Genomic DNA, 58,277 nt, shown 5'->3' with positions numbered 1-58,277 from the left:
CCCACAGGAGAGGACCACCCCCCCCTGGGAGGGAGGCGTGGGACACCAGGTCCCTTTCTCTGTCTCTCTTTTTATTTCAATATTTTGCCCTTTTTCTCATATGCCCTTGAAACTTGCCAACTTGGCCTACTAGGTTTTTAAATTTTTTTATTTTTTTATTTGGAAGGGGAAAAAGGATTAAAATAAAATCCCTGATGGCTGTTTCCTTCTTAAAAATGAAATTTTAATTTTTGTCAAAGTCCCACGTCGGTGGAAAATTCCAAGGCTACTGCTAAAGCTTATGAAAAAGGGCCGGCCCCCCGGCCCCAACCGTCCGCACGCCCCGTTCCTGCCTCCCGGAGCGAGCCGCTCGGAGCGCCTGTAGCTGCCTCCTGCACACATCACCCTCCTATCTCTAAATGCCCCGTTTCTATTCCTCTCCCCCGATTTTTTCACTCTTATGCATGGCAAACGTTCGGCGGTGATTCGAGTTGCCAGACTGAGCGAATAAAAATACGGGACGCCCCCTCGAATTCGGAGTTCGGGTAAACGATGTGCCTGCCCTCTGTTAGTACGGGCATGCCTCGGGAAGCATTTGGAACGTAGTTATCCTCAGTGATCGTTCATCGCTTATCTGAAATGCAAGTGTAACTGGGTGTTCTGTGTTTTGATCTGGCAAGCCTAGCTATGGTGGAGAACATTTTAACTCTTCCACGGCCCGCCGACCTCTCGTGCTGTGCCTCGCGGCCGCTTCCCACGGCGGGAAATCCTAGGGACACCTGCTTCTGGTGTGTTTCTCTTCGGTCACATCCTCTCCAGCCTCTGCTCTCATCCCCTTTGAGTCGGGGCGTCTGGGATGAGAAAGGCCCAATGCAGGTGCTATCAACGCACCTTCGTGCCCAGCGCTCTCTCGGCTGTGGAAGGGCTGACTCTTTCACTTTTTCTGGTCACCTAGGATTTATTTCTTAGGTCCCCTTACCTCTGCAAGAAGCAAAGCAGGGTTCCAGGGCAAATATATGTGGGATCTGCAATTCGCTTTGAATCTACCTGGTTCGAGCCTGGGCTATTATAATAATCAAGAACTGTTAAGCTAATAGCATTTAATTACTTTAATTCCAATAGTTAATTCCATAAAAACAAAACAAACAACAGCAGGAAAAAAAAAACAAACCCAAAACCTTCAACTCTTTATTCCTCTCGAAAATCTCTTGTTTATGCCAGAGAGAATTTACAGCTTAAATATTTATGATTTAATCTTTTCCTGGTGTTTGCTTTGGGAACCAACTTATACTGTCCCCTAATAGAAAGATCTTAATTTTGTCCTGGAATAATGTTCCCTGTTTCTGAGTTTTCAGCGTATTGCTAATGAGCATGAGATGAATTTGGCTTAACGTCTCAGGGAGTTAGAAATGGAGATATTCATAAGCTGCTCATGTTAAGTTCACTTTGGAGATTTTCTTGGCGCAAAATGATTTCTTTCTTTCTCTCTCTCTCTCTCTTTTTTTTTTTTTTTTTTTTTAGCACAAGAAATATGTACTTCACGAGGTTTTTCGTTGGGGTTACCCATTCTTTCCTTAGACCCCCACCCTGCTTCCTCCGTGAAACCGTATATGAGGAGACTGTGATTTGGATCAACAGAAAATTCTCTTATTTGTGTCACAAATGTCCTTTGCTTCAACTCCTGTCCTTCTGGCCAGGTCCCCTGACTCCTTCCTCCTTCTTATCTCTGCATCTTCATGCGTGCTAACCGTGGAATGTCCTGGCCACACCCTTGCAGTGACCCGCGCCCGAGGGTCCCTACAGAGCCCGAGCGGGTGGAGTCAGTCCTCCGGCAGCATCCTTGAGAAGGTGGCTGTCAGGAGCCCAGGCCACAACCCGTCCTGCTCCCTGCTCTCCGGATAGACCAAATACCAATGCCCTCGGTCTATTTTTAAAGTTCAGAGGGCCCGGAGATAGGTAACTTGCTTTTATAAGAATTTCAAATATTCATTTCCAGTCCTGGTATTAAAAAAAAGATCCTACACATGTTATGCTGGATGAGGTGCATGGTTTCCTCCTGCGCCAATAGTTGGAAGCTGTGGTCGGTCGTTAAAAGTCTCGGGTTTTCCTTCGGATAGTTCGATTCATTGAGCTTTCTGCCAAACAAATTAATCAAAATTTCCTCCTCAGCTTCTTCACCTCTACGGCCGGAAGTGTGAATCCTCCTAATCATATGCTGCGAATGTCACTCGGCTGTGGCTCGTTGTTCTTTCTGTCAGCAGGACAGGATTGCCATTATTCAAGTTTGGTGATGTCTCTTCTCTCTTTTTTCTTTCTCTCCCTTCGATCTCATTCTGGGAGGAAGCTGGCGAGAGGGCCACAGGTGGATAACAGCATCGAGTCATCTCAATGGACCATGTGTACTTCGCACATGCTTAAACGGTGCGGACAGTGGACAGTTGCTCTTCAGAAAATAAAACCCCCTGGCAAGCCCATTTTTTTTTTTCTTTTTGTTTGTTTGTGAGCCCAGTTGGAAGCTGAACTCAACTCGAGCCCAGAGAGTTACTAAAAAGTATTGAATGACAAATTACACTCAAAAACTCAAAGCTGTAGACATGGTTCCCGGGACGAGGCCTGTCCACCCACGCACTCGGGAACCATTTATTTTGAATGAGAAGGGGGTACAGCGGCTTCGACGCGGAATTTGTTATCCGCGCCTTCTGACTCTGGCTCGGAAGTTGACTCTGGCCTGCGGCAGCTCGCTTGAAACCTGCCTCAGTTTCCCCATCTGTAAGGTAGGAATTATAACTGTAGTCACCCGAGCAGGGCTGCGCCTTAATTAGCTAATGATCGTAAGAGGCTTTGAAGAGGCTCACAGAAGCGGCAGTTAAAGCGTTAAGTATTATTATTAAGTGAACCACACCGCCCGGGCAGCTGGCCCCGGGGAGACTAACCACGGGTTTGGAGTCATCTCCTGATGCTGGCAGAGGTCGTTCTGCAAAACACCAGGGCTCAGGGTGAGTGACACGTGATGGCCCCGGGTTAGACAGAGATCAGCACAATGCAGCTCGCTCTCTCTGTGTGTGTCAGGGCAGGTGCAAAGGGTACAAAGGGGAAACCGGCCAGGCCCACACAGGGGACGAGATGAGGCGGCGTGAGGGGTGGCGAGAGCCCGTTGATGAGGTCCAACCTACGTCATTCAACGAATGCTCGCGAAATTGGCTTCAATACCACGGCGACTTGAAAAAGGAAAAAAAAGACACCATTTCTGTCCAGCCTGGTTTGATGTCATAGGCGCAAATATGTACAAAAAAAAAAAAAAAAAAAAAAAAAAAAAAAAAAAAAGGAAAGAAAGAAAGAAACAGAAAAAGATGGGAGAAGGTACGTTTTAGAGGTAGAAAATTCCTGAGTGGTTTCTTTCTTTCTTTTTTTTTTTAAACACTCAGAGATTGTTTTTGCAAATGCGCCAAGCTCTGGATGACTCTGAAGAAGTCGAGGTCAGAGGTACATGCTGACCAGAATGAAGACGAGATATTACAGGCGGCTTCCTCTTGCTTTCTCTCGACTGACGTGCAGTTCTGGCTGGCCCGGGACGTCTCCTTGCTGTCGATAGGGTGGGTTGACTTTGAATCTGAAGAAGAACAGAATTTGGCTTTGGTAGCCAGAGGTTTTTAAACGTTTTTTTTTTTTTTTTTTTTTTTTTTATAAATTTGTTTCCTGTGACAGGAATAATAAAAAATTCATTTTAGAAATTTAAAAAATACAGAGAAAACACTGAGGATCATCCATAAGTCTTCTACTCTGATGTAATTATTGTCAAGATTTTGAAATACTGCCTATCAGCTTTTTCCCCTCCATGAGAGTAGAAGTTTTGAGTGTAAATAGACTTCTTCTCCCTCCCACAGCCTAGAGGCCCCACCGTCCCAACCTCTGACCTCAGTGGGTGTCTTTTGGTGAAGAAATGCTCGTCCCGGGGCTTGCAGGGACCCCAGAGGCTGACGGGGAAGAGGGGCCCTCCGAGGTTCCGTCCGCCCTGCTGAAGCTTTTCTCGGCAGTCCTGGGGAGTGGGTACCCCCCTTCCATTTTTTATTTTTTATTGTGGCCCAACGCACATACCAAACCATTTACCATCTTAACCGTTTCGAGGGGCCGTGCAGCTCGACGGCGTTGGAGGCATTCGTGACGGCGTGCCGCTGTCCCGGCGCCCCGACCCGTCGTCAGGGGGACGCTTTGCACCTGGCGAGGCTGACACTCGGTCTCCGTCCCCCTCCCCTGCCCCTTCCCTCTTCGCTCCATCTTGTTCGTCACTCCCCGGCACGGCCCCGGGTCTGCCCGACACTGTCCGATACGGCATAAGGTCGCCAATGATGATGGGTCCGCCGAGGCGAAGCGAGTCCCCAGCCTGATCACTTGGAGCCATTGCTCTTTGTTCTCAGTGTCCCCTTTAAAGTGCCATGATGCAACGCATAATGACCTCCCTTTTCTCCTTGATGATGTGATCCTTCACCCCATTATCTTTAATGATGGACAGTCACACGGAGACGAGGCAGCGCCCCAGTGCAGAGAACATTTGCTCTTCGGGTTTTTCTTTCTTTTGGGGCCCCCACCGCCCCAAAGGTGAAGCCCCTGCAAACCAAGGAGGGTGAACCTTCAGCAGGGCCCTGTCTGGAAGTCCTGACGGCTCAACAGGAGAACGAGGGACACGGCCCTTCCCGTGTGGGTTTCCTCCTCGTTTTTGTTTGTTTGTTTTTTTAATTAATTTTTTGTGTGTGTGTGGTGACATTGGTTCACGAAATTCCTCCTCGTTTTTGGGCGCTGTTTGACCGGAGGTGGACTGCACCGTTTACAAAGGTCCACGCTATCAAGTAGGAGACCCTGACCGCGCCCCCTTTCCCGTGCGTCGGGGGAGGGGGGCAGTTTAAACGTCAGCCGATCCCGATCCCGCGCTGGCTGTCCCCGGATCGGTCCCCAGCGTGTGTGTCTGTTTTCTAGTCTGCTTCCTTTTTTTGTAGAAAGGCCAGTGCACGACTCGGAAGCGCGGGCCTGCCTCCGCTGGTGTGGACCACGGTCCTCGGGCGCTCGGAGGCTTCCACGCCCCCGCGTCTCCCCTCTCCCCGGCCGCCTCGGAGAGCTGCCTCGTCGCCTCATCAATTCCTTTCGTGCCTGAAGTTCTTCTCAGTCCTTCCCTTCCCTCCAGCCAGAAGGAAGGAGTCAGTCCAGGCCCTCCACAAAGAGCGCCTTGCCCCCACCGTCTGTTCCGGAATCTTCCCCAGGCTAGAAATTCCTCCCTACGCTCACGAGGAGGAAGCCTGGGAGATAATCTGGGCCTGTCTCTGTGGCCGGTGGAACATGGCTCCCGCCGACATTTTCTAAGTCTTTGCGTAAAGCACCCCGCACCTCCCCGGTCCGCTCGCCGTAAAGGTCACAGCTGCAGGTCGCTGAGGGTCTGGTACGGCCGAGACACGGCACATCGTACGCTGTACGCTGTTACACCCCATCGTACTCATCGTTCTGAAAGGTGGTCATCCTCATCTGGCTCAGGGACAGAAAGGTTAGGCCACGGACCCCACATCACACCGTTAGTGACATGCAAGGCCTCGACACCAAGGCCTCTGGCTTCAGAGCCGACGCCTCTCCCACGACGGCGCGCCGCCGGCTGGGCCTGTTGCGTCGGGGGTCGACGGGCTCCTCGCCATGCTCCGAGCCACGCGAACGCCCTCGTTTGGGCGAGCAGGGGCGTCGCGTCCACGTCTCCCGGGGGTGGCACGAGGCGCCGGCCTGTTTACGGCGCCGGGCCCGTTTGTTCTAAACCCGGCCCGCCGCGTCTCGCGTTCAACCAAAGAAGCAGAGGCCAAGTTTGGACTCGGGCCTCCTCGCACTGTCTAAAAGGTGAGAACTCACCCACACGCACGAGCTTAGCATGTTCTAGGTCGAATGTCAGCGGTTTTGTTTTCAAAGAGTTTCCACCAGGTTAACCTAACACCAGCTTTTTTTTTTTCGAGAGGACTTGGCCACGGTCACTCATGTCAGCCCTTTGGATGGTCCGAATCGTCAGGGCAATACTCGTTTGTTTGGAAGCTTCTGGAGGAGGCGCTAGCCCTAGACATTTTCTCTCTCAAAGACGTATTTTGAGAATCCTAGATCGAAGGGGCTTCTGGGGTCCCCATGTCTAATACGCTCGCTTCACGGATGAGAAAACTCAGAGCCAAGGAAGCCAAGGGACTTGCTCAAACCCGTAAGGGTAATACTTGGTAACGACGGGAGGCCCACGGGGACATCGGGGGACAAAGCTTCTGTCCACCTATTTTCCATTTTGTTTTTTTTGACTATCTGTGGCTTTGAGGTTATTTCATAAAATGTTAATCTTGTTTTTGGTAGTAAAATCAACCCCAAAGTATTGAACAGAATAATTAAAAAAAAAAAAAAAAAACAAAACCCAAACCGAAAACGACATCTTGACGCGGGCGACCAGCTAAAACCGCCTAGAACAGGGAGACCCCGCAGGGCCGGGGGAGGGGAGCGGAACCTGCTGTTTCTGCTGCTCTTGGCAAAACAGAGTGACTTCTCCACCTCCGTAGCTTTGGAACTGGCAGCTTGAGCACAAACCAGATCCACTTTCTTTCATTTTTAAAAGGGAGAGCTAGAGAAGAGATAAGAGGGAACAGTCCTGGGGCTAAATGAAGAAAGCCTCGCGGACCGCAGTTCTTAGCCTACTGCGCCACTCGCCCGACTGGTCCGATAACAAAGCTTTTACTGTCATTGGCGTCCTTCGTAACAGATGATCATTGCGCCGCCTCGCTTAATTTTATTTAAAAAAATCTGATTTCGAGACGGGGCTCTCTTCGCTTGGGCCTCTCACAGAGCCTCGCGCTGCGTCTTCTGTGTGCGCCCGGCCTGGGCAGGGTCAAGTGCGGTGTGGGCCGTTTCAGACGTTTCTAGTTCTCCTACCCGTTGGGCTAAGACGCGGTCCCGAGCCGAATTCTGGCTCAAGATTCAGGGCCATCTTTAGAGGGAATGCAACCCCCCCCCCCCCCCGGGGAGAGGGAGCAAAGCACTCCTCCACCAAATATTTTTTAAAAAGGAGAATCTCATTAAAAGAAAGCCGGAGGCAGGCTCGAAGGAGATAAACTTAAAGGCGGCGAGGCCGGAGGGGCGTTCTGCTCTCTGGAATGAAGGGTGGGGTGGAGGTGGAGGCTGGTTTACGAGGGGGCCTCAGCTGGTTTCTAGCACGACAGGTGAATCTCGGCCCCTAATCTCCCAGGTTCTTGAATCTTCATCAGCCAGTAAAGCTGATGAGGACTTTACCAAAACCCAAGCCCACACCCAGCTTGGAAACTAGACAACTGGCCCTTTGGTTTGAACTCAGAACAGTGTCCACTACGAGCCAAAAGTCAACCTCAAATGTTTTCTTTTGGACAGACAGAGACATGGGAGAGAAGTCATGACTATCCCGGAGAAGTTTCCTGAAGTACGAAGTCTTCGGAAATGGTCAGCTCTGGGATAGCAGGCCCAAGGCTTGGCGAAATTAGACTGGGGAAGATCCACGTAATGGTAGCCAAGTTCCATTCTTCATTGATCGTCTCTGCTTCTTTGGTTATTGGTACCATAAAACAAAACAAAACAAAAACCTGGGAAAATGTGATACTTAATCTATGATTACTAGTGTCCTTTCTGTCTTACGTGCTGATTTAAGCACTTAACACTCCTGACTCAACCGAGGATGTGGTGGTTTTAATTTTTTAATTTCCTTCTTTTGTCCTAAATAATATGAATCTTTAGGGAGAGAAGAAAGAAAGGAGAAGAAAGATTGTTAGATTGCGTGGGTCTGAGAAAAGAGAATTATTTGAGGAGTTGGTTCTCCTCTGTTTCAGTTTGGGGCAAGTCGCCTTAGCACGTGGGTTTATCACAGCGCTGAATTCTCTTCCTAACTTGGGATGTTTAGACATTCGACCAAACGGGGCGGTGAGTTGGTCCTGGATGATAAACTATCGCGAAGTTGTTAAGAGACTTGTGCCTATCTTGGGTCTTGAATAAACCAACTTGATTCTTCCTCGAGCCTTTGGGTTATGAAAACAACTTATTGGACAATAAAGCCTAGTCAAGCCAAATGCGCAGTTTGAGATACAATGTACCGGAAAAAAACGAAAAACCAAAAAACAAACAAACAAGCCTATTTGAACACTGCTTAAAAATAGATCGAAAAGGGAATGATTTAGCCCCTGGGAGGTGTGGGCTTATTTATTTACTTATCTATGGATTCACTGACTTCCAAAGAAATGGAATTCGATGGTTGTTTGGACTGTAAATACGGCAGCACCTGAAGTCAATACTCCGTCTTAGCAGGATAATGACTACTGATCGGGGGAACTGCTGTATTTGAAATGACTGATGAAGAAAAAAATGTGGGTAGGAGACCACACTTGAGACTCTTCAGTTCCATGTCCTTCTCAAAGCTCCTGGATGAGAGTTCATTTATACAAGAAAAGTCCTTTAGCGAAACATTCAAAATAACAAACATCAATTAGACGCTGTGCTCATAGGCTGTCTTTCATCTTTAGACCTGGGAGTGCTCTACAAACATTCATTAAGCCTTCCAAATGCTGCTGCCAGCTAGGTACTAGATCTTCCTTCCCACTGAGGAGGGCAGAAACAGTGGCAGGAAACAGTTCTTTTCCCCAAACCTTTCACCTTTGCATGGGGGTGTGGTCATCATCTCAAACGCACAACTCCTGAACCAAAATGCGGGAGGCGGATCTGGACGGTTTAATAAAGTGAAGACAGACGGAGGCAGATTATACAAGCTGACGTGAAAACTTTAAAAGAGTTTGTACTTCCAAACAGCACATACCGCTCTGAGCGGCATGCGCCATATTTTCTGAGATGTGCCCACTTTTCATTGACTAGATGCATTTCACGGCCCATTTCAGTGACGTACACCTTGCCTGCACGCCTCGCGGAAAGACACTGATTTGGCTTCATTTCTGCAAAGATGTCAGTGGATTTGGAATCCAACTTCCGTAAGCATCACGCCCTCAGAATGGGGGCGTTCGTGGCCTTGCCTTTGGTCGTGATGTTTCGTAGGTGTTTCAGCTTAGGAACTTGGGCTGACGTAGCACGATGACAGTTTGGTGGGCTGACTGATTTATGTCTCACGGCGACGCCTCTCCCCAGGTAGAAGCTCTTCCCGATTCCCACCTTTTGGAGAAAGAAGGTGTAGATGCAGATGGCCGAATGAAGTGGACGGGACGGAGTTCGCCTGGCTTGCTGAGGCGATGAGAAATGGGACCAATTAGAGGTCAGAAGATGCCACGGGCAAACTGAAGGAACTGTGGTTCCTGCATTTGGCAAACGGCACCACGAGCCACCCTGCTGTGCCCAAACGAGGAGCCTGGCAGTGGCCCACGATTCCTCCTCATTTACCTCTAATTGGTCGTAAAATCCTGTTGATATTACCTGAAGAAGTATCCTGATGGCATTCGTTCAAACCCTCATCATTGTTTTTTTTTTTAACCTGGATTTTTCCCACAGTGTCCTGACAGGTCTCCTTGTCTCTCATCTCAGTCCGTTTCAATTATCTCCAAATGACTGCCGGTGCACATCTGACCACGCACCTCCCCTGCTGAACTCGCACGAGCTTCCCATGGTCTTCGTGACAGCATCCTATCCTCAGAGCAGGCCATCCGAGGAGATTGGCCGGCCTGGGTCAATGTCCTCAGCCCCAACCCTCACCACTCAGCCCGAGGGCCAGGTGTCGGTCAGCCCTCCAAGCTCTCTCTCACCACTCTGTGGTCTCGCTGACCCCTCCGCCAGTTCTCACTCCCTTGAAACCAGCCCCCTCCGCGGAGATCGGGAGGGATGCACCTTTTATTTTCTCCATCAGAGTCCTGAGTGTCCCTGAGTCAAAGCATTCATCAGCCGCAGCCATCGTTTCTTTGCCTGCCCCATTGGACCGTGAGCTCTGCAAGGGCAAAGGATGGCTCCCACCCACGCAGAGCTGGGGCGTTAACGGCGCGGAACGAATGTCCACGAAGTCGGTGAGTTTGGAATTTAGAATGACAGTCGTCGTCTCGCGAAGAACGTTCGGAAGTTCTCCTAACGCCACGGTCTGGTGTGTGCCGTGTGGAGACACGTCTGTGTGCGGCTTCGCACCTCCAGACACGTTTTGTTAAGCCGTCTCGCTGGGTCGCACAGCTTCCGGGCGTGGGCCCCCCGAGGAGCCCAGGGTCCTTTCCACCGTGAATCCACAGCTGCAGAAGTGGCAGTGGGGAGAAAAACGATTTTAAAAAGATCCATTAGACTTTCTTTGGGAACCCTAAAACAGGACCAAAAAAAAAAAAAAAAAAGTCCTGCTTTGCGTTTGGGATCAGCACGATTAGACTTGGCTTCTCGCTCTCGGGGTGAGCCGCCTGCCCTGTAGTCCCCTCCCTGGCTGAGCCCCAGTGTGGCTGCTTCGTGTCGCCGGCGGATCCATCTCCGCTGGACTCTCCGCCTGCTCTGGCATGCCGGCAGAAATGCGGGCCTCGGGACTGTGCCACCGACAAAAACTCCCCCCTAGCTCATGCCCCCCGCTAGCCTGTGCTCTTGGTGATATTTCTGTGGCCACTTATGGAGATTCCTAAAGGGTCAAAAAAATCTCCAGAGCCAAATACTATTAGGAAGCCAGTGAACGTTATTAAATACGCACATGGAAGGCCTGATTTTTTAATGAAAACAACGTGTAGGGACAGTATTTGCACACCATGGACGGTTTCTGTTTTGTCCGGATGTAGCGAACGGCTCCCCATTCCAGGTCGGCCTTCACCTCCCTGTCTTCTGGCCTCTAGGTCAGCCGCACCGTTCGCAAGCAGATCGCTTTTCTTTGCATTAACAACGTTCGGGCGTCACTTTGCTCATGTTTCCCGACGCATGAGACCAGCTGGGTCACAGGTGCAGGACATACGTATTTTCTATAGGACATCGTTCAACCCAAGTCTTTAAGTCAAAGCCACGGAGTAGCTAATGTGTTTGCCTTCAAATTCCTGCCAGCGAGAGATACCTGGATAAAGGTAGGACCGTGATTTGTAAAGAAAGTCTTCTGGAATCTTCCTGTGCTCCTAGGTGCCTTTCTGCTCTGAAACCCAACTACACATAAAGCCTTACACTGCCAGAGAGGAAGACAAAATCTCATCTCATCTCTCTCCCTCTCTCTCTCTCTCTCTCTCTCTCTCTCTCTCTCTCTCTCTCTCGGCTGCCTCACATACGTGTAAGTGGCTAACGGTGAGTGACCCTCTAAAGCAAATCTCAGGAGTCTATCTCCTTCCATACTGGCCACCAGAGCGAACACCGGACGTTAATTCAGATTAATGACCCAGAAGAAGTGGCTCCACTGTGCCCCAGTCAGTGTCTTAGCTGCTTTAGTTGTTTTGGTGATTGAATCAAATGACCTCAGGTGATGGGTTTGTTTGATTTCTGGCCAGTCTGGAAATTGTCAATTCTGTAGTGCATTAGGGAACTGTGCGCTCAGAGGCAAGCCAAATAGATGTAATAGTCCAAATAAGGAGTTCGGGCATTGTAACATCATTTTTCACAAGATGCATCAGGGAATGTTATATAGCAATTTTTTAAAAATTGCATTAAAATGGACACAGAACCAAACGCAAATGTTTATTTGTCTAAAATGCAAACCCTCTTCTACGTTAAACAGAAGAGGGAGATGAGATTGTCCATGGGACTGAAGAGGACACACATATAAGAGTTTGTATCTCTATATAATTGAAAATATTAGAGCTTATTCTATTCGATTTAGGATTTTGGTCTAATAATCCTATTTATTACGCTTTCTTACAATAAGACTGATTCTACACATATGAAAAGAAAGGAACTCCCCAGGAAATCAAAGAAATCTCTACCACTCAGCTTTGATTTTCTACATATTTTAATATTTTGGACAAGCTTATTTTATTTTTAAAGTTTCAGCTAGTTGCTTCAATATTTTTAGCTTATAGGTACAGTAAAAAAAAAAAAACAAATCTAGAACATCATTGAATGTTATGAACAATACTCGGGTCCATAGTCAGCATTTCTCTGGGCTAAGTGATTTTCTGCATTGTTAAAGCCTCATAACACCCAGCAGACGGCTTTGCCCAAGTTCACCAGCCGAGCCCAAGTTCAGTCAGGACTCAGGCCCGAGCCCATCGTGCTAGAACACGTCCGATCTCCGCCACCAGGCTAATTTGGGGACCACGAGGGGTTTCCCTAGGTGTTCGGTCCCATCTGTTGTTCCGATGGAAATGCGGAGACGTCGAGAAATGAACATCTCTGTGTGACGATGCGGCTTCTGCACCTGTCAGTGCTGACCCCCGGGTCCCAGGCTCCTCGGCGTGGGCGGACCCGTCTGCCGAGGTCCTCTTGTCGCGATGCCACCGTGCGTTTTGCAGCTGCAGGGCTGCTGTGTGGCGCACACCGGGCCCCCTGTGGGACACGTGCCCAGCCGAATGGGGCGGCGTGAGTCAGCCGAAGGGACGGGGCATCTCGGCTGGTGCGGGGAGTGTTCCAGCAGGTTCCGTCATCACGTCAGCATTGGGACACCCCCTGGGGAAAGCTCTACGGTCTCCCGAGAGGTCACGTTGGGAAGACGGCACAGGCGCTCGACCGCGCTGTCCCACGAGCTGGCCGGTGTCTGCATGTCGCTCCCCGGCCCTTGAAACGTGACCAGTCTGAACTGACCGGTGCCATAAGCATCAAATACACACCAGATTTTGGAAGAGAATGTAAAATAGCTCGTTGATAATTTTTACATTGATTACGTGTTGAAATGATAACATTTTGTATGTATCGGATTAAACAAAATATGTTACTAAAATAATTTTACCTGTTTCTTTGGCCTTATTTTAAAAATGTGGCTCTTAGAACATTTTAAATTACATGTGAGGCTTGTGTTAGAGCCATCAGAATGCTCTGCTGGGTTTGAATTCTAGCTACTTCTGAGATGGATGACTTCGGGCAAGTTATTTAACTACCGCATGCCTCAGTTTCCCTATCTGAAAAACAAGGACAATCACAGGGACACCATAAGGACTAACTGACTTGACATTTGCAAGATGCTTGTGAGTGACCAGAGGGCTTGTGATAAACCCTACATTAAGCAGTACATGAACGGTGTCATTTTAGGGAGGGAAGTGATTGCATTCAAATCCTACCCTTATGATTTCTCTGACTTAGATTTTCTTCTTTGAATATTGTGACAGTCCCCACTCCTGTGACCATGAGGACCCAAGGTCAAAAAGCACAGCTCTAGCGAGGCCTGAGCTGGCCTGGTCTGCAGTCTCTTCAGAGGCCATTGGTCAGTGCCAGCACCCAAGAAAAATCTCCAAGGTTGTTGATGGCAGTTGGCGCCTTTGGATGGCAAAATACTATGGGAATACAGAGCAGGGAGATCCCAGGAGAATGTAAGTGGGCAGAAAAGCAGCAGGCGTGAGTCTGTGTGGGCAAGAGCAAGTTGGCGAAGCAGGGAGAACAAAACCGTGACCCCGAGCTCTTGCTTACCAGCCTGGAACGTGACCTACGACTATGGGTGGGGTCGTGAACCATCGAACAATCTATCCGCAAGGGGTTCGTTGAGTAAGTGGTAAGATATTCAGGTGTCGCGATGTTCTAGCTCCGCCAGAGAAGTCCTGAGCACAAAATTGATACCATTATCCACACTTTGCTGGAAAAAAAAAAAAAAAGGTTTTTTACTTAAATACTTTGTGTGATTTGAGTTATCCTAAAATTGGTGAGGTTCTATGGATGAAGGAATATAAAAATCGAGGGGTAATTTTGGTTATATTTGCCCCACTAGTCATGAGAATATATTTCTGTAACTTGGGACATCAACGCTAGAGCATTTGGGTTGTGTTTTGGATAGTTGTGATTGATTGAGCAGATATTTTGCTGTTTTTTCTTTTAACGGATGAGATGGGAAGTGCTTTGTCATTGAAAAGGAACATAGAATATAGAATTGTTAAGACAATTATTAGAACCAAATCCTTAAGTGCTTTTCTGTTCATCGAACTCATTCTGCTAACTTCTTTCATGTACACAGTAGGTGCTCAGTATATGCTGGTTGAGTAAATTAATGAATGAGCTTTTTCGGTAAAAATGATTTTGCTAGGACTTGATGTTTGCCTGAAAATACTAGAAAACAAAATTGGAATAGAGCAATATAAAGGAAAAAACAGAAAATGGCACAAAGATATGTAAGGTATATATAAGTAAAGTACATATATATATATATATATATATATTTTAAGAGAGCATTCACATTAAGACTAAGTCCAATGGAAAGTGTAAATTGTATCATGGCGAATTCTGGATGAACCCCAGAGCGGACAGGGTAGACGTGGGGGCAATTTGCCAGTTTTCCCCCAGCTCCTTCCTAGAGCCGTTGGGATCTTGAGAGCTTCTAGAATAAACTTCTAGTTCACATTATTTTAATTTCTGGTCTGGTGACCGGTTCCCAAGAATTGGGTCAGATTGTCCTGCCATCGACTTTTCTCCTTGAATACACGCATTTCTCCTTTCTCATCTTACCACACCTGCTGGATGTCCACGGTCCGCGTGCTGTGTCCTTCTCTGTTTTGACCTTGGGATGACCAGTTCCGTGACCTTAGGATGACCAGTTCAGTTTTCCCGTGTGCTACCAGGGGGGAGGGGAGGGGTCGTTATGGGACTTGAAATTCACATACTACGGTACCTTGGAGGAGATCAGGTACTTTACAGACAGTATCTTGCTAGTCTTCCATCCATCATCGTAGATGGGACACGGCTATTATTATTATTATTATCATTACATACGAGAAAATGGGAGCTCAAGGAGATGAAAGGATTGACTCCATCTTACAGGTACGCGACGGGCCTGGAGTGGATGCATGGGTATCCTTGATTCAGTGCGTAGGCTCTTCGGACTTTCTAGGTGAACAGTCTTTTTCGGCAGAGCTGTGCGGAGACACAGAAACGTCAGAGTTTGTTTTGCCTTTTTTCCCCCTATTAGATTTATACTGATTTTTTTTTTTTTGGTAGTATTTGGCCTATTGCCTTAGGTGGTGTTTATTTTTCAGTGCAGTTGTTTATTTATAGTATGGGCTTCGACTTGAATACTGTCGAGACTTGAGCGAGCTGCACTTTGGCAGAGAGCAAATGGCCGAAGGCTTCCTTTGGGTTCGGGAGACCTCTGAGGAGAACAATCCTTAAGCAAAAAGTGAACGAGGAGGCGGGAACGAATGAAAGAGAGAGCCCAGTGCTCCCTTGTGTCTTTCGGACAGGCAGGAGCCCTTGGCCAGGGGCCTCGGTGGGCGAATTCCCACGCGGCTGAAGTTTTCAAGGGGAAAACTCTGTTTTAGGGTTCCCGAAGGCAATAGTCAGCAGCTTATCAAACCCGCCTGTTCGCCATGGCTGCTAAATTATGTTTTTTGGAGAAACTCTGGGCCCTGGGCCTGCTTTTGCCTGGGGACTTTTAAAACTGTGTTCAAAGTCGAAAGAGCTTTATCTCGAAATTTTTATTGGCCGCTCTGAAACTCCCTTATGCAAGAATGAAGAAACCCAGGTATGTGTAGCATAAGGTGTGGCGTTCACACAGTTGCCAAGCGAGATTTGCTTTTTTTTTTTTTTGGTAAGTTTTGTTGAGACTTGGGCAATCGCGATTTGGGTTTTCTCCAGGCTGATCTACAATGTGCTCCCTAAATAATTTTGTGGGCTCTTGGGGCTGTGCCGTCTCACCTGGGCCATGTAGACGTGACAAGGGTTTCGGACCGAGCCTTCTCTCTCGAGTTCACAGGGCATAATTGTGCACCCCTAAAATCGCGCATTCGCCGTTTGTCACTCCTAGAACGGGGAGCTGGATTTCCCAAACCTTGCATGAGGTGTTGGAGGCCGCTGTTCCAAATCTGGGTGTCTGTCAGCTGGATTTCAGATAACTGGATTGATTATCTAGTAACGCAGATAAAGAGTGAACTCACACCGGGGAGAGTGTGTGTGTACGAGGCTGGCTGTGTAATCGGCTGTGTAAAGGTACGGACGAAATGGAAAAATCTTGGTGGCTCTGCCCGACTCTTGGCAAGTTGCCGAGGTCCCGAGGCCTCCGTTTCTCCTCACCTAAAATGAGGATTTCTGTTCCACTTACTGAGCAGGAAGGTGAGGTTTGAACGACATAGTGTATGGGAAAGTCTTCCATCAGTGGAAACCTCTGAAGGGATCTGTCACATGGGGACAGAGACGCCCAAAATGTGGGGCTGTGGCAAAGACCAGATGTCACTTTCCACGTGGAAAGAAACGGGATGCAGCTTGCCGCCCCAGCCCCGCCCCGCCACCCCCCCCCCCCAATTTTTTTCTACCCGAGACTCTGGCGGGAGCCTGCCCACCTTCATGCCTCACGTCTCGGCCTGCCAGAGAAGTGTGAGTTTGCAGTTCCTTCCCTTCCTTCGGTTTTCCCCAGGTGGCTGCGTTTCCTTCGGTTGCCCGGGTTGGTTCCGGCCTCGGCTCTCCTGGAGGATTGTTTTGACTTCAGTCCCGTGCTCTGTCTGCGACCCAGAGCTTCTGGATCAGATGCCAGCCTGTCGCGCAGTCAGCCCTCGCTGTGGGAATAAATCACACTTCCCTGAGCCCGCACGCAAACGGAGGCCGTAGAATGCCTCGGCCCAGTTTCTCCTGCTGACTTTACATTTATCTCTCATTTTGTATCTCTCATCCACCATGTCGGGGACCATATTTATTTATTTTCGAATACCACATGCCATCTTGTTCTGTTTCTGGCACAGAAGAGGCGCGTGATAAAACGAATGAGTAAAAACACGTGTGAAGGAAACTATCACGTTATCGACGACCTCTCCGTTTCTCATGGGTCTCACTTCCAGGATATTCTGCTAAAACAAGTTACGGACTCCATGCACGCCCTTCGATCGGGTAATCTATGGCAGAGAAGCAAGGGTCCAATCACAATCATCTCTTGGAAATATTCTGATCGCCTGCCATTTTGAATATCATCTTACCATTTCTGTTCCAATGACTCATTATGACTTTGTCTCTAGAGTGCCAAAAAAGTTAGTCTATTTAGTTTCATCTGTTGGGAAAAAAAAAAAAATCAGTCCATTTGACTGAGTCGGGGGAGTAGAACCAGTTGTTGGGTTGTGGGCAGAGGAAACAAGCTGCTGGATCGTGTTTTTCGCTTTTGCACTGGCGGTTTGTATCGTTCCGGGGGCGGGCTGCACGGGACTTCGGGTGGCGTCGCCAGAGCTCGCCCTGGCCGGTGGTCAGAAGGCAGCGACAGAACGAAGCAATGAGGACACTCGGATCATACATTCGACTCGGCCTCCCTGTGGCCTCAGGCAAGTTACGCAAATTCTCGTCAGGTATTTCCTGAAATAAAAAAAGGAAGTCGTGGATGGGATAACAGCAATAATTCTGAGAACCTGTGCCCCATTGTGGGTATAATATGTACCTGTTGCTTAGGGATATGGTCAAATACTTCGAAACGCTTGAGCGCTGTGGGAGTTACAGGCTCTGCGTATGTTTGTTCTGTTTCCTTCTTTTCTCCTGGACCCTCGCTGCCTTTTCCTCTCCGCCTGTCATTTCTACTGGGTTCCACACCACTGACACAGGTAATGCACTAAGAAATACACTGTGCTGGAGAGGTAATACATACAGTAGAGTAGCAGCATGCCTTCGCTTAGGAAACTCAAGAAACATCGTTATTCAAAAGCTCCCTCCCCCCAGTTTTATTGGCAAATAATTGACACGCATCACTGTATAAGTTTAAGGCACACTGCGTGGTGATTTGATTTACCTATATTATAAAATGACCACCACAATAGGTTCGGCTCACATCTGTCTTCTCATACAGATACGATAAAAAGAAAAAAGAAAAAAAAAATGATCTTCTCGCGATGAGGACTCTTAGGACTTACTTTCCTAACAGTTTTCCCGTGTATCCCTCTGCACCGTTAACTGTGGCCGCTCTTCCGTACATCACGCCCCTCCTTATTTGTCTTGCAACTGGGAGTTGGCACCTTCTGGCCACCTTCCTTCACCCCCCGCCCCCAAACCCCTGCCTCTGATAACCACGAGTTCGATCTCTTTTCCTATGGGTTTCTTTTCTCTTCCCTTGGTTTCTTTCCTTTTCCAGATTCCCCATAGACGTGATGATTGTCTTTGTCTGACTTATTTCACTTAGTAGAAATGCCTTCGATGTCCATCCATAGTTTTGCGAATGGTAGAATTTCCTCATTTGTTTGTTTGTTTTATGGCTGAATAACGTTCATCCATTCGTCCGTCAATAAACACCTACGTCATTTCCATGTCTTGGCTGTCGTAAACGATGCTGCAGTGAACACGGGTGTTTTTGTTTCCTGTGGATATATTCCTAGAGGAGGAGCCACTGGGTCATAGGATCCTTCTAGTTTCAAATTTTGGGGGTTCCTCCATGCTGTATTTGGAAGCTTTTATTTTCAAATTTGCCACCGTTATAACAAGTGCACCAGGACGCTGTGCTCATAAAACATAGTTTCACTTAACGGTATTGTGGATAAAGACCCCATTTTAATATGCTCAGATATCTGTTCCACGAATCATTGTTCGTAGATGACTGTCATTTAAAGTGTTGTGGTCAGTACACAGAGTGGGAAAGAAAGGAAGGAAGGAAAGCAAAAACTAAGATTGAGCACAACTCCGGTTCTCTGGCGATTTACGGTCTGAGAATCCGTTGCTCCGGGGGTTCGTTCAGCCTCCTTTTTCTCTTTCCTTTCCCGTCTCTTCCTTCTTCCTTCCGTTCTATTTCTTCCCTTCTTTTACCCTCCTCCTGCCTTCTCTTCTTTTCCATTCTCTTGGGGGTAATCGGAGAGGGAGGATGTGGTCAGAATTGATGAGGCGAGAGCCATTTCGGTTCCCTTTTTTCCTCCACCTCAAACCCGTAGCAGATGTGAGGCTTAATCAGATCATCGCAGCGCAAACCACGAATGGAAACTCCAGAAACCACAGTCCAGGACACGAAGCCACAACCACACTCTCGGTGGCAGAATCGTTCTAGAAAGCATTCTGACCAGGCATTTCGGTCGTCCCCCGTTAGCGAGTCATCATGAGGCGATGAAGAAGGCACGGGGACCCGTTGGTGTTCGTGGGTCACGGCGGGGCGAGAGTGAGCCACCTGATTTGACAGGAAAGCAGGGTCATCGAAGGCACGGTGTCGCGTCCCGACTGCCTTCCTTCACGCCTGTCCTCTTTGGAGCATCTCCGTTTGCATGACGCCATCTCCGAAAAGAAGCCATCTTCTGGAATGTGTATCTGTCTTCTAAACAGTGAACATTCCCTAATTCTTCATGACCTGGGTGGCATCTACGAGCCTGTAAGCTGGAAGAGGATGATTCTTAATATAATTGCATCCACTTCTCTCATTAGTTAAAAGACAAGAATTAATAGAAAGCCATGAGATGCGCCCACGAAATATGCTAGGTCGTAACTGAATTCGGGTCTAGTTTCTCCTCTTCTGCTCTGTGGAAATTTACGCTGGTTTCCAAGCTCAGAATTGTTCACCCTCATTTCCAAGGGGAAGAACTGCCTCTACCGTTTCCATGTCTAAAATCAAGAAATTGGTATCATACACTTTCTCACACAAGTTCACCTGTTAGATAGTTCTTGGTGTTGGCTCATTCCGGCATTGGAAACGTGTAGCTGTGGATCCAAGAGGTAAACTGTAATTCATACCTGGAGAGGCCTCAGGTGGCAGGTGTAGAAATACCCCAAAGGACTTACTTGAGGATGATGGCTTTTCATCCTGGGACGCAGTCTCGAGCTCGCTGGCCACTCACCTTTTTTGCCAAACAAGAAGAAGTTTGCGATGAGTCAGGTCATTTCCAGCTTTGGCTGGTGAATTCAGTTTGAGGCACCCGGCATTAAAAGACTCGAATAGCACAGAACGAAATAATCAGAATGCGTCACACATGATAGAGTGTGCAGTCTGCTTTGAAATTTTAGATTCGGTCACATGTATACCTATATGTGTGTGTTGAGTCGACATAAACTTCCCTACTACGGAAAAAGTTTGCGGCCACTGTGATCCGTGACATTTTTTATTCTTACATCGGAGCCGTGATTAAGACGATTTCAGCTGGAGGAAGAACTGTGTCCTTGATTTACTTAGTACAATGTGTTTCTTTGTACAGAAGGAAAGGAAAAGCATTTTAAAATAACTTTCTTTCCTTTTGCCAAAAGAAAGGCTTGCTTATTTTAGAAGCCAGAGAGAATATAGATAAGCACAAAGAAAAAATAAATTAAAATTTGTCCTCGCCACCTACAGATAGCTACTCAATAGTTTGATGTAATGCATATTTTCAGTCGTTAGGGCGTGTGTGCGTGTGTGTGTACATGTGGGTGTTAATGGGATTGTTACTCCATATAATTTTATAACCTGCCTTTTTCAAATAACTGCATAATATTATATTAACTGTCTTCTAAGATGCCATTTAAAATGGCAAAATTGTATTCGATTCGAGCACTTTCTTTTTTTTTTTTTTTTTTAAAGCAAATTGACAAATTGATAAATGAAGCTTGGACCGTGGAGACCGGCGTCAGCCAACATGGCACCCAGTATTTGCAAGTGAAAATGTTGAGGTAGGTCTAACGAGGAAGGTGAACAGTGATCTGGGTGCTCTCGGAGAGTGGAAAATAAACTGGGAAAATGAAAACTCGAGACGCTACGACTGGAGTGAGAGAGAGAACTTTTTGGCTGCCAAATTTTGGTGCGAAGGGACCCACAGGTGCCAGGAAGTGCAAAGAAATTTATTTTCATTCGGGCTGGATGCCAAGTGGATTTTGGGAGGTCAACAGTTTCTTTCAACTGGGGTCAAAAATTGTCCTGGTTCGGGAGACCTTTATTAGGTTCTTTGCCACACGGGCATGTCCCACCCACAAACTGGGGTTGGCAGGTGTCAAAGCTCTCTTTAATCGATGGTCTCATTTGGACCTCGCGACAGCAGATCGAATTGCTGTGATCTACCACGCAGCCTACACTGGGCCGGTCACCTTGTCGGGGACACCTTTCTCTGTTTCATACTCAACATGGGCTCTTTTGCTCTGCTGAGACCCGTGTGTCAGATGGCACCTGGGCAGCCCCACCGCTCGATCTGCCCCCTGCGAGAAGGGGACGGGGCTTTCTGGGGCAGCACGAGGGGTGCGTGCCGGCCCACTGCCCTCCTCGGCTGCCCGGAGGGACCCCGGCCACGGGAGACGGAGGCCCACGATAGAGGCCGATCTTGCTCTGTCCGTCTCTTCTTTCTCTGTGTCACAGAAGCTCATTTTGTTCAGTGCTTTGTGTTTCCTTGGCAACTCTGATATGAAGATGCAGTGGGCAGAAGTGCTCGGACTGGCACTCCTGGGGACAGGCCACAGGTGTTACTTGCTGGACCACAGGGATGCAGATAGGGCGACTGAACCTGGAATGCAAGGCTGCTCATTTCCGGATGCCGTCCTTCGTCCGGCACCGCCGTCACCCGCGAATGTCCTGTGTGTGGGCCTGGACGGTCAGGCCCAGCCTGCCACAGGAAACAGCAGGACTTTGTTGGATGAGACCCAGCCTCTTATGTCTAGAAACTTCTCCTCTGAGATTAAGAGATGTTGTGATTTTTGTGGAGCACATGGCCGGTGAGGCATTCTCAGGTAGCTTTTTAAATCGAGCAGAGGGCAGCTAATACGTGAATGAAATTTCTTTATAAAACCGTGGCGTTGGTGTGCTTTTTGGTGCTGTTTCCTTGGAGTGCTGAGTGCTGAGTGCTGAGTACCTCGTGAAGCAAACCCAGGTGGGAGGGATTTGAGCTGGATAGATCTTCCAAAGAATGTCGCTTTTGAAAAAAGAGAGGTGTTTCCAGTTGGGCAATTTCACAGGCCCTGAATAGCCTCTCCTGCTCGTGTAAGGACCTTCCTTGAGACAGCCGTAGCCATGAACAGAATCTTGGATAACCTCTGCTTTTCTCAGGCTCACAGTGTGCTGACTCGCTTTTCTGGGCTCTCAAATGATGCGATCTGATAACTCGGTGACTTCCTGTTTGAGGGTTAATTATTATTATTTTTTTTTATGTCCATATTTAAGATGCTTCAATCTGGGATTCACTCTCTGTAATTATGTGTAATGCTTAGAGTAGGTCCGTGTGGACCACACTCACGTTTCTCCTCTGAGGGCTCCGTGGACTTAGATCGTGAATCTGTAGTGAGTGTCACCATCTGAAGGGTAACCTTCACGTTTGCGATTGTCGTGGGGAGAAGCCCCAGCCGGGTCCCTGCGGTGACTCGACATGCCTCCAAGCCTGGGACACGTGGGAGCCCCTGGGACGGGTGCACCTGTGCAGTCCGAAGTAGGAATCTTTCCGAGGTCAGCGGCCCCGCCTTTTTGGCTTCTCTGCCCCTTCAGAGTGAAACTAAGAAATGACTTGCAGAGCGGGAGAGCAGTCGGCGACGGGGGTGGAGCGTGGAAAAGGGGCCCTCACGCCTGCGGGGGGAGGGCGGGGGGCGGTGTGAGCTTCCTCCGACGTGGCAGGAACGCTCGGCCCCTCTCCCCGTCCTCGGCGGTTTCGGTGAGTGGAAGCTTCCGCCGGTTCTCGGAAGGGCGCCCAGTCGTCGTGCAGGCGGGCGCCTCGCTCAGGGTCAGGGCGCGGTTGGAAAGCAGAAGGGCCTTCATCTCTCCTCCAGCAGACGAACCCCGGGGAGGAAAGGAATGAACGGAGAGAGGACAGTAGTATGAGCCGGAAAGCATGAGGAGCCAGAGGGAGAGAGACCGTCGGCCTCCTCGGGCGGACTGACGGCTGGCCCCCCCAGCGTCCCCGACAGTTTGCCGGCTGTCACTTTGGCACCTGGGACTTCCTCTGTCTCTAGGCACACCGACTGGTGTCTCGGTGGTAACAATGAGTTGACCGAGTAGCCGCAGATGGGCTCCGTGGCTCCGAGCCTCGGATTCGTTATGTTTCCGCGGGAGAGTCTGAAGGAGCGCACACCCCGCCGTCCTCATCAGCATCCTCGTCGCCGCCGGCTCCGCGCCTCCCCGCCCCCGTCAGGCCCCCGGGTCTCCCCGCGATGCAGCTCTGTAAATGACTTCAGAGGGAACAGAGGACTTCTAACCGGGGGTGTTCGGGCTCGTCGGCTGGTACCTCGGGGACAAAGACTCAGACACTTGTGCCACGGAGACCTGGTTATAACAGAGAGAAACGTACGTGCTCCGCGACGAGGCTGAAGCGTAGGAATTAGATGCCCGGGCCTGAGCCCGCCTGTTCTCACGCGGCTCCCCCACGGCGCGGAGCCGCGCTGTGGACCTGTTTCCCTTTCGGATGCACGCTGTTCGCTCGTCACACTTCTTCTCATTTTCGTCACATGACGCTTTCGGGGACGCTCCACCTGCGGGTTTTACGTTGTGAGCGGCGGAGACCGCTCCGAGCGCCCGGTCCCCATCTCTCGCTCCTTTGTCCTGTCCGGTGCCTCGTCGCGAGCCACGCATTCTGAGCCGGGTCCGTGTCCATTACCACCTTGACCGAGTCGACCGAACCGACGCGTCACTCACTCTTTGCTTCACTACAAGTGGCCCGGACGGACTGTCCCCAAACAGCATGGCGATCGACAGGTCGTCGGCGCCGAACGAACTGGTTCCCGCCCCCCAGCCTCCTTTACCGCACCTCTAACCCGACGCGGAGGCCTGGAGACAGGAGCCCTGCTCCTCACACACGTGCGCAGCTTGTCTCGCCCGAGCCGGGCGACGGACTCCACTGATCTCGCCGGGGTCTCAGGTAGGAACCGACGGGCGGCCTGACGGGAGATGCTGTTCTCTTGCCACGGGCGGAGGCGGCAGGGGGCACTGACTTCTGAAGGCCGGACCGAGCCCCGGCGAGGCTTCGCGGGCCAGGCGGGGCCCACGGGCGGTGCTCCCGCGTTACTGGGTTGTAGGGGCTGTTGGCGCGCATAGCTCTCTCTAGCTGCTAAGTCGCAACTTCTTCCCACCTGCACCGACCTTTAGGAAGGTAAAATGCAGTCGAGTTAGTGGTTCCGTGCAGAAGTCACCGTAGGTTAAGAGCAGCAGGGTCCCAGCACCCACCCCGACCTCGCGAGCCAGCAGGTGCTCGGTGGGGCCGAAGCCTGCGATTCCGGGGCAGGCGCGCAGGGGACCTCGCTCTGCCAAACGCGGGGGAGAGCATTAGCGGCGGGGCCCACGTTCCCCGGATGCTTCGTCTGCAAATCCGCCAGGCCGCGGGCACGGGCCACCCACGCTGGCGGGGCCCGCGTTAGGGAGGACAGACGGCAAGGAAGCCCGAGTCCAGGCTCCCCTCTCGGGGGGAGCTGGCCGCTCGCAGGGATCTGTGCAGCCTTCCCGGGGGGCAGAGGGTGGACGGGGTGGTCGAGGGAGGCCTCTGGGTGCAGGAAGGGAATTTTCAAGGGTGACGGAATGCTTCGTGGATCCCAGCCCGCTGGAGTCCCGTGTCGCATTCGGCGCTGACTAAGTTCTGGCTCATTCGTTGCCGTTCATGTGGTGAATAATGGAATCATCTTTGGTGACTCACGAGCCACCGAGGAGCCTTATCGCGCCCCAAAGTGAAAATGCCGTGGACTCCTCGGTAAGAAGGGGGTTTTCCGGGCTGGTGTCTCACTGCAGGACGCCACCGAGGACCTGCTGGATGGGCCAGCCGGCCGGGGACCCTCCCTTTGGGATCAGCATAAGAAATCGGTTCAGGTGGAGCCCTCCTGGGGGTGGTGGTGGTGGGGGGCTGGGGCTCGGCCAGTCCTGCAGCACGGGCGACGCCGAAGTCCTGGGGTGAGGCTGACAGCATGGAGTGGGGTGGGGGGCCAGCCAGAGCAGGGGTTCCGGTCTCTGTGAGCGAGGGGAGATGCTAGGGGACCCCCAAGCCCCAGGTCCCCCGCAGAGCGGGCTGGGCGGGAAAGCAGGTCACCGCTGGCAGGGAGTGTGGGCGGCCCGGGCGTCTCCCGGAGGACTGGGTGCCAGGGCCAGCACGTTGCAGAGGGGCGAGGCCGCCGTGCTGGGGCCCGCCCCTGGGGGAGACGGGGAAAGGGCCAGGCAAGCGAGGACGGTGGCCGGAGCCAGGAGCCGCCCTGCTTCCGACAGCTTGGGCGCCAAGGGGCAGGGCAGAAGGGGGGTCTGGGCGTGCGAAAGCGGGGGCTCATTTCTGATTCTTGAAACCGAACCCCGAGCTGCGGTTCTACCCACGGTGGAGCCTGGCTCCTTCTGGCCGGGCTCGCGCCCGAGCTGCGGGCGCGTGGGCGCCACGTGGTGGGACCCGTGGCCCCGCAGGGCCCGCGCTGGGCTGCCCGCCACGTCCAGGGCCTCGGGTTCCTAGGGCAGGCGAGGAGACTCGAGCAGAAGAGCTGGGAGGAAGGCGAGCCACGTCTCGCACCCTGACCCGCCGACTCGGGGGGAGCCCAGCCTCGTCTTGGGGTTCCCTGGTCTCTGCAGGGCAGCGCCAGCCCGGGCGTCGCCTCCCCGGGAGCCTGCTCCCGAGGAGCAGAGAGAGGCCATCCCCGTCTGTGGACACACGTCCCCTCTCCTCGCGCCTGGACCAAGCCGGGGCCGCCTTTGGCACCGGACACACTTTCTTAAAGAGACAGACGCAAACTAGGTCAGTTTCAGGGGTGGAGCGTCGCGATGCTTTTGGGGAGAAGCCAACGGGTGTCGCAACTAGGGACGGGCAAACGAGTTCTGAAAAAAACGGCCCCTGCCCCCACCCACCCCCGCTCCGCGCGATTTTCTCTTGTTTCCTATCAGAGCTAAGTGATGGTTCAAAGACAATTTTTTTTTTCCCTAGTTGTTTTTTTTTTTAATGAGTGGGAACTATTTTCCCCGCACACCTCTTTCCGTTCCGTGCCCAGGAGTAGCTCGGCATTCGGCGGCGGTGACCTGCGCGCTTCACGGAGCCTGAGGCCTGCAGAGCCGTTCGGGCGACCGGGACCGTCATTTCTGACGCTCCGGGAGGGGTTCTTTCTTCTCCATCACATTTCGATCGTGTTGATTCTTTTGCAGAGGAAGGGGCTGGGCCACGGGGTGTTCCAACGTAACTTAGGGAGGTCGAACATTGCCATCGTGTCCGCGAGGGAGATGGAGCCTGAGAAACTCGACTAAAAGCCAAGGCTTCGTTGTGCGGGAACCTTCCCGTCCCATCGGCGTTCGAACCCGGGACGAGGCAGAGCCGGCCGTCAGTCGAACGCGTAAATAAGCTCGAGAAGCCCCTCTCGGTGCGCAGACACGTTCCCTGGGCAGCGGCGCTCTGTCTCCTAGCCGAACGGCCACTTCGCGTCCCCTGTGTCTCGCTCAAGGTGCTGCACCGCTCTCTCTCGTGCTCCGGTCCGTCACTGCGGGGTTAGTGACGGTGCCCACCGCGGCAGAGGTCGTCCTTCGCGACTCATGCCACCGCCGCCGCCCTCTCGCGAGCTCACCTGACGCCCGCCGCTGACGAGCGAATTTCACTTCGGACGTTGGGACTCTCTAGCGCCGTTACTGTGCCTCTCTCGAATTTTCTTGCACTGAAAATAGAATAAAAATAAAAATACAGAAAGGAATGGGTAACATTTGGAGATTTCTTTTTTTCTTTTTTTGAGGGAACGGCGCAAAAGACCGTGTTCGTCGGGGACTCTCAGAGAGAGCACGGCATCGGCGTACAGAGGACGTGCCCCTCGTCCCGATGGCTGTCATAGACGTGTGGCATGGGGGACCTGTGGTGACAGGAAGCCAGTAAGGGATTTGGCCGACGGTGCAATCGCCTTTGAGGCACATTCCCATGGAATGTGCCAGAGCATCTGCAGATGGCCGTGGTGGGTTTAAAGTCTCCCCAAGCTCTGAGGGAAATGTGCCGTGTCCGCATCTCTGCGTCCTCGTTCCCCTGATGTTTGATTATAAGCCGTGGAGTCAGCAAGGATCGTTTCATCCTTCCTTTCAGGAAGAAGAATTAAAATGTGGCCAGTGGAAGGAGCCCTTTTTGAGTTCGGCGACAGCCTCTCGCCAGAGTCTCAATTCAAAGATGCATTCCAGGCCTCGGTCTTCATGTTTGAATAGGTAAGTGGGCCACCCCGCAGGTCCTTTCAAAAGGGTGCCCATCAGCCTTGTGAGGTCAGGGGTCCGGCAAATGGGTCCTGGACGAGCACGTGCTGTTGACCGGGCTAAAACATTTAGATTAGCTCGAAACCTGCCGCTGCCCGTGGCTTCTGGGGTCGGGGCCGTTGCTACCGCACTTTGGCAATGCCTCCTCTTGACCGTGGCTGAGCCTTCCGAGCCGTGGGCACCAAAGGCGTATCTGTGTGCTTGCTTGTCTTTGTAGGGGTGGTTGGTCCAGAGGGGGCATTGGGGAGATCTAGAGTAACAAGACAATTCTCCTTCAATTCTTAATGTAACAATACATTATTTTGGGGTGAATTGATGTGGAGAAATACCAACTATTCTAAAACCTAAAGCAATAGAGATTATTGAAAGATCACTAAATCTATCTTTATTGTGCTACAGACAAAGGGATTTTGAAGAAATGCCTATTTGTGTCCTTTCAGGGCCGAGGCACTGAGGTCGCATCATAGGGGTTCCGAGGGCAGCCAGCCGCAGTCTCAATGAGCATCTTCCTCGAGGGGCATCCCCCTCCTGAGAGTCCGGCTCCGTGTTTTGAAAAGTTCTTTTCACTGGCTGGCAGGTGCTCCATTGGTTCTACGCTGCCTAAAACCCGGGAAGAGCAAAGCACCCCAAATCTGTGTGTCGCAAGTCACGGGCCTCTGCTGCTCTCGTCGTTGCTACTCATGCCGATTCTCGATCTAGCGCCGCCATCGCGGGGTGCGCCTCCTCCCACGGCTCCAAGCGGTTGCCGACATGTGCACCTCGGACCCCCGCAGCAGCAGCGGGAGAGAGAGAGATGCGGAAAATATCGGAAACATTGACGGAGACGGAAAAGTCTGTGGAACTTGATTCTCAGCTACAAGACTAGAGTCCCTTTTCCTTCCGTCCGGGTGTCCTCAGTACCGCGTGGAGCATTTTCTTTAGTGGCGCTAACGGAGGGAACAAAATCTGTAGAATATGCTATTCTGAGCCTTTTTTCCCCCAGTCCCAGGAGTGGGTTTGCTTTTAAGTACCACCCTTTGCTGCTATCCGGTTCTCTCTCCTCCCGTGAGAGCAAGTAAACCCAACACGTTGTTTGTCAGGCCGCGGCCTGTATGTGGCCCGGAGCTGTGCAAAGGCACGGACGGAGGTCAGGGACACGGACTAGGATGGAGCGAGGTCCCCGCCCTCCAGAAGCTTGGAGAAAAGTGAGGTTCTCACGCAAGGGGCGTTAAACAGGCAGCAAGGACGGGGAGCAGTGCACGCACTGAGCCCCAAAGGAAAGACACAGACAGAAACTACTGTCCAAGGTCAACGAGGACAGAAATCGCCATCCCACAGGACTGACGGCTCTGGGGCCAGAGGTGCACCCTCCTCTCTTGCAATCCCTCCCCTCCCCTCCCCTCCCCTCCCCTCCCCTCCCCTCCCCCTCTTTGAGTTCATAAGCCTAGGTGGCGATTTTGCCTCTAACCCAGCTTTAACTTGCAGCGCACGCTGGGAAACGGAATCATTTACTCTGACGACCCTTGAGCGAATGTCGTCTTAACCACGCAAGACATTTTTCTAAGGATCGCTGAAGGAGATGGCTGAAATGGCCCGTGGGAAATCAACATTCTCAAGCACTGGAGTCAATGGGGGGGGGGGGCGCGGTCATCAAGATAGAGCGTGGAGCCCACAGCCACGCACCTCGGTCTCTGTCACTTGACGACAGTTGCATGGTAAGCAAATTAAATCGCCTAAATTTAAGTGACGAAATTTTTAGCAATTAATCGTTTAAGTTAAAATGTAGCAGAAAGTCATCTCTTAGCAATAGCGGCGATGACAAAATGGCAACGATAACGACAAAAGGCTGAAAACAAGCCCCGGGCGACGGCGGCCACCCACGTCGCCGCCAAAGAACTTCCGGGTTCTCTCCTGTGGGGTCCTCGACCTTGACCCATCATTGTCTCCCCGCCCCCACGCCACCCATCCGTCGTTTCTGTTGGGAAGAGGCAGAGGCTCCGGACTGAGACGGTTGGGTGTGTATCTGTTGCTTCATCGCAGCGCGGACCTAGGGGGCTCCTGTCTCTCTGAGAGCCTCGCTTTGCCCCCCTGGACGTGGCCATGGGGATGCTGACTTCTTAGACTGCTGGGAGGTGAGAGGGGATCTCGCTCGTGCGATGCTGAGCAGAGCCCCGGGCTGTGTCAAGGACTCAGCGAGCAGCATCCGAGATCTGGTCCCTGGTTAAGGGATTCACGCGGGAGGGAGGTCCGTCGCCATGGAGAGAGGCGGAGAGCATCTTTGCATCCGTGCGAGCGCGGGGCTCACGGCGCGTCGGTCTGCTTTCGATCGGTCGCTTCCCGCTGTGCCATCCTGAACCAGTTACCTCGCCCCTCTGCGCCTCTCCTGGCCGTCTCGAAAATGCGAGAAACCGAGCCTACTTCATAGAGTTGCTACGCGGATGGAAGGACTTTAATATACACAAGGCGGTGGACGGTTCCCGGCACATGTTAAACAAAACGCTCGGTAAACGGTGACTAGTTCAGTTTATTACACAACTCACTTAACACGTTCCAGTGGAATTAGAGTCCGACTTCCCAGGGGAAGGCAGTTACTCTTCTGCCTCTGTGGCCCTCGGTTGTTACACATTTTAATAAGATATGAGCCCCGCTGTCGTTGTAGCCTTCGCGATGTCGTTATAGCTTCCCACTGTTGGCACATCATCGCTGACATTTTAGTAGCTGTAGGAAAAATGTTGTGGTCTGGTCTATGTAGAAAAAATATGTGCGGGAGGCCCCTCTGATTAGCTTTATTATTGCTTTTAATGCACTGCATATGGGCAACCAAATACGTCTAGAGAGAGGCCATATTGCTTTTAGACAGATGATCTACGACTAGCTTTCATTCAGTTGTGGAATTGAGGAATTCCAGCTAACGTTCCTAAGAGCCGATACCAAATATTTCATGGTATTCTCCCTGTGACTACCAGTGGGTGGTTTTTTTTTTTTTTTTTTAATTCTTTTTCTACTCTACACATGCTGCCTGGGTTTCTAAATGATGTAGACATACCCTATCTGAGTTTTAATATTTTAGATTTTATTAAAGTTACATATGCACATCATTCAAAGAGTCGGATTACGAGGCTTATTATGATAAATGACATCCCCCAGCCCGATACCCCCTGCTATGGTCTAAACGTTTATGTCCCCCCACAAACTCACATGTTGAAGTCCTGCCTCCCCTCCCACCCTGAAGGTGCTGGCGTTAGGAGGTGAGCCTGCCGGGGTGGGCTTAGGGCATGAAGGTGGTTTCCTTGTGATGGGCTCAGTGCACTTATTAAAGACACTCCATATAGCTCACTAGACGCCTTCGCCCATGTGAGATGTCCGAGACCCGAAGAAAAGCCTTTCCAGCCCTGGGACTCTCTGCTCTCACGTGTCCAGCCTCAGACCCATGAGACACACGTTTCTGTAGTTCATAAGCCACCCAGTGTTCAGCGTTTTGTAAAAGCTACCCCAACAGTCAACAACCGCCCCTGGCCGCGCGCGCACACACACACACACACACACACACACACACACGCACACACCATGATTCTTGGAGGGAATCGCCTTCGACTCTTCTCACTATTCCCTTTGGTAGTAACCTCCGTTATCTCGAAGTGACATGTTTTCTAGCATTTTTTTCTTTAATCTCACTCTCAGAGATTTTCTATTTTCTGGCCGCTCTCGAAGATGAAACCTTTCTTCTCTTTCACCAGACTCGAACCCCACCTGCTTCCCCTCGCCTCTCTCTCAGCGTTCCCGCCCAGGTTTCCCCATTCTTCCAGGACAGCGTGGTTACAGTGTTATGCAAATGCTGGTCACAACTATGACGACCTTGCCTTCTTATAACACTTTCTCATTTTCCTGGAGTTAATAATCATCTTGTTTTCACTTGGTTTTTAACCATCGCTAATTTCCCAACTTCCTTCCACTTGTTTTAATGCCCTCTCAATATAGTCAGACTCATCGGGTCTGCTCTTAATTCACATTTTTGGAGAGGTCTCTCCTTCCGATAGACAATCTGGTGGTCACGTCGCTTTGCAGCCTTGTCGTCTCCATTCGCCTCATCCTGGGGGTCCCCGTGGTCCTTCGTGGGCTTGGAACCCTGTTTCCTGCTTCCTGGGTCTCCGCGTCTCCCCGTCTTCCTTCGCTTTGCCTGTGGGAGAGCCTCCACTCCTGAGGAAGTGTGCCTGGGAGATGCGTGTCTGAGACCAGATGTGCCTGAAAATGTCCTTCGATGCGCTTCACACTTAACGGGCTCCATGTGAAGCTCACGGCGGTAAATCACTCTTTCTGAGCACTTTCAAGGCATTCCCCATCATCTTCTAGATCCCGGAGTCCGGTCTGATTCTCAGTCCTGTGTACGCGCATCTTTTCCCTCTCCACAATATTTTAGGATTTTGTTTCCTTGGTCTCCAGTGACTGAAACGTCACAAAGCTGTGCCTCGATGAGGGTCTCTTTTCATCTACCCCGTGGGCATTCAGGCTCTTGAACCTGGAAACGTGTGTTTCTAAACCCTGGCAAATTTTTTTTGAATAATTTATTTGATAATTTCACCCTTACCTCCCTTTACTCTCTTTTCTTTCCGTAATCCCAGAGCCGGTCTCTGATTTTCGTTTATTGCATTTTCTACTTTGCATTTTTATGCTCTATGTTCTGGGGCATTTTTTAGGCCTTAACTTATAACCACTTTGACTGAGATTCTTATTTCTGATAGCATACATATATATATTTTTTTACTGAGGCATAATTAACATCATATGATAAGATATTTTTAACTTCCAAGAGCTCTTTCTTGATTTTCCAACTTTTTCTCTTTTAAAAGGAATGCTCTCCTTTTATATATATCGATGATGGTTTTTTTGAAGTGTTCCTTTTTCTACATAGTGTGTCTTTCTTCCTCGTGGCCTTTCTCTGTTTGTTTTGGCCTCTGCGTTTTCTGTTAAAGGCTTTTCCTTTGAGTGTCTGCTGATATTTTAAGGGCGGAAAGCTAAAAAAGGCTAATTGGATTCTTGGTCCTCATGAGGAGAGTGTTGATCCCAGATGTCTCTGTAGTGTAACCTGATTGGGCCATTCGTTTGGGAAATCCCCACATCAGTTTTTAAGCTTGTTTTTTTTTTTTTTTTTTTTTTTTTTTATAAGCTCGTCAGCTTATCTAGGGGATAATGTCCTGGACCTTCCTAGTTTCCATTCTATAAGAAGAAACTTAGGTACCGATGTCCTGGGTGAGTGGGAGAGAGGGCGAGGGACCTCCATCTGTGGAATGTCAACTTTTTAATCCATCTGATTTCTTGTGGCACTGCCCACTTTATTTGTGCCTTAATTACCCCAATCTAGAGATCCTCTGTTTTAGCTTCTGCAGAAGATCAATCTTCAGATTTCTGTGAAGGTGGGGAAGGGCAGTTACCCGACCCGTAGAGGACAGGGGTCTCCTTCCTTCTTACATGATTTCACCCCACGTTCCTATTTAGAGCCCTGTGTCCTCTTCCGACTGCAGGGACACCTATCAGGAACGTCTGAGCCTTTTTGGGGGTTTGGGTGGTAAACTTCACTTCTCGGATCCCCCCGCTGTGGTTTGGAGTCGAGGCCGCCGCGTTTCGCAGCACGATGGCACCTCTAGCAGTCTGTAGTACCTGTCTCTGCCGCGTCCTCATCCTTCTTCCAAGATGTTGTCTCTTCTCCTTGTTTCGTTAGCTCATCCTTATGGATTCGGTCCTTAAAATAAATCCCCTCGCTGCTCTTTTTATTGGGGTTTCAGGAGAGATTGGAGACAATTGCATGTTTTCAACCCATTTTATAACTGGAAACCATGACTTGAGATTTTTCGGGAAATGAATTCTGGGAGGTTGACACGTGGCTGACTATGGTATTGTTCTAAGTGGTAGCATCGGTGGGCGACATGTTTATGTTGACTAAACTGCCATTGGCTAGCCCCGTTTTCTAAATCCTCTTTTCTATTGTCTTCACAGCCCATGACATATTCCTTTGAACTTGCGCAAAGGTCAGAAATTTTATATTTTGATAGATTTGGTTTTAAGCAGCACCAAAATGCCGCATGGAAAGGAGGCTTAGAAAAAAGGCCAGTGATAAACCTTGGCTTTCATTAAAAATGAAAAAAATCTTACTGATTCTGTAATGGCCGCAATAAAGTCAGGGACTGATATTTTGAGAGCGGTATAGAATGGGGAAGATTTTTCGGTTGCCTGAGACGGAAGTTTAACTGGAGGTGTTTTGAGCAAGGATATACTATTGAAATAATTTCTAGTCTCCTAATATCAACATTAAGTTGTGTTCATAAGGTTTCTTTTTCTTCCTTTTTTTCCCAGTCGTATTGAGATATGATTGACACATAACATTGTGTGAGTTTAAGGTATACAACATAATGATTTGATCTATGTATACATTGTGAAATGATTACCACAATGAGTTTAGTTACCATTCATTACCTCGCTTAATTTCTTTTCCTTGCAATGAGAACTTTTAAGATTTACTCTCAACAACTTTCAAATATACGATCCAGTATTGTTAGCTGTAGTCATCGTGTTCTATATCACATCCTCAGGACTTATAGCTTCTTATATAAAGATTCTCTTTATTATATACCCATGTTGGTCAAACCTCTTAAACCCTTAAAAACTAATACCAAAAATGGCTTCAGCTTAGAATCTCAGAGCTAGAAGTGTTCGTAAAAATGGTCCATTTCACATTTACAGATGAAGATACAAAGGCCTAAACTGCGAACTGACTTGTCCACTTCACATCCTAGAACCTTAGGCATTAATTCTAGTCTCAAAGAGAAGTGACATAGTTTTTTTTTTAGTTTTAAGGACACTTTGGCTGAGAGTTGGTTGCTCAACATGTTTACGAGTGCGCGAGTCCTTATTTTTACCTCTCTATGCTACAGAGGTGGAGAGCGTTTATTATTTTTTTTAATGTAAATGGGCAAAGATGTAAACAGGATACAAAATTGTCTATAAAAATATAATCTCAATTTGTAACAAAGGAAAACTGCATAGAGAAAAGGACGAGAGCAATAAACGTTGAGGGAGAGAGAGAGAAGAAAAGAGGAGAGAAGAGACCGTCTTTTCTAGTTGATCTTCAGCTTAAATGAACATCAGTGGGTGCATCTCCTTGGAAAGTAGAAGATCAAGTTCACAGGACCGTGATTGTCCTCAACACCACGTGTGGCAGTAGCCCAGATTGGGTGAGCAGAAAGAAGAGCCTTGATTGAAAAATTACTGTTTCTTAATGAAAACCATTCAGATGCAGCGAGCTGCCCAGGCCTGTTCTCTCATTCTCAAGCAGGGAGGAAGCTGCGAGAGTGGAGCCTTCCTTGGGGGCTTATGATGCCCTCACCTCTTACCTGGGAACCAGAGAACAGGCCCAAGGACCAAAATGAGCATTAACCGGCAAACCCACCTTGATTGGGGGACTGAGGTCGATCATTGCCTCACGACTATGGCAAAACGCACAACTTTTGTCTGAGGTCACTCGTGAGGTTGGTTGGCCAAACAATCCACTCTGCTGAGAAAAAGAAGCTCACTGGACCGACTCGACCAGCTCATAAAACAGCTTGGAGCCCGCGGGGTGCAGCCCTGGCCACCACCGCCTCTGGTATCTCTTGCTGCCCTTATCAGCAGGGATTGCTTCGATTTGCATAATATAAGAAAAAAGCAGCTCCATGAAATGCACTTGGTTCTGTGTCTCTACATGAGCAGTGAACAAATTAGCACATGGGAAGCTTTTGCAAATGAGAGATTAAATTTCCTTGTTTATGTTGGAAATCTCCCTCGGTCTCTGTCAGCAAATGTGCACTAACATTCTTTCCGCGTTGGGCTGGCTTTCAGCTCCTTTGTTGTTTTTATTTCTTTTGTTCTTGCTACAGGGGCCTTCAGAGTGACCATCTCTCTCGGTAGGGTAGGCTTCCTGGGGGAGGCGGGGGAGGGCAGTGAGGTAGAGCTGCCAGATAAAATACAGGATGCCCGTCTGAATTTGAATTTCAGATTAACAATGAGTAAATTTTTTTTTAAAGGTATAAGTATGTCCCAAATATTGCCTGGGATAGACTTATACTAAAAAAGATGTTCCTTGCTTACCTGAAATTCCCATTGCACGGGGTATTTTTATTTGCTGAATTCGGGGCCTGAGATAGTCCTAGGGTTGTAGGAAAAGGCGGCTTTCCCCACCCTCTTCCTCTTTGCCTGGGATAGATGAGGTTTTGACTCACACCTGAGACTGGAAACCGAGGGAGAAGAGAGAGAAACACTTGGGTCAGGCGCAAACCCAGGAATCGAGATAAAGACTACTTTAGTGTGATATTAAAGAAAACTAAAATTAAAAAAATAAATGATCCAAGGTTACATAAATATTTTGCGATTACTTTCTCCTTTAAAAATGTCGCATTAAAATATTTTTTTGAAATCTTGATTGCAGAGTTTTTTTGCACGTCCTTAAATTTTGCACCTGAGGTGGTGGGTGGTGGGAACCGTTAACGTAAGTTTGTGGTCTCACTAAGGACATTATCAGAATCCTTTCTTTAGAATTAAAATACGAGTTTTTCCCCTGACTCGACTCCCATTTTTATATAAATTCGAAGACGCCTATGGTCTTCCCTCATCAGCTTTAATATAGAGTTTACTTTGAACATGAGCAGTTTCTTAACGTTGCCTAAGCAGATGCCTTTGGGTCCTGACTTACTTCTTTCAAGGTGACCTCTGTCTCCTTCATTGATTGAGATGTGAGGAGAAGACTCCAGCTGTTTCCGGTGGCAGCCTCTTCCCGAAGATGCTCGGAGAGACTGTTGGGCTTAGACTCTGGGGACAGGACTTATGACGATTGAACTTTAATCTCTATTACCTTATTGAGTATTTAAGATGATATTTGTAAGTTACTGTCCAAAAAATATTCCAACGTTATATTTAGTTGATTGCTATATTTGCATGAAATAAATTCCACTCAGCAACACGAACGATTGGCATCTTCAGTGTGACAGAGGTGTTAGGATTCACAGCCCGTGGTAGCTATGAATCCTGCATGACCATGGGTCACGCAAACCATGGGTGGCGTACGTAAACCCAGCATTTTAGACTCACCACGTGGACTAAGCGTAGTCAAACGTTAGTAAGTTATATCACCGTTTGACTAAGAAAGGCATGCAGTGTTCACACTACAATTGTGTGTGCCCGCGTGCATGCTCGTGCACGACACACACATGCGCGCGCACACACACACACACACACACACACACACACATATTTTTTCTCTCCAATGCATACACATTTAAAAGCAGAGGTCATCAGAAGATTTAACGATACAGAAGAGAAAAAGGCTAGGGGCAGAACTGATATTAGTGTAAGGGATGCGTGAGGGAGAGAGGGAGTGGGGTGCGGGAGGAGACCCCCCAGCTGAGCAGAGCAGTCATGGCGGTCAGTCTCATCTGCCCCATGGGAGCTGAAGGTATTTCTGCTCAAGACCAGAGGGGCTTTGTGTGACAAACAGCTCGGATCTAGTCACCACGCCCAGTACTCCACCTCTGCTTTCCATTTTGCATCATTTCTCGGTCTTCTGAAAAAGAGGGAATCAACTGGTTTATTTAGAAAATGGAGATCATCTCGAAGCTAAATCTGATGAATGGCGTTTTTACACACAGCGCGCACTGAACTTAAGAGATTTTCCGTGAGCACCAAGCGTTTGGTGACATTCTGAACAATTTCATCTTCATGAGTTTATCCTAAAAAACTTGAACTCGGGCAAAGAGTCGCTGAAAATAATGTTCACCACAAAGTTGTTTGTAATAGTGAAAAATTGCAAACTACCTAAATAGGACAGTAGAGAAATGGTTAAGGAAATGGTAGAGCAGTTGTGAGATGAGATCGCGCGCGGCCATCAAACATTCATGTTGTAAAAGAAGGTTTCATAACATGAGGTCTGTTCACTTTACTGTATCGTTAGTAAAAAAATCAGAAAAGAATACATGAAGTATTGTCACAAAAAAAATCTCTCTCTCTAGTCCAATCTGTCTATGTAAAGAGGGAGAAAAATGTAGGTCCTGGACGAAATGCTGACGGCGGCGGTTTTCCTTTGGCGGTGGGATTACAGATGGTTGCGTTGTTTTTGTCTTCAGCGTTTTCACTATTTTGGTCTTTATAATAAGCACAGGTTGCTTTTATAATGATAAAAAATTGTCATTTCCTTTTTAAAGAAAAAAAAAATCCAGATTATAAAATAATCACGTGGAAAGTAACCTGGATACGTATGCGCAGAACGTGTGTGTGCCACACGTAGACTGTCAAGTACACACCAAGACATGAACGTTTTCTACATATGATACACTCTCGGGAGGTTAGAATATCATTTTGGTATCTTGAACTTTTTCCCCAATAAGCGTGTGTTATTTCTGAAAGCAGAAAGCAAGGAACAATAGAAATGAATCCATGAAGAGGAATGCCGTTAAATTATATGGCGTAGTATCTTCCTCTCCACATCTTCCCATGAGCTGCTGATGGGAAGTGACCCCTGTGGGTCCCTCGTCTGGCACTGTGCCTGCGGCACGCTGGAGGGCCAATTTTGGGACTGACTGTCTGGGTGGCTTTCGCGCCTGATTCTCCCGGAGCTTCTGGAAGCTTCCTAACAAACAGCCTTTAACACATTCTCCGCTCAGGCAAGTTATAGGGGCACTATAGCGGCCAGCGACAGAGTGCCCGGCAGACGCAGACCGTCCCCGGTGTCCTGGTGGCCCAGCCCTTCCCACCACGCTCTGTTTAACAGGTGTGACTGCATACCGATGGCTTCTACCAGCCACGATCCTACCAGGGCCGTTTACCTGTTGGGAATTAGGTGACCCTCCCGGACGCGAAGGGTGACAGCTGCAGTCAGAAGGGTAACTTCTTCCCGGGGCTGGAATCCGAATCTTTCTGCCGCATTTCAGGTCCGCCTCTAGGCTGGATCGACTCATATTCCGCGACACGCGGGAAGGAAGAAAACCGCCGTTCGAGCTGCCCTTGTGGTGTTTGAGATGTCGTTTAATTACTGGTACTCTTCTATTTAACTGCAAATGACTCTGCTTTTCTAAGGATCACGCTTCACCTGTTTGAAAAAATAAGTTCCCCAAACGAGGAGGCGCGAAGGACTGTGCCAACACGCGGGAACGTGGTAATGCCCTCGAGGAGGGCGGCGAGCCGTGCGCTCCTGAAACGAACTCGGAGGTTCTCACGTTAAAAAGTCCGAGGGGGCCGAACGTGCCTGCCGCGCCTCGGAATCATCTAACGACATCGTGGCCACGGCCTCGCCAGAAAAACAGGGACTCTGGTATTTTTGTTGGTTCTGTGTCTTCAGCGTCGAAAGCGTCCCTGTCCCGTCCTCCCCTCTCTCTCCTGGGGGGCACGGGGGGACGGTGTGGCTCGCTCAATCCACTCGTTAGTTGCCTGGTTAGAAACGCTTACTGGGGGCGGGGAAAAAAAAAGGGTTGTAAAATGAAAATAAAGCCCGGAAATGGCACTCGGAAGCCAAGATTCCCTCTGCCAGTCGAATTCTTCTTTTGCATGCAGGAAGCTTCTTGGTTTAGCTTTGTCTGGTCTCTGTCGCGGGCAATGACATTTCCAGGTCTCACCGTCGTTAGAGGCCACCTCTGTCACTCTCGTTTTCGGTCCTTCCGAATCTTACCGTCCTTCTCCCAGCTCAGTGGTCTTCGGGGCTCCGCGGGGTTACTGCGAACACGCGAATTCACACGTTATAACTTAAAGGGGAGAGAGGGAGAGCGTCGCGGTCAAAATTAAAAATGTTTGTGACACCATCTTTTGCTCACCTGTCTTGCTTTCTTTGGAGTCCTTCATTCCCGTCACTCAAAGGTCCGCCCCCAGATGGGACTTCCTGTGTCAACCGGAATTCCTGGCCAGAGGCAAATTATGGCAGACTCCTCACCTTGTTAATTACAGCGGAGCTTGATGACCATTGGATTACTTTAGTCACAAAGGGCTCCAGGATCGGAGGGTGGGCTCGCATAAACTTTCCGAGGGTCCACTCTGCAAGTCGTTCTTTGAGCAATAAGTAAGACTTTTCTCACATCAGCTTTAAGAAACAGTTCCTGAGGCACCCAACTTTCTCCTTATGCTTCTCACCTGCTTACCTCTTTGAGGGGTGGGCCCCGGAGAAGGCAGTTGAGAGTCCGTCACTGTGAAAGGGCATCACCGAGCATGTGAGTGAGTGAGCACTGTAGGACAGTAGGGCCCGCTGGACGGAAACTCAGAGAAGGACATGAGGACACACGCGAGGCCCCACAGATGCCTGTTGGACACACTTGGTCGAATGACCGAGGCGGCCCGACTGTAAGGTGAACCAGGTCGCCTCTGGAATACGCAGGCCCTTTCCGAGACCGGGCCCCTGGCTTCCTCAAGTCCCCGAGGATGCTGATCAGATACGAACAGGTCCTTGCATAAATTAGATAATCTAAATGCCCCTGGACTGTCAGAGTTTTTTTTTTTTTTTAAGATTTTATATTTTTAAGAGCAGTTTTAGGTTCACGGAAGAATCGAGAGGAAGGTACAGAGGTTTCCCATATAAGCCCCGCCCCCACACATATGCGGGGTTCCCACACACCTCCGTCCCCCACCGCACGGCACGTCTGTTAGACCCGACGAGCCTACGCTGACACATCACTGTCACCCAGCGTCCGCCATCCACCTTTGGGTCCACACGTCATGTCATACATTCCGTGGCTTTGGACGCACGTGCAAACGGCATGTATCCATCCTCGTAGTATCATACAGAGCATTTTTGACTGCCCTAAAAATCTTCCGTACTCATCCTGTCCCCACTGATATGTGCATAGTTTTGCCTTTTCCAGAGCGTCCTGTGGTCGGAATCACGCCGTATGTAGCCTTTTTCAGACTGACTTCTTTCTCTTAGTCGTGCGCATTTGAGGCTCTTCCACGTCTTTTCATGGCTCGAGAGCTCATGACTTTTCATCGTTGGATAATATTCTATCGTCTGGATGGACCACGGTTTATTCACCATTATAGAACATTTTGGTTGCTTCCAAGTTTTGACAGTTATGAATAAAGTTGCTCTAACACCTGCGTGAAGGTTTTTGTGTGAATGTAACTTTTCAACTCCTTTGGGTAAATGCCAAGGAGCGGGATTGCTGGATTATATGGTAAAAAAAAGAAAAGCGTGTTTAGTTTTATGAGAAACCACCACACTGTCTTCCAAAGTGACTGCACCATCTGCAACCCCACCAGCAGCGGATGGGCGTTCCCGTGGCGCCGCGTCCCTGCCGGCATTCGACGTTGTCGGCGTTTTAGGGTTTGGCCGTTCCGATAGGTGGGAGCTGGTACCTCGTTGTTTTAATTTGCATTTCCGAGTGGCGTGTGATGAGGAGCTCTTATCACGTGCTTGCCTGCTGTCTGCGCGGCTTCTTTAGTGAGGTGTCTATTGAGGTCTTTGCCTGTCTTTAATCAGGTTATTTCTTGTCTTATTGTTGCGCGTTAAGAAATCTTTGCATGTTTTGGATAACAGATCATGATCGAATGTGTCTTTTGCAAATATTTTCACCCAGTCTGTTGCTTGTCTTTATATATATATATACATATATATATATATGTATATATATACACACAGACACACACACATATATATATGCTTGTCTTTATATATATATATATACACACACACACACACACACACACACACACACACAGACACACACACATATATATATGCTTGTCTTTATATATATGTATATATATACATATATACACACATACACACACACATATATATATATGTAAGAAAGAGAAGGATATTGTGATTTTAGTATAGTTTATCTTTAGACTGTTGGATTAGATATTACATGTACTCAGAAAAGGTAAAATTATTACTGTGTTTTATATAAACTGTAAAATGTTGGCCACTTGTCCTGTGAACATAGTTACAGTAACCGATGACTGGGCATTTGCACCTTCAGACCAGTCAGGCCATAAGCAGACGGCACCTCGACTATGAGTGTCGCCGCGAAGGTTGTTTGTGTGCCCGTCAGAACGCAGTGAGCACTCTGCAGGGCCTCGACGGGCTTTACGCGCGCTCTCGAGAGTCTGCCTCAGCATTCCATTAGTAGCTCATCCTTTCCTACTTAACCCGTAGCCTTGATTTGTTTGTTCTGCCTTCTAAACTTCAAGGCAGAGGGGTGATCCAAATGGTACAAGGGAATTGATTACCAATTAATTAATAATAGTAATAAAGTAATATCGTGCCTGTCCTCCTGCACAAAGGGTACAGGCAGGCGACCTGAAGAAGGCAGCTTCCTTCCCGGGAGCATTTGCTGGAGTCTTGCTAGCTTTCTGTCTGCTTGGGTGGCACGTTCTTCCCGCCCTCATCTCCAAAGGGTGCTGCTCCATGATCGGACGAGAAAAGGGGGAGCATTAGGGCGAACGTCAGAGAAAGCCAGAAAGCAGAAGGGAGCTCTTTCAAGTAAACACATAACGGGCTTACGCACAAAGGAAATCAGGTCTCCCCGTGACCATTAAAAAGATTATTTCACACCGCGTTTAACCACCAAAGGAGCCTGCGTTAAGAGCCGGCATCGAGGCGGTTCCGAGTTGGTTCTGCTTTTACTTACACGAATTCCACTCTTTTGCAAATCCTGCTTCAGATTTTCTTTCCCTCCCAAGTCCAGGGTTCGCAGTCAGGATGCTACTGCGTGGGCGACTGTGACATTGCTCTAAGCGAACGGTGTTTCTGTTCTGGACATTTCCTTTGAAGCAGTGGGGTCGCCAGTGTCGAAAACACCAGGGACTTCGAGGGCCGTTGATTGATACCTGCCTGTCGGAGTTTTATTGTCTACCAGGACTCCTTCGGGAAGATAACAGAATTAAACATCTTCTCAGGGGTTTCTCTGTGAGTTTTTCTCTTTACATTTTCACCAGTCAGGGCTTTATAGCGTTCTCAAGTATCTCAAACTCTCTCTCGGAAGGTTAGTAATAGCCCGGGTTTTCCCTATCTCAGCTACTATTTCATAGGCTCATTTTTTTTTTTTTTTGGAAACTTTAGGACAGCCAAAGAGGGTATCCACGGGTCCCAGTTAACTGCCTTTTCGTTTGTTTGTTTTTTAAAGGACGCTCTTCACAACCGACTAACAAACCCGTTGCCCAACCCGATGGCCATTAAGTGCCAAGGGACATGAAAAGTGAGCCGAGTGGTCAAAAGACTCCTGCGTTCCTTTACGTCTGGGGGCTGGAGATGACAAGCTGGTGCCTCTTTGTTTGCTAACCTGAACCAGAGAGCTGTCCCCACAGCCGCCATTGGGAGTGTACTTGAGAGGGTTTTAAGAAAATACCATGATGAGGCCAGTGTGTGCGAACTGTCAATTTGTATTTATATGACGTGTGGCTGTGCTGGATGGCACAGGGATCATGAATCACTCACGCCTTCCCCCGCAGAGAGCCTCTAATTCTGCCTGAAGGATTAGGGAAACAGGGTTCAAATGCTATTCATCAGCCTTGTCTTTCAGAGAGCACCAGTAAAGTCATCCAGTGCCTGACCTGTCACTGAAACACTCCATTTCAAAGTCTCGGGGAAAGGTCACCTAAAGGTAATGGAATATTTTTGTCAAGGTGGCATAAGCCGGCCTGGGAAAGAACTTGCCGAAGACAGGAGGAGGAACTTGGGCACGAAAGGAGGGAGATGGTTCGATGCCCTGGGCGTTTCTAAAAATAATGTCTTCCTGAAGTGATAGGTATTGTCACTTTAAAAAAAAAAATCCTGCTAAAATGCGCTGTTGACGTTTTCCCAAAGGAGCTTAAGTTCGCCACAAATTGGTTGCCAAACAGGTGAGTAGGGAGGACGTGTTTTTCAGCGAGTGGTTTGGAGCATCTTTTCTTTCTCGTCTGCTCACTTCAGAGTCTTTAAATCATATCTGGATCTCCGTGGCACTCAGCAGCCTTACTATTTTTTTCGTTTTTGTTTTTGTTAATCACTCTAGGTATTGAGTAGATATTGAACATATTTAAAAATCGAACCAAAATTTACAGAGAGTGGCCTTTATTGAGTCGTCAAGTACGAGAATGGGAACAATAAAGTTCAACGTCAAGAATGTGATAGCCTAGATTTAGGATTTTATATTCAATGCTCGGCTTTGGTCACGTGGCCCAACGACTCTGTCTGCTGCTGTTGCGAAGATGTTTCCTTCGCTGTTGAACTGTCCACAGTTTTTGATGCAGGAGATCGCACCTCGAAATACTCCTTTTACCTTTGCGCGCGGCGTGCTCCCTTGGTTTCTTCTTGCCACGGGCAGCTCACTCCTAGTCTTTGCCGCTGCTGCTTCATCTCCCTGACGGCTCTTTGCCTGGGTGCCCTCCCTGGGGCCTCTTGTGTTCTTCATCTGCCCCCTTTCGTGCTGCCGTCTTGGCTCCCGAATCTAAACACCGATTCTGGGACTGAAAGAGCCCAGTTGGACGTGCGTTCCACGTGGACCTGCCTTCTGAACTCCAGCTCACACGCCTGCCTGTTGCCCCGACATTTCCACGCGGCTTCTCCAATGGAACGTGCCTAAGACCGGATTTCAAACGGTCGCCTCTCGAGACCTACCCCCGGCACAGCCGCCTCAGCTCCTGGTAACTACCGTTTTTGTTTCTTAGGCCCCAAATCATCTGTTCCCCAGCACGGATCTGTCCCGCGGGCTCTAGGCCCCGATGTCGAGTCGCCGACTTGAGACCTCTCCCCGAATGCCCAGCAGACATCACAGACGTAACGAGCCCCAGGAGACGCCGCCATGTCTGTCCGTTCTCACGCTGGCTGAGGGCAAGTCCGCCGTCTTGGTCGTTTGGGTCGAAAATCCCGAAGTCGCCCTGGAGGCCTCCCTTTCTCACACCCACGGCCCCTCCGTCAGCAAATAGTGCTGACTGCTTTCAGAACACAGCTAGACCCGTACCGCCTCTCCCCCTCCGCCCCACTTCAGACCATCAGCGCCTGCCACCAGGGTTCCTGCCAGCTGACCTCTCGCTGGTCCCCCTGCCTCCGCCTTGGCTCTCCCACTCCGGTCGCAGTCCGGTAGCCAAATCCCCATCCAGGGATTTCCAGCCAGAACCCTCCCAGCAGTGTGAGGAGACCTGACCTGCTCGCTGCTTCGAACTTGCCAATGACTCACTTTGGCCTTCTTGCTCTTTCTTGGCCATGAGCTCGGGCCCTCGTGTTCCTTCTCCTGGCGACGCTCCTTCGCCTTCTCTACCTCCTCGCTAATGTCTACCGAATGCATCCCGTGAGACTGGACACCCGCGGGGAATGCGACATCATTTCACGCGGCCGTCACGGCCGCTAAGTGAAGAGGCAGATTTCCACGTGGCAGCGCATGTCACATTTTTGAAAATATTAGATCGACGTGTCTTCATTCCTAGTTACCTCCTAAGTTTTCTCGGTTCTCCACAGCTCCACCTGTCGAAACACAGACCTCCGTTGCTTTCGGGGATGATAGATCTAACGTAGACAAATAAAGATGGTTTCGCCCGGCCTTGACTTTGAACATCAGGCCTTCTAAACCCATCGTGGAGTAGCGTAACAGTGAGCGCTCTTGATTTGCAAAACTCAGGTCGTGTGGAGTGGGAAAGGTTGTCTTTGAATTTAATTGGTGTTGTCCAATTAAATTCAGGCTAGTGCATCACGTGGGTAGACTGCACGTCTCTCAGAGAGGTGCCGTGTTTGGCGTGGCCCAATGACCTAACGGTGCGGGGACCGTGGAATAAAATCTGGTACTCCATCCTTTATAGCTGAGGTGGTCAAAGAAATCTGGAGAGAAATGTTGTAACTTATGACCAGACACTCTTCATAAAGAAAGCACCTTCTGGTATCACAGACTCAGTTTCACCGCGAGTCAGATTAGCTTCTCAATAAATATAGTGATGTGGGGTCCATGGACCCCACCTTTCTACTGGTTGCCCGTGATGCTGAAATTCTAGACAGCGCAAATATTAGTGTTAAAATAGAATTCAAGCTTTAGGCAGTCTCATGCATGTGATTTTATGCACAATGTAATACCCATAATACATGAGATACATTATATGCATAATCCCAAGGGAAACACATAGTTACAAATATATATATATGTATATATGTATATATACATATATATAGATATATATTTTTTTTCTTCCAAAAGAAATGTAGAATTTCCTCAAAGTCCCTTTCGTTGTTATTGTGTTAATGTTATTATCCTATATTGTTATGCCTTGGTGGTCCTCTCTGTGCATTAATCTTGGTTTGTATTTCAGATTGTTGCTTTAGGATGGATTCTTCGAAGCAAAAGTACCGGGTCAAACTACTTTTAAGAACATTTTAAGGTGACTGGTACATATTGCTAAACTGTGTTCTTTTTCGTTGCTGGGATTTAGCAGTCGGGGGACCGTAGAGCTGCACAGTTATGCCAAAAATGGGAGGTGACCTTTCGAGTCCCATAACCAAAATGCCAAGGGCATTGAGGAATGTGAGTATCAGCGCCCTTGTGAACTCTCACAAGCTTTTGCATAAAAGAATAACTGAGTGGAACATTGGAGAAACATAAATCGAGGACAGGAAAGTAAAGCAGGATGTAGTTAATTTTAAAAGAATGGGTTTCGAAGTTCAAGGGTGGAAGAATCCATAACTGCAAATAACAAATGCCTGTGTGTGTATTTATTATTGCCATTTTTATAGACGAGGAAATGAAAGAGGTTTGCGTTATTACGCCCAAGGTCACACAGCCTGTTAGAAACAGCACTTGGATTCAAATCGGGCCTTTCTTCTGTTTTTTTTTTTTTGTTCTGTATTATCTGTCAGTGTTTACCTATCTTGTTTCCACTGCTTAAAGTGTTAAAGGCATCCTGCGTTAGCTAAGCAAGATGATTTGGGGTGGAATGTACCATGTTCTAGCATATTCGGCTATGGGACAACTGGCCAAGACCAGCCCGGCTTTGCTATCGAAGGCAATAGGAAAGCTTACTAACGGCTGGTCGGTCCGCACGGAAAGGCCCGAGGGTCAGACCACGCTGTCACGTGGTTTTGTACAGCCTGAGAGCTCAGAATGTTTCCTGCATTTTTAAATGGTTAAGAAAAAATGAAAAGGAACAATGCTATTTCATGACACATAAGAACATTATATGAAATTAGGTCTTCAGTATGCATGAACAAAGTTTTATTGGAACACAACCGTGCACGCCATTTTCGTAACTGGGTAGTTACCACAGGGATCTTTGCGTAATTGTATAGCAAGGCCATCATTTTTACCCTCTGGCCCTGCACACAAAGAATTTTGCTGACCCCTGGTCCAGTTCATAGACTTCATGTCTCACGAGTCCAGATTCTAGTAATTTCTGAACGCTCCACGTACGTGGAATGGTACCAACAACGACGGTCCTGTTTGCTACCTACGACATGTCCTTTGAACGTTCTTTGATTGTGTCTGGTTATTGAACCAAGGAAAAATGGGAGATTTCGCCACTTCCCCTTCAGGCTTTGTTCTTGTGAAAAGTCACGTTGCCGTAATGTCCCGGCTCTGAAAACTTCCAACGATTCGTTTCAGGACGGGTTTGGAACTGTCCAGGGTCACCTGAGAACCAGATGACATTCTGCATCTTTCTGGCATGCGAATATGCTCGTCAGCTGAGGGCCTGATGAGGTGGATGTAAATACTGGAGTGACGTCAATGGCTAGACAGAGCGTGTGCTGTAGGGGATTCTGCGGGGTGACCGTACGATAACTGATTTACCTATGCTAGTGTGCATTTGGATTATTTCCAGGGTTTTTCTATACAAACGATGCTGCCGCGAACATTCTTAGGTATGCTTCTAGAACACACGCACAGGCTTCTCTAAGGTACATACTTAGAAGAAGAATTCCTGGGTCGTGCAGTGTACGGATTCTGCCTCGGCTGTATTTTTCTAAAGCGGTCGTACATATTTACACTCTCTCTGCTAGCATATGAGATTTCTGTTGCTTTGGGTCATTGTCGACATTTGGTATTTTCAGACCTGAACCATTTTTGCCAGTCCAGTTTTAATATGCATTTCCCTGATGACTAACGACGTTGAGCTTCTTTTCGATGTTTATTGACAATTTAGACACCCTTTTGTCCCGTATTTGCCCATTTTTCAAATGGATTGTTTATCTATCTTTTGTTTATTGATCCACAGGAGTTCTTTATATATTCTGGATGTTAGCCCATTATCGATATTTCAAAGAACTCTCTCCCCTTGACTTTTCACTCTTTCTGGTATCTTCTGATGAACCAGAAGTCTTGATTTTACTGTGGTTGAATTTAACAATCACTTACTTTATGGTTTACCTCTATATATCATTTTTTTTTTTTTAAATCTACCTTGGGTCATTAAAGTATTTTCTTCTAAAAGTTGTATAATTTTTGCCTTCTACATTTAGGTATTTAATAAACCTGGGAATGGCTTTTGTGAAAGGTACATTTTTTACTTTCTAAATACCTAGGAGTTTTCTAGTTATCTTTTTGTTTTTTAATTTGTAGTTAATTACATTCTGATGAGCTAACATGATAATTTGTGATATTGGTTGAAGTTTACTTTATAGCTCAGTATATGCTCACAATTTATGAAAACTCGAAAAGAACTTGTATCCTACAAAAATTGACAAAATGACCTATATAGATGTCTAGTAGAGAAAATTTATTGCTCATGCTGCTCAAAGTTTACATTCTTTCTCATTTTTTATTTGCTTGCTATATCAGTTATTGAACAAGTCATGTGAAAAACCTTCCGCTATGATTCTAGATTAGTTTATTTCTTCTTATAGTTTTGTCAGTTTTTCACATTATGTATTTTAAACCTATGTTATGAGGTACAAACAGATATACAATTGTTATAACTTCTTTGTGATTTTACCGTCTCATTTCATGAAGTGACCCTTTTGAAAAATAAATAGTTGATATTAATATAGCTTATATCTCCTTTGCTTTTGGTCAATATTTAAATTTATATTCTTTTCCATTCTTACGTTTTCAATCATTCTGTATTTTGTTTAAGATGTATTGCTTAAAAACAGCTTATGGCTGGATTTCATTTTGTTTTATAAAGTGTATCAATCTTTGCGTTTAACTGGAATCAGTCTATTTACTATTAATGTAATTACTGATGTATTTGGATTTAAATCTTTCATGTGTTTCTTTCCATTATTGACTTCTTTGAATTGATTGGTAATTTTTTTCCCATTCTGCTTTGTTTTCCTCTACTAGTTTTGAAGTTGTGTACTTTATGTCTATTTAGTCACTAGCCTGGAAATTAAAGCATGCTTATTAATTTAACAATGTCTAAGTTAGTCGGTATCTTTGTTTTCCTCTCAAAAATACAAGAATCTTAGAACACAGTAACTCCAACTCTGTTTCTCCCAATTCATATGATATCGTTGTTCTGTATTTTAATGTTATCTTTTTGTTTTTTTTTTTATTGAGGTATGACTGACATAACCTTATATTAATTTTGGTTGTACAATATAATGATTCAATGTTTGTACAGATTGTGAAATGATCGCCACGATAAATCTAGTTAACATTCACCGTGTGCAGTTATAGAATTTTTTTCCCCGTGATACGAACTTTTCAGATCTACTTTCTTAGCAACTTTCAAATATGCAATACAGTATTATTAACTATAGTCACGTGCATAGCTGTACATCGCAGGACTTATGTATCCCTGGAAATGTGTACATTTTGACCATCCTCACCCATTTTGTGGACTCCCCCACCCCGTTTCTGTTCTCTTTGTCTCTGGAGTCGTTTTTTCGTTTTGCTTGTTAATTTTTGGTTTTTAGATTCCACATATAAATAAAATCCCCTATATCTTTTAATAGCTCAGGGCATTCTAAGAATTTTTTTTTTTTTTTTTAATACAGCTTAGTTTTGGTTTCCTACATTATAATGGGTTCTGTTTTGGAGTTCAGAGTTTCTCTGTTTTTGCTTTGGTCTTTAGCTTCTCTCCCCTCTATCCTGGTGAAAACAGGCTCAACAGGAAGAAGGCAGAAACAGAGAGCTGGCCAGCAGCAGACCCTGCTAAGGAAAATTTAAAGGACAGCTACAGGAAAGAGGAAGGTGATCTCAGGCAGAAAGTCTGAACTGCAAGAGAGAACACATTATAATGTAGGAAACAAAAACTAAGCTTGCGTTGACAAAGTCTCTGAAAAAAAGAACATGCTTGTAAAAGTTAAGCGTTCTTAGGAAAAAAAAAAAAGCGTTGGTATTTTTGGGCATCAAATTAAAGTTTGACAATATCCTTTTTGTTGAAATATTGCTGAGAGGCTTAAAAATACCCAATGAGGTCAACTTTCCAGGTATGGTAACTGGAAATACTAGTTTTTAAGGAAAAAAATTACTGACTTCCTCATCACCCTGGCTCCCGTGATGCCCCTTACCCAGAGTGCTTCATATTTTTTGTTTGCATAACCCCCGAAAGGATTTGGAAAAACTATGTAATCCTTTGCACGTTTTAAAGTTAATATTACAAAATTTCACATTGCGATTCTACGTGTTGCAAAGAATATCATTTCTGGCACACTGTAAAATTTGAGGTTTAAATAAAACTAGCACATCGCTTTAAAAAACAAAACAAAAGTCAAGTTTACCCTTAGGGCAAAAGCGAAGCTCATTGTTCCTCTTGCCTCTCTGTGAGTCCTACTTCGCTCAGTCCCTGGCCTGGTTATTGTTCGCATTTTTGCCAGCTCATTGATGCTTTTAAGGAGATTATGTTTATTTCCCCCCAGATTTTTAGTTGTTTTCAACAGGAGGGTCATTTTCAATGACCAGCACGCCAGGTTTCCAGAGGATGTGTCATTTTGTTTTTAAATAGTGGTGAGGTAGAATATTGTCCCTTTCCTAGAGCTTTTTATTCTATTATTTTAAAAATATTTATTAGCATTTCAGTCTCAGTTTATATGTACACATATATTCCTTCCTTTGCCCTGGATATAGCGAGATGTGATAAGATGTGGACATCTTTTGCAAACAGATGAAGAATTCAGTTCATTTCTTAGAGTCCTAGCGAGCAAAGCACTGTACTGGAGATTGGGGCGGGGCAGAGAGAAGGAGGAAGAGAGATGTATTTGAAGGAACTGGCTCACATAACTGTAGAAACTCGGCGAGCCCAAAATCCATTGGAGGGGAAAGCGCTTCAGTCTGAGCCGTCTGCTGATGGGCCAGGGCGAGTCGATGTCACAGACGAAGTCTGAAGGCCGTCTGCTGGAGAAGGTCCTCTTGTTCCGAGAGGCCAACCTTTTGGTCTGGTCAAGCCTTCGACTGATTGGATGAGGCCTGCCCACGAGAGGTAGAGCGATGTCATCCCAAAACACCCTCACAGAAACATCCAGAATAATGTTTAGCCAAATATTTGGGCTCCGTGGCCCAGCCAAGTTGACATAAAATTAACCACCGTAAGCAGATGGCGGCAAACCTGTAGAATTTCAGTGCCATCATGGGGAGCTTCGATCCTCTATTGAGTCGAAACGTATTTGAGAAGGAAGATCCCTCCAATAAATGCATAAAGAATGAACTGGAGGGCAGAAAAGGATACTATAGACACGAAAGAGTAAGAGTTTATGTCAGAGAAAGGACGGAAGGAATCTATTTGCTATTAGTTTTGTGACTGTAGGTGAATTGCTTAATCTCTCTAAGGCTCAATTCCCTCACCTTCAAAATAAGAAAAAAAGTGGGATCTAGGATATCTCGGTGGGTGATGGGCGGACCATGCGTCCTCTACAGAGTCAGTAGTTGCATTGACCAAAGGATTGCATCTGTCGAGCCAGCCTTCACGATGGCCCCCAGCCGTCGCCCCTGCCACCCGGTAGTGACACCCTGGTGTAGTTTCCTGCTCGCCCACATTGTTTCGGGGTTGGTCTGCGTGACCAGCAGTGTTTGGTAGAAGTGATGTGTCACTTCTGAGATCGGGTTATGAAAGACCGCAGCTTCTGGCCTGGGCGCTCTCCCGCTCGCTGACTCTCCGTCTTTCTAAGGTCACAGGTTTTGGGAGAGGACTTGGCGGTGAGTAGCTGAGGCCTCCGACCAGCAGCCAAACAGGAGCTTAGAGCGCCACACGGCGAGCTGGTCAGTCTCTGCCAAACCTGGTCACATGACTGCAGCCTTAGGACTAACCCGGCTAAGCCATTTCTGGATTCCGCACCCGCAGAGAAAAAATGTCTGTTGAGAGAGAAGTGTTCATTGTTTTAAACTGCTACGTTTCGAGGAATTCATAACTAACGAGTAACTGAGAAACACCCTGGCGCTCAGCGAATGTCTGTGATTTACAAATGTGCAAAGGTAAGGAAGGAGCATGGTGGCACTTTGTCACTGTTTAGGGAGGACCGGGACATCGGGGGAGGGAGCTAGGAGGTGATCTTGTGGGGCGGGGCTTCAGAGGAGAGCAAGAGAAGGGAGTGTTAGGGAATGAACACCCTCCGACGACCTGGAGCGCGTTTGAGTGGGAGGCCAAGGTCATGCTGGACTTTTCACGTCATGCAAAGAAACGGAGCGGCCGGGCCAGGCGCTGTGCCTGTGGGTGGCACCCGTAGAGCGACGTGCGTGTGTGACTGTCACCCACACACATGCGTACGGGCGCACACACTTCTGGACAGTCGTCCAGGGCTGCCACTAGGCTGGGCTGGACTTTCGTGTGTGCCACCTCTGGACATCCTTGGGCCTACAGGCACGGGGGTTGGCAAGCAGACCGTGCCTTTGTGTGAAGGGGAAGACACCCCTTCTTCCACCTGGACACGAGCCCGTGCCAGGGTTCAGGGCTGGCGAGGAGCTGGCTCCCAGCCCGCACCTCCCCCAGGTCGGCTGCCTTGTGCAACGTACACGCCGCACAACTGCCCTGCCACCTGCAGTCAGCCGAGCGCTTCCGGAGAGAGCCGCGTACACGTTTACGTGGATTCAGCGTGGGGAAGGCAGGGGAGGCTGGTCTGTCGCAGACGCGGGTGGCGAGGCCCGTCCGCACGCTGGCTGACTGCCTGTGTGGAGCAGCGATGCTGACCCCCCGAGCCCCCCTCTCCCGAGGGCAGAGGATGACACCGTGCGCCTCCAGAGAGGCCTGCCCCCCGCACCCACGTCTACGGCAGCAGGTATCAGTCTGTACAACACAGAGCATGTCTGTGTGGCGTCACTCTCCTCCTTGAAGAAATTCAAGGTTCCCTTTATTCGATTTTTTAATCAAAAAACAAACTTTCTGCTCTTCCCTCTCTTACAGATTCCTCGGTTTTTATAATGCTTAGACTAAGGAGCTCTTGACACCTCTATAGTTTGAAAACAAACCAATCAACCCATAAACGTAAGAGACAAAGATCATAAGATGACCCCGAAGCACTCAAAGGTCAAGGGTCCACTTCGCGGTCACGTACCACTCAGCGCCTGCCGCGGGGGCGTTGCCTCAGACTCCTGCAGCCATTCATCCAGCGGGACCCAGGCCAGGTACATGTCACACCTAGGAGTGAAGATTGGTATGTGGGCAGGTATTTCTCAGAGAAAGTCTTATTAGAAGTTTTGTACTGTGTCTTGGCCAATAGACTAATGTGATGGGTCAAAAACAATAATTCTTCTTTCAAAAGATACACTTCTTGGATGTCTATAATCGTGTGGCAGGTTGAGGCCAGCTTTCTGTGGTAAGATGAGAATTAAAGAAAATATAAGGAATTTATGCCGATTTCATTTTGCAGCGAGCGGCAACAGAAAAAAAAAATTATAAATAGCAGCGAAAACCTTGGGACTCAAACTGTATGTTTAGAGGCTTTTGAAGTAATCTACGGATAAATGATTCGAGCCAGCATGTATGTAAAAAGGGACCGGATGGCAGTGGAATGTGAACTCTGGTGCTGAGGACAAAGGAGCCTAAAAGCCTTACACAGATCAGGCAGGGGCACCAGCGAACTTCGAGTCACTCTGAGAATTCAGCAGGGAAATGTAAAGTTGTGGCCCCAAGGACAGGATTAAATGCGATAATCCTGAGGTTTCTGGCAGCGTAAACAGCAAAAACGAACCTCGGCAGAGCCGACCGGTTTCATGTAGTCTGCACGCCAGCCGACGTGATATTTAGAAGTCAGAGAAAAACGGATGACAAGTCGTGGGAGGGAGACTACAACCAAACCCCGAGTCGACGGAAGATTCTTTTGTCGCTTGGATAGGATGCACTATGAAAAGTGGAGGGGAAGTTTGGCGGCTCCTGTCGAGACTGCGCAGAGCATGGGGGCAGCTCGGAAGCAGAGCTGTTTCGCACGAGAACCGGCAGATGTAGGTCGGAGTCCAGGCTGGCTGCCCCCCGAGCCTGCATTCTCCCCCGGGACGCATACAAGCGAGGAGCTTTCGACTATGACAAAGTTAGCCAGCCGCCGGAGCGCAGAGATGCTGTTGGTCACGTGCTCCTGTTTTGTAGAGATTCTTCTGGTGGCTCTAAGGTCTGGGATAGTCTACATTTAATGTGACAACGTCTATTTCTCCTGTAAAAAAAATACATACATGCATACTGTATAACAATTCCGTAAAATCTATAGTTTTCTCATCAGCCATGAAGCATCATCGGTCAGGGTTTAATCTCATTTCAGACGTGACCAGAACAATCTTTTCTCTCTCCATTCTGAATTCTTTTTCTGGGAACAGACGCCAGCAGACAAACCTGGTGTTCGAAGCCCCATGGAGATTTGTTGTCTGCTTCCTGGCCTTCATCTGTCTCAGTCCGACTCTCCTTTGCTTTGGCTCTTCTGGCTAATTAATCAATTAGCCATAAACTTTGGGGTATCTTCATAAGAGATAAAAGTCTACCGTCTTTCGATCTCTCATTGTTTTTTCTCTCTCTCTCTTTTTTATTTTTATTTTTCAATTAGAGTTGGCATTCAATATTATTTTGTATTAGTGTCAGGCGTACAGCATAGTGGTTAGACATTTTATAATTTATCCCAACGTCTTCTCTCTCGATTCTCCTGAAGGACCAAGGCAGAGAGTGATGTACAAAGCAGTTTTGTATTCCTTCCTGTAACGGCTTCCTGACTGATGCGTTTTTTTTTTTTTTTCCAGTCAGAAAGATTCCTGGCCGGACCGAATCTATACCATCTCATTTTCCTTCCCGTGGTACTCACTGGATTGTGGAGAAAGCAGGTCTCAATGCCATCATTTGAAAACTGTGCAATTGAGTTACGGAGATGATGATCGAGCTGTAAATGTGCTCCTCAATTCTTTATTAGGGGACGTTTTGAGGAAAAAGAAGCCAGAACTGCTTTTTTAAATGATTCTTTGAAAACATGAAAAAAAAATTTAAGCCAACTGTACACTATTTTTTAATATGGCATTCCTTAGACCAGTCATTCTTAGCACAAATATCGGTGCTGAGGTCTTAACCTCAGATCAGTTAAATCTGGTGTGACTTTCTTTATATTTCTCCTTCTCAGAATTCGTTGAGCTTTTTGAATCTGTGGATTGACATCTTTCACCAGTTTTAGGAAATTCTCAGCCATATTGCTCAAATATTGCTTCTTCCCCATACTCTCCTCTCCTGGGATTGCGATTATACATGTGGTAGATAATTTGGGTGTGTCTAATGGGTCTTTTCTGTTCTGTTCCTTTTTCCTCTGTGTATTTCATTCTTAATATTTTAAAGTTTGCCTGTTTTTGAGTTCACTAATCCTAGCTTCTCACTCGTCAGTCTGATGTTAAACCCATGTAATGCATTCTTTCAGATATTTAAATTTTCAGTTTTAGATTGCCTTTTGATTCTTTTCATAGATTTCAATTCTCTGTTAAAATACTCCATATTTTAATCATTTGTCCACTTTTCCCTTTATTTCCTGTGCCATGCTAATAATAGCTATTTTGAGACCTTGTCTGCTAATTCCAACATGTAGCTTGTCTCTCTGTTTGCTCCAAATGGCTGTTTTTTGTTTCCTGCTTCTTCTCATGTCTCGTAAATTTTCATTTTATGCTAGACACTGTGCATGAGAAAATAGTACAGATTAAAGTTTAAATTACTTGGACTCAGAGGAGATTTGCCCTTTGGTTGATTGAATCAGGGATGGGGATTTAGTCAAATTCAGTCTATCTGTGGTTTCAAACATTTCAGAGTGTAATAATAGACCCTTTTATGGGTTTTGACTCTTGGTGTGGCAGGTCCCTGCCTCCTCATTTCCACCTGCAAGGATCAAAGGACAGTCAGGCTGGCTTTTGGCAGTTTTGAACTTTGCCCTCTGGTCTCCAGCCCTAAGCTTCTTCCAAATTTGGCAGCTGCCTTAAGGAGGAGATGCCTCATGCAGACGCTGCTCCTCGAGACTGGCTTCGTCTCCCCGCAATGGCGAGCCCGCAGTCTACTTCAGTCTGCCGTCTCCAAGATGCCCCCTCACCTACCGAGTGCTCCTGGACTCCTCAGACTAACCACAGGGGAACATGGCCTTTGTGCGCTTAGGGATTACGAGGCTTCCAAGTGATCACCCCAGCCTCACACAATGTCCAAAAGCTTTGGTAGTTTTTCTTTCTCATGGTAATGTCCCAAACTTGAGCCTCATCTTGCACTTAGAATGGGTAAACCATCCCGGGGGTAAAAACAGCGAGGGGCCGCCACTCGTCTTGGAAAAGCTTGCTTATCTTTGGTTGAGTTCATCGTGTCCTCTTTTCTTCCACAGCTTTCTAATGTCTTGGATAATATAATGTTAGCAATTCGGGGGGGGGGGTTAAAAGTTGTTGTAGCTACAGTAGTATTCTCTCGCTTCCTGCTACCTGGAATTCACCTGGAACCACAGTTAATTAATTAAATCATACTCTTGATGGTCAGTGTCAGCTTTGGTAGATGGATCTTACAGAAACAAAGAGAGAAGATCTAACGCTTGATCTGAAGAATGGCTGTTAATTTGCTGTTGACCGGAGAATCCATTGTCTTTGGCTCTGAGAGTGCAAAAGAGAACTTTCTAGTAAACAAGTGTGGATATTCCTTTGATCCTCACTTGCTTTCTGTATTATCGAATAGTTGTGTAGTGTCCACAGAACAAGAAAAGTCTACGTATGACTAGGTTGTTTGTGCAAAGCATTGTCCATGAACAAAAGTATTTAACCACAGAAGACATTAAATCCCAGAACATCTGATTATACCCTGCACATCCATCTTTCGCATGTACAATTCCTGACGTTTTAACATTTCATTTGCCTGGAATTTTCCTGGACCATCTGATGACACTAATTAAAAAGAACAAGTTCATCTTGGCTGGCCGCGCCCTAAGTATGTTTACTCTTTGCGGATGATTTAGGTTTACGTTATTGCTTGAAACTGTCCTCGCGTTGGTCCGTCTGCTTGACAGGGCATGGGTGTTCCACGTGAGATTGTAACTGGCCATTGCGAGGTGCCTCACTGTCATCCGATCGTCTCGACGAACGTTACAGGCTAAGGTCCTACGGCTGATTTAATGGACCCCCCTCGTTTGCAGCTAAGGGAACAGACTCTGAGAAGTCAGGCACGATGCTCGACGCTCCACGGCTCATGGGTTGCATTTCTGCAGTGTTTGCAGAAATTTTGACGTACTTTTTGCTTTCTGATGATGACTACGCCAATGTCGCCGTCATTACTAACGTGGCTGGTGCTGGAAAATCTTGTGCACGTGGATAACAAAAATAAGCACTTTCTTGGAAGAAGATCACCCTTCATGTGTAATCAGAAGAGATGGCCCACACCCTTCCAAAATGTCCTCTCAGAGACTTTCCAGAGGGTCAATGACACTCGCCCCAATTGACTTGTTTCAAACCGTTGAGCTAAAACCTGGCCCGTGAACGTAATACATATCATGCGGTTAGAAATGCAGCAGAGGGGGAATCGGCCTCCCTGCATTTTTGGGTAGGAGAACAGCCTTCAATTATACCGAATTCTTACCTTATAAAGTACCACGTGGCTCTCTTGCCCTAGCGGCTGCCGCTTTGCCATGCAGGCGACTTGGAAAGTAATTACATTGAGCAGACACTGCCCTTGATTTAAAGTCAGAGGGGGGAAGCAGTTAATTGAACAGAAATGACAGTTCTTTTTTTTAAAGGCCAGGCCAAGCTCAGAGACCACGGAAAATAAGGAAACTGCCCTCAACAATCCAGACGAATCACTGACTCTGAGAGTGCAATTTATTTTATTTCACTCGATAAGCAAAGGAAGCACGTGAGTTCTTTGTGGTTCCCTGGGAACCCTTTCTCGCCAGACAAATAACAGTTGGACTTTGTGATTCCTTGTCACCTTGGTGCAGAGGCTTTCAAACCTTTTCTCACTGGGTTTTTCTGGTCTGATTTCAGGTCGAAGGGGCGTTTGTGACAGAAGCTGGAAATGAAAGATGGGATTGTGTCCTTGTCATCCTGTACTCTGGCCACCTGGCGACCACGATTCTGATGAGTGGAGATACATAATAGCCACCTCAACGCAACATGTGCCTTTATTTCCTAGGGGTCAGGCACCGGGAAGACCAGGAGGGCACAAGATCTGTTGAAATGTGACCTTGTTTGGGGCAGGGGTAAGACTCTCTCAGTCTGTAGAAGGTGGAAGGAAATGACTTTTAAGGAAAGTTCATAGCGTTCTGAAATCAGCAGCTAAAAGTAAAAATGCTCATTTTCAAGAATAAAGTCGAATTAAAATGTCCCCAGGGGTAGATGGAAAGAAGGAACTTCATCAAGCGATGGACATAAACTAAAAATCCAAAGTGAAAAAAATACCAAACATCAAATTTTAACTCTAAATTCTATGTAGAGGGAGGGAGCTGTTAGGACATTTATATTGAAAGTCTTCCTAGCTTGGCCTACTCAATTCCGTTTTCCTTTGAATGATTTCCTTTTCATCTCTGGCAAGATTCGTCACCTTCTGCATGCTCAGGAGAATGCACCTGGAACCCGGTGGGTCTGTGCAGAGATGCTGGTGAGGAAGCCGGTGTGTCTCCACGGTCCGATGATTCTTCCATAACTGTCAAAATAGAAATCTCTTCACCTTTGCACTTGGAATAGAGCCACACGGTGTTAACAATAAGCTGGCGTCTGCAAACTCTTTGGTAAGCAAGTGCTTTTGCCATGGAGCCCACTTTTCTAGACTCAAGTTCAGGGAACGGGCTTGTGTAATCCCTGGGGAGGTGGATGGAGGGATTCAGGGGTGAGAGGCGACTGGGGAGACTCTGCACTTCTGGGTTTACCACTCTCTAGCTGTCCCCTGGGACATGTCAACTTCTCTTATTAGGCCACAGTTAATTATGGCTACAGAATAAAGAGATGAGATGAGATGA

At 47.9% G+C, this 58,277-nt stretch overlaps 1 long non-coding RNA gene across 1 annotated transcript; it reads left to right on the top strand.

The window, feature by feature from the left end:
* Window positions 1–25,868: 25,868 nt before the first annotated feature.
* On the top strand, window positions 25,869–27,954 carry LOC118608324. The gene is made up of 3 exons (XR_004952989.1): window positions 25,869–26,757; window positions 26,883–26,998; window positions 27,484–27,954. It is a non-coding gene; the product is annotated as an uncharacterized LOC118608324 (long non-coding RNA).
* Window positions 27,955–58,277: the final 30,323 nt, after the last annotated feature.

Source organism: Rousettus aegyptiacus, unplaced genomic scaffold (assembly GCF_014176215.1).
Source record: "Rousettus aegyptiacus isolate mRouAeg1 unplaced genomic scaffold, mRouAeg1.p scaffold_m13_p_10, whole genome shotgun sequence".
Classification (NCBI taxonomy): Eukaryota; Metazoa; Chordata; class Mammalia; order Chiroptera; family Pteropodidae; genus Rousettus; species Rousettus aegyptiacus.
This window is presented reverse-complemented; position numbering and strand designations above follow the sequence as displayed.